Source organism: Muscardinus avellanarius (assembly GCF_963383645.1).
Source record: "Muscardinus avellanarius genome assembly, chromosome: 9".
In the NCBI taxonomy this organism is placed as follows: Eukaryota; Metazoa; Chordata; class Mammalia; order Rodentia; family Gliridae; genus Muscardinus; species Muscardinus avellanarius.
The window spans coordinates 7,472,533-7,541,470 of record NC_137795.1 but is presented as its reverse complement, the minus strand read 5'-3'; the positions used below and the strand labels follow the sequence as shown (position 1 = coordinate 7,541,470).

At 55.7% G+C, this 68,938-nt stretch overlaps 5 protein-coding genes across 8 annotated transcripts; all 5 read left to right on the top strand.

Annotated features, from left to right (window-relative positions):
• Nucleotides 1–21,446: 21,446 nt before the first annotated feature.
• Nucleotides 21,447–23,253, top strand: HOXA13 (homeobox A13; the record flags this gene model as incomplete). Its single annotated transcript, XM_080701666.1, has 2 exons — nt 21,447–22,296; nt 23,009–23,253. 2 exons carry the CDS (start codon nt 21,447–21,449, stop codon nt 23,251–23,253), a joined length of 1,095 nt encoding a protein of 364 aa, XP_080557792.1.
• Nucleotides 23,254–35,728: 12,475 nt separating this feature from the next.
• On the top strand, nt 35,729–38,073 carry HOXA11 (homeobox A11; the record flags this gene model as incomplete). The annotated part of the gene is made up of 2 exons (XM_080701667.1): nt 35,729–36,422; nt 37,841–38,073. 2 exons carry the CDS (start codon nt 35,729–35,731, stop codon nt 38,071–38,073), a joined length of 927 nt encoding a protein of 308 aa, XP_080557793.1.
• Nucleotides 38,074–46,391: 8,318 nt separating this feature from the next.
• Nucleotides 46,392–48,629, top strand: HOXA10 (homeobox A10; the record flags this gene model as incomplete). The annotated part of the gene is made up of 2 exons (XM_080701528.1): nt 46,392–47,289; nt 48,355–48,629. 2 exons carry the CDS (start codon nt 46,392–46,394, stop codon nt 48,627–48,629), a joined length of 1,173 nt encoding a protein of 390 aa, XP_080557654.1.
• A 5,946-nt stretch (nt 48,630–54,575) lies between these two features.
• Nucleotides 54,576–56,379, top strand: HOXA9 (homeobox A9; the record flags this gene model as incomplete). Of its 4 annotated transcripts, none has more annotated exons than XM_080701468.1 (3): nt 54,576–54,657; nt 55,030–55,119; nt 56,141–56,379. In XM_080701468.1, the coding sequence occupies 3 exons, from the start codon at nt 54,576–54,578 to the stop codon at nt 56,377–56,379; spliced, it is 411 nt and encodes a 136-aa protein (XP_080557594.1). The 4 variants fall into 4 exon arrangements, with proteins under 4 accessions (XP_080557594.1, XP_080557593.1, XP_080557592.1 ...); XM_080701467.1 differs by having other exon boundaries at nt 54,576–54,856; nt 55,037–55,119; XM_080701466.1 differs by having other exon boundaries at nt 54,576–54,888.
• Nucleotides 56,380–63,090: 6,711 nt separating this feature from the next.
• On the top strand, nt 63,091–64,867 carry HOXA7 (homeobox A7; the record flags this gene model as incomplete). Its single annotated transcript, XM_080701303.1, has 2 exons — nt 63,091–63,469; nt 64,288–64,867. The coding sequence occupies 2 exons, from the start codon at nt 63,091–63,093 to the stop codon at nt 64,593–64,595; spliced, it is 687 nt and encodes a 228-aa protein (XP_080557429.1). The 3' UTR covers nt 64,596–64,867.
• Nucleotides 64,868–68,938: the final 4,071 nt, after the last annotated feature.

Genomic DNA, 68,938 nt, shown 5'->3' with positions numbered 1-68,938 from the left:
GCTGGAAGGTGTTAGGTAAAATGCTTCTGGGTTCAATTCCTAGCAACACACACACACACACACACACACACACACACACACACACACCTTGGATATTCCAGGCTCAAACTCACACAACATAACTTGAGAATTTTGCCCAGAGCCCTAACCTTCCTCTTCTTATTTTCCTGCTCTCTATGAATTAATATCATCAGGGTAAAATGCAGGTGCTCTGGGTTCAGATCCTGAATCTGCTATACATTAACTCATGACAGTAGTCAAGGTATTTAACTGCTCTGTGCTTCAAGTCAATCTCTAAAATGGAGCTTATAATACCACACATCTAGCAATATGTTACACAAGGCTCTTATTCCTGGTTTTTTTTTTTGTTAATGTCCTAGGGAGTGAACACAGGTGCATTCTGCCTCAGAGTTACGCTCCCAGCTCTAATTTATTCTTTTTATTTTTATTTATTTATTTATTTGGTGGTACTGGGGATGGAACCCAGGGGCTTTCTACCTCTGGGCTATACTCCCAGACCTATTTATATTTTATTTGGAAACAGGGTCTCACTAAGTTGCTGAGAGCCTCACTAAGTAGCTGAGGCTGGCTTCGAACCTGCGCGATCCTCCTGTCTCAGCCTCCCAAGTGCGGGGATTACAAGCGTGCGGCACCACACCTGGCTTAATTTATTCTTTTTATTTTTAAGCAGGGTCTCACAAAGTTGCTGGGGGTCTTCCTAAGGTGGTCCTCAGTAATTTAGCAAGACCTTCAGCAGGTTAGTGAGAATCTGTTTCAAAATAAAAATAAAATAGGGCTGAGGGTAGCATGCCCTGCGTTCAGTCCCTGGCAACACACACACACGCATGCACGCACACGCATGCGCACATACACACACGCATGCGCATCCCGTTACCCGCAGTCGGACTTGTCTGTTTTTTTCTGGTCCTGTCAAGGGCCTGCAGCCTGGGCTTCTCATCGCCACCTATCAGTCCCCTAGGCCGCCTCCTGTGAGCCTCCAGCTCTCCACAGTTGAGCCAGAGCTGGCCTTCGCTCTGGGGAGCTTTCCTCCTCTGACTGATGAGCGTGGACTGATTGTATCTTAGGACAGCCTTAGCGGGGCTTACTGCTGTGTTTATGGTCGCTAATACAAACATTAGTACGTTTATAATACATGTTTGGAGGTGAGAAATAAATGTGGGGCCTGAATCTCAGCATGAAATCCCAGAGAGGTTACTACTACTTATTTTTATTTTTGTGGTACTGGGGATTGAAGCCAGGGGAGTTCTAGCCCTTTTTTCTTTTTTCTTTTTTTTTTTTTTTTTTTTTTTTTTTTTTGCGGGTCTAGGGAGGGAACCCGGGAGCATTTGACCTCCGAGTGTTACACCCCTTGCCCTATTTTTTATTCTTTATTTTGCAACAGGCCCTCACTAAGTAGCTGAGGCTGTCCTCGAACCGCGATCCTCCAGTCTCACCCTCCCGAATGCTAGGATTACAAGTGTGTGCCACCGCAACCTGCTATGGCTTTGTTACGATAGGAACGTAATGCAGAGGCCTTTGTTAATCCTAAAGTGTAAGGTATTGTGGCTCTGGTTCTGGAGTTAGAGACAGATTTGCGTTCCTACCAGGTTTGCAACCTGGACAAATCAGTTCCCATGTGTAAGCTTTAGTATTCTCAACTTGAAAACGTGTGTATTGGTCCACACTGCTGTTGTGAAGTTTAAGTTCTATGATAGCAGGGTGTGGTGGGGTACAACTGTAATCCCAGTACTTGGGGGGGGGGAGTGAGACAGGAGGATTGCAGGTTCAAGGACAGCCTCGGCAGCTTAGGACGACCCCCGGCAACTTTGTGAGACCCTGCTTCAAAATAAAAAGAGTAAACTAGAGCTGGGAGCATAGCTCAGAGGCAGAATGCCCCTGTGCTCACTCCCTAGCACACTAACAAAAAACAAAACCAGGAATAAGAAACCTCTGGCCCCAGCAACAGCACCCTCGGATCTGCCTCCCTGGGGGTGGGGGTGAAACTCAATTTCCCAAGTTTTCATCACTATTGAATATCTTCCTACAATGGGACCGAGGGTGGTGGAGGGGGGAATATAAAGAAGTGAGTACAGCACAGCTCCATCTTCTGAAAACCTCCTTAAAAGTAAACAAATCTGCAAACAGAGGCTGCCCAGGGGGTTCCGGGATCCAGGCGGTGGGCTTCCCCATCCACGCAGCTCAGAGGGCTGAGCCGGGAGACCTGGCGCCAGTCACTAACCCATCTGTAAAATGGAGAGAGCACCAACCGGTCCCTACAAAGTACAGCACCGGGTACAGGGCGCTGGATGACGCGTCCTTTACCCTCCATCTCTACCCAGTATCCCTCCTCAGACCACAGGCACCCCTACACCCAGCACAAGCACCCAGTCTGCTCACGGCAGACCCCTAACCGGACCCCACAGCCCACACCTCTTTGCACACTTCTCACAGTGCCACGCCCGGGCTCTGATCTCAGCCTCCAGCGATGTCTCTGCCCCACCCGCTCTCACTCCCAGAGCCACCCGCGCACAGGCTGCCCAGGCTACTTGAGGACAAGGTCCACCTCGCTCACTTAAATGCCAAGTGGTGCCTAGCACCACCCTGGCTAACCCCATAAATGTCTGTCTGGATGGAGCTGTGGGCCGCAGAGAGCGAGGGCTGGCCCCACCCCCAGCGCTGCAGCTGGTAGTGCTAACCAGTAAAGCCTCGCTCCCCACCCACCGCCCACTCAGAGGCCATATTCACCCCAGCCGTGGTGACAGGTTGACGACCCCTCTAACAGGCCCCTTTCCTCTTCTGGGGGGGTTCCTGCCTGCACAGAGTCTGGTGCAGGGGCCACCGGCAGGGCCGGAAGCCTGGGGACAGTGTCTCTGGCTGACGCCGATTGCTGTTACTCAAATGGATGTTTTTCTACAATTACAACCTTCCCTCCTTCATTACGTCTCCGTGTTACGGAGGTAGTAAAGCCCAGGGATATGCATCACGTGGCCCATAACTTACTCTCAATTATCAGAAAAGCTTCTATTAATAAACCTGCTGTTGACAAGGAATCTGGCCCAGAAGCTCAGAGCGAGGTTTCCAGGGCAAATGGCTACGTGTTTATTAGCATCGAGATGCCCACCTCCCCAGCAGCTGTCCTCGGGACCACTGTCCCTACCTGGCAAGTTAACAAGAGAGAGCAGAGATTCGTGGCTGAAAATAGGGCTGGGGTGCAGCTCAGGGTACGGCCTGCCTAGCATGTGCAATCCCCAAAGCCAGAAAAGGTAAAGAATAAAAAATAGGGCTAGCCGTGTAGCTTGGAGGTACAATGCCCCTGGGTTCCATCCTCAGTGCCGCAAAAAAAAGAAAAAAAGGATTTCCCATCAGCATTATAAGAGTAGTTCAGTAAATAGCCATGACAAGAGTTCAAGAAATTATGTCAGATTTACTCTCCTGGACTTTAACTGATTCCAGAAAGTCTAGGGGAGAGGAGGCTACTTAGAGTCAAGGTGACTGAGGCTTGTAGCTGGAGGGACTAGATGGGTGCAGAGCTATACAGCCACTGATTAAGTAAGACCTGCCATCATGCTGGAGAGCCTCTCACCTCGACAGGTGCACCGGGCTCTCCAGCATTGATGTCCCTCCCCAGGCAGTTTGCAGAAGAGCCTGGCTCTTTCTCACTTCAAGGCCAAGCACGCAATCACGCAAGGAGAGGAGCCTTTTTTTTATCTAAAGATGTCAGAATCCGGGCTTGGTAGCACCTGCCTGTGATCCCGGTACTTGGGAGGTTGAGACAGGAGGATCACAGGTTTGAGGACAGCCCCAGCAACCTAGTGAGACCCCAAAATAAAAAGGGCTGGAGCGTGGAGGTAGAATGCTTGGATTCAATCTTCGGTGCCAAAATAAATTAAATAAATGACATGAGGCCTGGATCTCCCTCACCCAGCACTGATTCTAAAGAGACACGGACACAGACACGTATTCACATCTATCCTAGAGTCAGTGTGACTAAAGTTTGGATTATGTGCTCAGGAAATTATATCTTCTTCAAAGGCTTGGTGAAAAGCCAGGCGTGGTGGCGCACGCTTATAATCCCCGCACTTGGGAGGCTGAGACAGGAGGATCGCACAGGTTCGAAGCCAGCCTCAGCTACTCAGTGAGGCTTTCAGCAACTTAGTGAGACCCTGTTTCCAAATAAAGTATAAAATAGGTCTGGGAGTGTAGGAAAGCCCCTGGGTTCCACCCCCAGTACCACACACACACAAAAAAAGCTTGATGAGGATATTACAATAAAGGTATGAGGCAGATGAGACAGTCCTGAGAAAGTATTCAAGATAAAGGCCCAAAGAAAAGGAGGGAGTGCCCCACCTGCTTCCCCTCGTGCTCTGAAACTCTACAAAGATCATTTCAAATAAAGTACTCAATTTATCCCCAGAAATGCTTGCCTCAAAGAGGCCGGAGCTGGCCGTTCTCAACTGCAATGATCTTTGCCTCCCTCCCCAAGGGATTCTTGACAATACCTGGGTGTCACAACTGCGGTCTGTACGACAGCATCTATCTAGCAAGAGAGGACAGAGGTGCTGGTAAACATCCTCCAGTACAGGGCAGTCTCCACAGCAGAGGAGGAGTGAGGCCAAAAGAGTCAGATTGAGAACCCTGTCCTAGAGCAGACCCCAGCACCTGGAAGGAAGCATCCCTCAGCATGCTCCCAGCCCCTGAGAAAGAGAGCAGGCTGGCGCCTCAGGAGGGGAGCCAAGAGAATCCTTGCCCAGGCCCCAGCTAAGAATGGGAGGCACCGACAGACCCCTTCCTCCTGCTTTGCCTCCAGAGCACAAAAACCCTGGCATCTGAAAAGATTAAATAAAATCCATGATTCCCAGCCCTTTGGGCTGCATAACCCTGCCCCTCGTATCCTATTTCTCTGCAACCCCCCTTCTCTCTCTCTCTCTCTCTCTCTCTCTCTCTCTCTCTCTCTCTCTCTCTGCACAGTTGGAAATTCAAATTGCAATCTTTACTGTCCAGCCCTCAAAGGCTTGGCCCGCCTCACTTCCTCCTTCAGAGACAAAGCCTTCTAGACCTGCTGTCTCCCTCTGGGATGTACCCCCAGCCCTGCTTCTAGCACCAACTGTAAGTTTTTCTTCCCCATTTCCCTCTACCCCTCCTTCTCTTTCTAATTAAGCCAGGTCCAGGGTGTTGGGAGGGAGGGGAAGGATTCTGAGGACTTCCGTTCTGCAGGTTCTCCAGCCTGTTTTGTGAGGTGCCAACCACGCTGTGATCGTTAAACCCCACAGTGGTGGTGGGGGGCTTTTCTTGTTGCTGTTAACCTGGGAGCCGGCTACATCTTGTTTATCAGACTTGTTTTAATTCAGCTTGGTCAGGTTCCAAGTGTTGAGGTGGAGATTAAAGGCAACTGAAGAATCCAATTAGCTGCCCAGTCTTCTTTAAGCCAAAAACTCAGGTCACAAACTAGATCAAAGTGAAATTATTTCTCGACAGCTCTGTTCATTAATGGCAGGGTGGGAGCTCACACTAAGCTGGGCTCATTACTGGGACTGGCATTTTAAATACAGTATCTCCCCCAAATTACATGTTTCAGAGGTCAGAGGGAGAAACCCAGATTATCTTACATGAAGTCCCCGGCTAATAAAAAACAGAAATCCAGAGAATGAGCATGTAGCTTCTAGGAAAAGATGTAAACAAGGCTCCAATTTTCCTGGACAGGAAAACCCAATCTGGAAACTGGAATCAGCAATAAGTACTCCCAGCCAGAGATTCCCTTCTCCAGGGGATCTAGAAGGCCGAGAAATCCGGGTCGTCCAGGTGGCCCCATTCACTGGTTTTCCTGGAGTCCTCCTGAACTCTTTCCACCCTGGCTGAGCATGGTAACCCAGCCCTAGAACCCAGCAGCAGGCTTTGGAGGCAAACCACTTACCATTTCTGGGTCCCCGGCAGAGTCATTCCCAGCAGCAAGACATTCCTCCAGGCCTTTCTGTGTCTCTTTAGAGGAGTCAGGAGAACAGAGGCAGAGGACAGCAAGGAAGGCCACGATCCCGTTCATTTCCCCTGGGGAGAGTCAAATATTGGATTGCAGTGAGGGCATTTAGAACTCCACCATTCTAGGTGAGAGAAAGGAGAGCCAGAAAAATTACATTCAGGATCAAACACACAGGATACATGTCCTCCCTCCTTCCTCTATGAGCAGTGGGATTTTGAACTGAGCCAGAAAAATCTCCAGAAGTGATAGATGTTCCCCGACACCCCTCTTCTGCCTAGTAAAGTCTCTCAGGGAACCGGGAGCCTCTGTGTTAGAAGATGTTATGTTTGGGGCCTTTTGAGCCACAGGCTTTTGGGATAGTGAATATGGTTAAAGTTTAATCTTTCAGGCTTTAAAATGTAGCCACCTCTAGGGGCTCTGAAATAGGAACCACCAGGGAGAACTTTTTTTGAACATCCCAGACTCCATCCCATCTGATAGGACCTGGGCACAAAGCTGATTGCACCTGGAGGCCTGACTTCTTTGGGTTAGAAAGAAGATGGGAGACTGAGCCTGAGACCAGAGAGTAAGAAAAGAAAGATCAAGGGGTTGGAGTCTGAAAGCTTTAGTCTGCACCTCCTTTTAGCTCCAGCAGTCCCTAAATGTCTAGCTGCTGTGTAACTAATGTCCCCTCATGATGAGGTCACTAAGCTCCCACCAGCTCTTTCCTTCTGCAGCTAGAGCCTGCACCCTCAAGAAAGAGCTCAAGCCAGGCGTGGTGATGCACGCTTGTAATCCCAGCATTCAGGGGGCTGAGACAGGAGGATCGCGGTTCATGGCCAGCCTCAGCTACTTAGTGAGGCCCTCTGCAACTCAGTGAGACCCTGTTTAAAATTAAAGAATAAATATAGGGCTGGGGGTGTGGTTCGGAGGTAGAATGCTCCTGGGTTCCATCCCCTGTACTGCAAAAGAAAAAGAAGAAGGAAGGAAGGAAGAGAAAGAAAGAGAGAGAAAGAAAGAAAGAGCAAGCTGGAGCAGAGTGTGGTGCTGCACACCAAGTGATCTCAGTACCTGAGAGGCTGAGACAGGAGGATCACAGGTTTGAGGCAAACCTCAGCTACTTAGAAAGACGATTTCCAAATTAAATATGAACATATCATAAAGGGCTGGGAGAATGCTCAGAGAGAGAATGCTCCTGGATTCAATTCCCAGTCCAAAAAAATAGAATAAAATAAAAGAGGGTGCCTAGAGGTGTACATCTCAGGGGCCTCCGGATGGTTGGTGGGTGGGTCTGGAGGCCGGGGACACCCAGCCCCAGGTAACTAGGCCCAGGGGTTCTCTTGGGATGGTGCATTTGGAACAGACACAAATCATGCCTGCTAGGCTTTGTTTTTCTTCTGTGTATGAGTATTTCCCTCCCTAGGATTTCATCATCCTCCCAGACTCATGCCCTAGGGCTGCAACAGCTCTGCCAGCCTCGGAAAGGGGCTGGATCCCACCCAGAATTGCTTACACGCCCCACAACCCACAAGAACCGCCCAATGTTTTTGTTTTGTTTTGTATTAAATCCGCGGCCTGAAACGAGTTTCAAAACCCGATCTGTTTTTAAGGATAAAGGAAACGACGTTGCTTTTAGTCGCCTTAAGGGGAGCCTGGGCCCAGGGGTTCCCTTAGAGAATTGCAAAAAGCCCGCGGACGGGCACCCGAAAAAATCCATCAAGAGCCCTGAGGCGGGCGCCCACAGCTGCTCGCCTCGCGAGGGCCAAGCTCTGGGATTTTGCGCCCGGACATGAGCGGACCAGGACCCGAGGCGCCCCTGCCTGGCACCCGGGCTGAGCGCCACCCCAGCCCGCACCTCGGCCCTATAGCTTCTACCCCCAAAGCCGGTGCGGAAATGGAAATTTGGGGCGAGGGATGGGGGGGGCTACTATTGACTTGTAATGAAGACCTTTGTTGCTCGGAGAACCCCGGGCCACCAGCAGGGCCTGCAGTCCCAGCCCAGCCGCTTTCACTAGGCGGGTGGGGCCACAGTCCGCATCCTGGGCCCCGAAAGTGTGTGGAGATGGGCGGGGTGTCAGCACAAGACCTTACAAGGTCTTCGGATAGTCCTGGCTCAGGCCTTGGCCCCTGGAGGGCGGGAGGGAGGGTACTGGTGGCTGAACTGCCCAGCAGACGTGACCGCCCCGGGATGAAGGCGGGGGTCCCCCATCCCAGCTGTCTTCCTGGCCCCGCAAAACCCTGGAGCCGAAATAGCAAGTTCACCTCGGGTAATCCTTGCCAGAGCTGGCCCCGGCACCCCACCCCAGCAAGGCCGAGCCCGCGCCTTTGAGAACTGCCCCCAGTCCTGGCCTAGGGTCTCCTGTTAACAGCAGAGCAGCTTCGGGTCCTGGGCAGACTCCCCGAGGCCGGCCTTGGTTGGGCGCGGAAGAGCCCAGAGCAGCGGGAGTAACCGACCCTGCCCCGGGGGGGGGGGAGGGGGGGCGTCCCAGCCCCCAGGGCCCCCAGGCCAGTGGCTCCAGCCCGCGCAGGCGCCAGGGACCCGCGTCCCGGGACTCTTCTCCCGGCGCCCTCTCTTTGCGCGCCCCTGAGCTTGGCAAAGCCGCGGGATAGACACTTCGAACAATCCGGGACAGGAAAATAATTCATCAACAACAACAGAGTCGCGTTTGCCCCAGTGAACTGGACGCTAGGACTTGGTTTTTTCTGCTCTCTAGTAAAGGTGGCGGAGGTTCCTTTACAGTAAGAGCGGAATGATGTTTGCGACTGTACGACATAATTACCTCCAGACTCGCCTCTCCCCCTGCCCCCAGCAAGGGTTTTCACCAGCGAAAGGGGCTAATGCGCGCATTAAACATCTTGAACGCATAATTACAGGCTGCACACAGGCTGGACAATAAAATATCTCGGCTCGATATTTTTGGAAGCCTTTTGCGACTGTGCCTGGAATAAATAACAACCACTTTCTATATTCTCGGTCCTCTAAATACAGCCACCATTATTTCAGAACACCCTCCACCCCACGTCTTTAGAGAAACTCCAGTAGAGAAAGGTGGGAATTACACAGAGTGCGGCCTCAGTAGAGAGCTCCTCTCCTGCGTCCCAGTGCATGCGATGGGCAAGACAGACTGGAAAAGCCAGAAGAAAGTGAGTCCCGAGCCCTGGGGCTGGCTTCCTGGTTAGAGCTACACAAGGCAGGCAGGCCCTCGAGGCCTTGAAGCCTTTGGGCACTGAACCCTCTCCATCTTCTCCCCAGAAGATGAAAGCATTTGAGGAGCTGATTGTCACAGTGGTGCCTCAAGACCACTTTGAGAAACACTTCTAGATGAAGCTGGCCTCCTGCTAACTAAGAAATCTGCTGGCATAGAGACAGGAGGGCCACAGGTTCTAGTCCAGTCTTAGCAACTTGGCGAGATCTGTTTTCAGACTTTAAAATCAAAAGGGCTGAGGGCACAGACAGGGTAGAATGCCCCTAGGTTCAATCCCCAGTATCCCCTCCCAAAAAAGCTGGCTTTTGAAGCAGCAAGACTGAGGGTACCCTGGTGAGAGGGGGATCTCAAATGATTATTTTCATCCACCAGGCCTGGGACTCTCCAGCCCCTCTGGAGTCTTAGTTGCCTGGTCTGTAAAATGGAGAAAATTATAATAACCTTGGGACCTACTTCACAGGTCGTTATGAGGAAGCACTTAAAATTTTTTTTTATTGCCATATAACTTACATATAGCCAAGCATACAAATCTTAAGCGCCCAGCTCACTGAGTTTTTTATATATGTATACACTTGTGAAACTATTACGGAGATCAAGACAGAGACTGTTACCAGCTCCCAGGAGGCTCCGTGGAGAAGTTTTAAAACTGATTTTAATCAGTGATAATATCGCCTCTAACTCAAGAGGACAGGCAACAACTGATAAACCGTGGAATGGCTGTGGAGTTCAGTGGTAGAGCGCTTGCCTAGCGTGCCCAAGGTCCTGGGTTCTGTCCCCAGCATTGTCAACAGCCAAGAGCCTATGAACCAAATAGCCACGGAAAGGATTTTTACTATTATCGCCATAGACGGCAGCTGTGGGAATCTCTTGTTTGGAGGAACATGTGCAAGTCTTGCTTGTGAACCTTCAGGCACTCACTGCTTGGGACACAAAGAAAGATCAGGCCTGGCTGGGCATGGTGGAGTGCGTGTGTAATAATCCCAGTACTTGGGAGGCCGAGACAGGAGGATCGCAGCTTCCAGGCCAGCCTCAGAAACTTTGTGAGGCCTTCTGCGATTTAGCAAGAAATCATAATAAAATAGGGCTGGGGGTGTAGCTCAGAAGTAGAATGCCTCTGGGTTCAATCTTCAGTAACACATACACACACAATCAGGCTTTTATTCAAAAAGTTCTGTTGCTGTGAATCGCTGGGCTGGGGCTTCTTTTACATCTTTGGCAGACATGTTCCTTTCTAGGCTAGAGGGTGAGCCCAGAGAGAAGCCCAAGAACCTCTCCCAGGGATTGGGAGTCTATGTTAATGTGTGTGTGTGTGTGTGTGTGTGTGTGTGTGTGTGTGTGTGTGTGTGTTCATGCTTTAGGGTACCTTCTTTTCAGTTTTCTCCCTTGAATCTGAATCTGGTTTCAGATGTAGAGAAAATTTCCCAGAAATGTTTACATGTTTCTGAAGAGTGTAACACCAATAGCTAAAACATGCAATTGGAATATTTCACAAATAATAGCAAATAATTTTCAGAGCCGGGCACAGTGGGGCACATCTGTAATTCCAGTACCAAGATAGGAAGACCTCAGGTTTGAAGCCAGCCTCAGCAACTTAGCAAGGTTCTGTTTCAAAGTAAAACATAGAGTGGTGCGTGGTGGTGCACACTTGTAATCCCAGCTTTTGGGAGGCTGAGACAGGAGGATCAGGGTTTGAAGACAGCCTCAGCTACTTAGTGAGGCCCTTTGCAACTCCATGAGATCCTGTTTCAAAATAAAGAATAAAAAAAAAAATAGGGCTAGAGTTGTTGCTTGGAGGTAAAATGCCCCTATGTTCCATCCCCAGTACTGAAAGGAAAAATAAAAAAAGACTGAGGGTATAGCTCAGAGATAGAATGCCCCTGGATTCAATTCAGTGTAAAAAAAAATTAGAATTTACACCAAAAAAGGGGGTTTATCCTCTCTAATCCTCTGACCACCCTCCTAGAGGAAGCCACTGTTGGTTTGTCTGTCCAGCCAGACAATTCTGTTTGAAAGCACAGGAGGAAGTTTCACTATACATGCTGCCCTGGACTTGCACATTCTCCTAAATATTGCCCAAGACAATTCTGCATAACAAGTGTATTGGCCCAGAAAATTATGTTCAGACTCAGTGACTCAGAGGGCTGAAACTGAAGCTAACCTTGTGTGGTCTGGCACGCAGAAAAGCCACTATGGCCTGGGTTCTAGATCCTGCCATGCCAACGAGCTTGGCAACCTCCAAAGCAGTCAGCGGCCTTGGCTTCTTGGTGGTTACCAGAACCTCCTCCCTCTCTGGGGGAGCAGAGTCATGCTGGTGGAAATAATCAGGCACCGACCATGGCTTTGGGACTTCAACCATTCCCTTGGATTCAGGGGAAATTAGAAGTGCCTCTTGGAATTTTTAACTATCCCGTCTTAGTAGCTATAAAAACCGCGCTCAGGTCGTTAGCCCACCCTGGGTTTCCACCTCCGATCCCATTTCCTCGGTTCGCTCTGGAGCTCGATGGGGTGGCCCGGGGTTTGGCCCCACCCGGCCGGGCTTCTGCAGGCGCCCTCGCTCGCAGGGGCCTCGGGCTGTGCCCCCAGCCTTGAACCCTGCAGTCCGCCCGGAGACGCGGAGGAAACGCGTTTACCACCTGGGCGACCTTGACTACAGCCGATTAAAGTTTAATCCGAGGTGTGTGCTCAGCCTTGCCATGTTATTTAAACACATCAAAGGTCATAAAAAGATTCCAATGGCGTGAGCCTGTCCGGCGCGGGCCGCAGGGAGCCGGCATCTGACTCCGGTGGGTTTGCAGAGTCAGGATGTAGAGCCGGGCGGGCGGGCGGGCCGGGAGGGGGCGTGAGAAATGCAGGCCAGGGGGCTGCTTTCGCCGGGAAACGCCGGGGAAACCGAGTCTCCGGCCGCAGACGGAGACAACCTCCTGCAATTCCGACTAACTAGGAAGACATCTAGCGGGAAGGGCTCGCAACTGCATCTTCCCGGCGCATCCTCCGCCCCGCGCCGCGGCCGGACGGCGCGGGCAGAAGCCCTTCTCTTTTCCGCCTCATTCCTCTGCCATAAAGATGCCGGGGCACCAGCGTGCTCCCACTCCGAGCAGAGAGTCCATGCCCCCCATAAGGGCAAGGGTCCGGCTTTCCTCCCGCCTTCCTGTCTCCGCGTTGGGGTCCCGGCAGCCGCCGGACCGCGCGGGACCCCGGATCCCCGGAGTCCTGCGCCTCCTGATCCCGGGATGTGCAGGTTCTAGCCCAGCGTCCAGAGTAGCTCTGGGAGCGAACAGATGGCCGCCGCAGCCAGGTGAGACCCGAAGCTCCACCGGGCACCCCAGCAGAGCGCGGCCCGGCTGCCCGAGAGGTGGCGATTTTACCTGCATCTCCTTCGTGGAGCCGTCGGGCCAGATCTTATCCTGGATGCTACCTCCCACCCAGCCTCTCATTTCTGGAGAGGACTGCTCCCTGCGGACGGTCCTGCGGATACAAGCGCGGTCTTAGGTCCCCCACCCCAGAGGCGGCTCCTAACCTCAGGCCTCCTGCGGCCTCCGAGTGAGCCGCCAATCCACCTTCTCCCGGGCTGGCTTCACCTGCGAGGCCCCTGGCTGACTTCCTTCCCGTTCCCGTCGAGATGGCATTATACCGTCCTAGAGCCGTCAGGGGGAAGAGTGGCATCGTTCGCCTCTTTTCTGGGTGATACGGAAGGACAAAGGCTTCACGTTCCCATCCCACGTGTGAATACCAACGCCTGTGGAGCCCCATTTGGGCAGTGAACCGGGGGGCCCTTAGCGAACTCGGCGAGACTGGCCACAAACCTAGGATTCAACTTCCCAGGCCCTCCGGGATAGGGCTGCAAGGAATTGTGATGTCTGCGGGGACACCCCATGCACCTAGTCCTGCTCTGTCCCAGGGGCCAGGGCTGGCCAGGGCTGAGCCAAGTGGCCTCTTCGAGTAACCATGTTCTATGTTTTGTGTTACCCCCATCTGTAGATCCCTCCCTCAAAAAAAAAAAAAACTTAAAGTTATTTAAAAAAGGGTGGCTGAGTCCATTCTAGGCAAAATGCCTGGAAGCTCTTCATAGACATTAACCACCTCTGGTCACACACAGAAGGGCCCCGGGGAAAGGGTACATGGTCTATGGCTCCTTCTGCTCCAGTCCCCACCCCGACACACATCATCACTTACTAGCTGGATGAATCTTACCTCTCGGGTAGGGAGATCCCCTTAGGTATTATTAAATCTGCTACAGACTGTTGAAACATCCCCGGGTGGGGAATGGGAGGAAGGACTGCTGCTGGGCTAACCAGATTTTAACCTCGGGTGCTAAAAACCTGAGTCCTGGATAGCAAATGAGCCCAGGATCCAAGAGGTCTGGAGCAGTGTAGGTCGGTCCCTAGCCGAGCTCGGATGGACTAATGTGCTTGCTTGGAGCTAAGCCAATCCCTCGCCCCTCCCAATTCAACACACCACCTGGGAAGCCCCTCCCAGCCAACCTGGCGAGCCCACCTGGCTGCAAACCCCACCCCCACCCGCAGCCAGCCCCACCTTGCCGGCTCCAGCGTTGGCTGTGGGGCCCTCGGTTCAGAGGCTGACAAACATAGGCTTGCTCTCAGTGACATCAAATTACTTTGCACCAGCCAAGGGTCCCATGACCCGACATAACCTCACATTAGATCCTAAAAATGTAAAGAAATATGGCCTTCCTAAAAGTGGCTGAGAGCGCATAATTGCTAGCAGGTGGCGTGAGGAGTTGTCCGTAGCTCAGCTCCAACCTATGCCTTCAACGTCTATACCAGCCGGAATTCACATGCTTGGCCTCTCTGTGGGCAGGGGTTCGGTCTTTCATTGAACTCTGGACCCTAATGCGGTTCTCCAAGCCCAGATTATTTTTGTGTAGTTACAGAAATCACCGAGAAGTTTGCAGTCAGAGCGCTCCTGGGACCTGCTAACAAGGGGCGGGGGTCCGGCACAGAGCTTTAAAAACACAGGCCGGAAATCCTTGGGGTACTACGGCTTAAATTTTCGTTGGGAATCGCGGTTTCCTTATTCTTACCCTAGCCTTACCCTATTCCTTCCCATCGCTCCCTTTCTCACTTTGCCAGCTTGTCTGTGCTATCTCTTTCGCATTCTCCCTCTTCCTTCGAATATTCTCTCTCGCTATGGCAGTCTCCACCCTGACCCTGACCTAAGCCTCACCCTCATGGTGAACTCCAGCCCAGGACCCGGGAGCCTGGGCCGTCTCCCACTCTGGAGCCGCTGTGCCTAAGGTTGGGTAGAGGTCAATCTCCTAGTCTTTTGGGGGGTATTCTAAAGTTGCCAAAGCTTTTAGTTAAATTGCCTTTGGAGTTTGCTGGAGAAGACTGTGTTCATTACCAATGAGACTGCAGAACTAAAACAAAAGAAACCACAGTGTCTTTATTAATTCTTTTTAAAATCGCGTATTTAAAATTATATTTAAAAGAGGAATATTTTAAAATATATGAAACTGCATTTCTTCTTTAAAACTTTGGTCCTTGTGTTATCAGTTGAATGGAAACTTTTTCCTTCTAGTTTAATCATGAAAAATCTCTTCGGAATCTCTACTGGAGAAGGAGATGTGTTGAAATGGAAAATAAACTAATCCTTCACCTACTAATACATGGACATATGTCAACTTAGGACACAAAAAGGACTGTGGGCATCGTTTTTATCTCCTCCCCAAATCCTAATGCTGTCCATTAAGGGATGATTTACTCATAAAAAAGAATAACATAAATCTCCCTCGTGTGTGTGTGTGTGTGTGTGTGTGTGTGTGTGTGTGTGTGTATTTAAAGAGACATGAAATATTTTAGGTAAGATGTGCCCACCACCCAAACCTCCTTTTTTGTTCAGATATTTCCTAAGTGGAACCTCAAGTTCTTTCTAGATTGCAATTGGAACAATTACAGTTCTGGTCCTTTTTCTTAGTCTTGAAATGTAATATATCCTCAAAATCCTAGGGTGAGTATGGAACAATTTGCTGTCTTAGGTTTAGTTTTAAATATTACAAGAGAATGGAGGTGGATGGTGAAATATAAAGAACAAAATGATAATAGGAATTGAAGCTAGACTTTGGGCATATGGGCTGTTGCTACACTTTTGTTATGCATTCAGAAATTTCCATATCATAACTTTTTAAAATTGTGTTGGACAAAATTGGAAAGTTTATCCCTGCCAGGGGGCTAAAAAATTTTTTTTTCAGCATCTTTGGTAGCATATGAAGTTGTCCATTTAATCTTAGGAAACCTAAAAAAAAAAAAAAAAAAAAAAAAAAAAAAAAAAAAAAAAAAAAAAAACAACCTTGTTCGGTTTTTCATTTCTCCCGGAATCAGCCAGCCATCCCCACCCCGAAGCTTTCTTTCCGGCAAACTCCTTTTCCCAACCCATAAACTGACTATCCAAACTCAAGGCTGGGGGCTGATTAATGGAGCTTCCGTACTCAGCAACCCTCACCAGAGTGTAAAGACCCATAAAAACTAATATCAAAAGTTTTTATTGAGCTGCTTTGTTTCCCTCAGCATAGGGCCAAGCCGGGCTCCAGCCCCGCAACAAAGGGAGGGTGACCTGTTCGGGCGCGCTCCAGACCGGCTCAGCGACGGTCCCCAGAGCCATCCCGAATTTTGGGGGCAAACATCTGAACCAGGTAAATGCTAGTGGGCACGCGCCTTCTACAGAGGACAGGTGAAATTACAAAGTCACGGGAGAGGGAATGGTAACTGGGGGAAAAACAATGGGTGGAGAGGCACCAGCCTCCTCACCAGGCAGGTCTGACAGGGTACAGTTTTTTCTTAGGGCTTGCTATGACGCCTCTATCTCACCCACATGACATTGGTTGTGCACACTGGCTGTGTGTTTATCTGCCCTGTGAATCCGTGCATGCAGAGCAGGGCACGCACACCATGATGATCGCAAGGCAAAATGCGCCGGCTAAAGTCTGGTTGTACCTTGGCGTGTACTGGAAGAGCTTCCGAGTTCCCCTTCCTGGGGCTGTGCTGGTGAGTTTCTTGCCCTTGGTGGCTTTTTGCATTAGGAATCTGGAGGTCGAGGGCTTGGGAGCCCTTATGGATGGGAGAGAGACGGATCCCCCACGGGCCCAGGCTGCCTGGCCGCCGCACTGGCTTCTCCTGGAGCCGGATGGAGCCAGGCTTACGTGCAAACCCCTTGCTTCTTTCCACCGCTCTACTGTCTTCAGTGTATGTGTTGACATAAAGAATCCACAGCCCAGCACTGGTTTCCTGTTTTGTTGCGGACTTAAGCATCAGGCTTGGGTGGGGGTGGGGAACTGGTGTTGGGAGTCCTCTGGGAAGTGGAGACACTGGCAGAGATCCCCTGTGGTCCTCCAGTCGCAGCCGCACAGGATTCCCAGGCAATCCCAAGCGCGCAGTGTCCTGGCCGGGTGACGGTGAGCTCACTCCATGGGTGACTGGTGCTCTCACCCTCTGGCCAGCCACACACTTAGGGAATGGGTTTCCTCCTCCTGGCGGAGCTTCTGACACCCAGCCCCCTGCTTTTAAGGCATGTCCGGGTCCTCTAGATGAAGGCTGAGTTTCCAGGTCCCCCACCTCCCCATCTCCCTGCTGGTTCAGTCACTCCTGCTCCCCAAAGAGGGTCTCAGAAGCCAGAGCCCCGCGTCTGCATCTTTCACTCCCAAGTTTTCACAAGCCGGGGAGTCCTGGTGCCGCTGGCCGCCGCTATGCAGCTATGCAGGGGGTACCCCTTATGGAAGCCTGGGACCCCGGGTTGGTTGTTCTGAAATGAAGGGGTGCCACCCCTCTCCCTTCTCAGGGATTCCCTAGAAGAAACAGGACAGGGCACTGCTGATGCATGCGTGTGGAGGGTCTCCCTGGTTTTCCGTTCCTGAAACATACTGCCCTAGTGGCTTTGCGGTACCTGACAGAGCCCCACAGGCAGTGGGAATAGCTGATCCTCCAACAACTGGCGGTCTTCAAAGTCCACCCAATGAGGGAATCTTAAAGGCAAGGTGGGGTCGGTGTGGGTCTTCCTCGACCACAGTGCAAAGCAACTTCAGATGGTCCACGACAGTCCCCACAGCCTTGAGGCTTTGGCTGCCTCACTATTACAGAAAAAATCGGGAACCAAAGCTTAAGAGAGGCACCGCTTCCGTGCCCACCGGCAAGGCTCCAGACCTACCCTTTCTTTAAGAAAAGAAGGTACAGTTTCTGCCTCCATGGGGATAAGAGATAGGGCCCTCACAAAGCCCGTGGACTGAGCAGTCCCCCGCTTCCCCGTTCCCAAATGCTGTATTCCAATGAGGATTCAGAGGCGCTAGCCTGTTTGAAAAATTTCCCTTGTCTCTATTTCCTGGCCAGCCTCAGCCCCTTAGCACCCCTCCCACCCTGTCTTCTTCCTCTACCAGTATCTCCCAGCCCCTTGTCCTCCTAGGGTGGAAGGGAGAGGGTTAAGATGTTCTGCAAATGCCGCTCGTAAAGCTGCTTGGATACATTAGAAACACATGAATATCCTGAAATACAAAGTGTCTTTAGAACCAACCAAGGAATGTTTATCCTAATGCTGGAGAGATGCAAAGAAGTAGTGCTTGGAAGCGGTGCTGACAGCCTCCTCCGAGTTAAAGTGAGAGCAGGTAAATTTCATTTGCAAATGAAAATCAAACTCGATTAAAACCTGGTTTCCCTTTGTCTTTTTCTCCCCCAACACTGGGAGCCCGGGGATCCCATGGCCCAGGCTGGCATAGAGTTCCCCACCCAGAAAGAGACCCAGTGAGTTCTCTTTCTTCCGTAGAGGTGGGAGGGAGGGGGTAACCACAGCCCTATGGGGCACCTTGGCTGCCCCAGGAGGTAAGAAGCCAAGGCCTTTTTTGGAGCTGGAGAAGAAAGGTTCTGGAAACTCCTGGAACAAAGGCCGTGCTATAGCTGCCGGTGCCCAGGGGATTCTGCACGACCTGCCTCCTCCAGGACTCCTCCAGAGAAATTTGGGAGTACCAGGCCTGAAAAATGGCCACAGCCTCTCCCACCCTTATCCCTGCAGCCTTTTGCTTGTCTCCCTTGATCAGGGGCCGACCACTACTGCTTCCCAGTGGGTCCCCTGGCTTCCCCAGATCAACCCTTGGGGAGTCTGAGGCTAAGACAGTTAATTTGAGGGTGTGCCTCTAAAATCCTGTGGGACTCTCTGAGCTGGGGATGGGGGCAGATCAGAAGGCCAGGCCCCACTAGTGGGGCAGATAAACAGATCCCAACACTGCCTTTGGGTAAGAAAGACAAATGCTGAGAATGTCTACCAGGGCTTGATTCCAAGAACACAGTTCAGTTTCCATTGCCCCAGACCCTTCTTTTTCTCACAGCAAGCCAGTTTGGTGCTGCTTGGTGGAGTCAGAAACCATTAATGAATCTCTTATTTTTCTCAGTGAAAGACGGAGATGGGGGATTATTCTCCCTTCAAAGTGAGTAGAAATTCTAGAAATCCAGGCCCCAAATAATTCACGGAGCTCATCCTAATTATATAAACCATTCCCGTTGATAGCGGGCTACACCTCAATACCTAGCAGGACAGACAGACATTTAAAAATACTGAAGTCATACCAAGACGCCACAGGCATGGCTGAGAGAAAAATCACATCATTTATATTGAGACCAGAGACGACTCGGGAACAAGCAGGCTACCTCCATCTAAGTAACTACATCTTGAGGGTTTTAGAAAAGTGATAAGGAGACATAAATCTCAGTAATTCAGGCCCCAGGCCCTTCTGTGGTGGGGACGCCACGTGTGGGAAGAAAAGCCCAAGGAACTCGGGATGCGACCCCAAAGCCTTCCTCCCCTCCCCGCCCGGCGCCATCCCTCCCAGACAAACCTGCTTTGTGGCTCCTCAGCGGACAAGATGCAATCTTGTCTCACCATTTTTGGTGTAGAGGAACCCAGTCGGCTTTGGCAGTTTGCAGATCGAGCTAGCAGAGGCTCCCTGGACTCCCGGCTCTGGTGAAGCGTGTGTGTGTGTGTGTGTGTGTGTGTGTGTGTGTGTGTGTGTGTGTGTGTGTGGAGGGCGGAGACCTTGGCCTCCGAGATCGCACCAGCCTCCACACGGCCACCAGAGGTGGGCTGGCACGGGCGCCGGCTGGTGGGCACTTCCCAAGCTGTGTTTTCGTTTTTCCGGGTCTGGCTGGAAAACAGAGAGGCACAAAGCCCCAGCCAAGAGCAGGGCGGAGGCAGAGAATAGTCGGTAAACACCGCCCCGAAAACTCTACGAAGGCAGGAAAAAAAAATGTGTTGGGTAGCCAAACAAAGCCAGAAACTAGAATTCTGGAGGAAAAGGGAATTAGGAGCGAGGGGAGGTGCACGGTGAGCCCGGCTCAGTCGTCTTGGTCTCCCGAGTTTGCAAAGCAGGGTTCTCGCGCTGAAGAGACTGAAACTTTCAACTTGACCTTGGCCTCCAGCCGCGTCTGACCCCTATGTAAAACCGCCCTCAAGTCCCCAGGAACTGGGGCCTCGAACCCTACTCTGTCTCTTTGTCACTGGGAATTTTACAACGCCACTTGGGGAGAGATGGGGGTGGGGGTGAGCGGGCCGGAAAGTAACACAAAAATCAAGTCTTTGCAGAGTCTGGTTCCTTAGTTTGCAAATGGCCAGTCAGGGAGAAGGTAGACTGGGGTCAAATCAATATTTACCCAGAACTGCTTAAAAAGCCAAGAGGGAAAGGGCGCACAGGGTGTGCGGGGAAGGAGCGGGTCAGAGAGGGTTTTATGGGGCGACACTTACATTGGTCAGGGTAAACCCAGAATCTGGGCAGATAAAAGCCTGAGCCCAGCCTCATGGGTCTGGGCCCTGCAGGAAGCCCAGGGGACACCGCAGACCAGTGGGGGTGGTGTGTGCAGTACCCTGAGCTTAGGGCTGAGTCTGCAAGCTGGGGTCAGAGCCTGGCTCCAAGCCTGACGGCTCACCAGCATGCCCGCCCGGGATGGACCCGAGGCCAGGGCTCTCTTCTCTCCCCAGCTGGCAGATTCCTAAATGTGCCCGCTTTCACTTTGAATGCTGGTTCCCCTTCTGGGCATCTGACCAGCACGCAGTCCCACAATCAGAAGTGGAAGAACGCGTTCATACAAGAAGTGGCGGGACCCCCAGAATCTGTCACCAAAACATGGCGGCTACAAGAGGAGCTGAGGCTTGGTTCTACCTGGACCAAGAAAGTGCTATGCTCCGGGGAGAGGGTCACATTTCCTAGGCTCAGGGGAAAGGCTTCTCGGGCTGCTTCCTGGGCACCGGCACCTTCCGCAGGCTGGAACTCAGACTTGGAGGCAGGGCGTGAAGCGCCCCCCAAAGAAAGAACTCCTTCCTCTTTTCCCAAAACAGAACGAAATAGCGTGTTCTCGGTTGCCTTCGGAGTCGGGTCCAGCCCAGGCTGTATGGAGCAGCCTGCGTGAGGCCCCAGAACTGGGGCTGGAGTCCCAGCCAGCAGCCCAGCTGGGGCCTGTTCCACTTAAGCCCCTTCCAGGAGAAGCCGGCAAAACTGGGGAGCCGGGAGCAAGGGTGAATGGCGCTTTCTCCGTCTCCAAGTCTCTGGAGAAAGAATTGCAACTGTGTCAAAGCACGAAACAAACTGTAGTCCTAAATGAGCGGACGTGCACCCAGGTGTGCATGTGTGTGCATACGTGTCACCGCGGAGGGTGCTGAGTTGTTCTGCGCCTATGGGCCTCAATGCAAGTGTGTAAAATTGCCCGCCACCAGGGGAACGAGGGACGGGAAAGGAGCTCCGAAACGCAGTCCGAGCTTTCCAGTGGAACATCCTAGGACCCGGCGCCGGGCGAGCCAGGAACCGGCGAGCAGCACCCGCCCGGCCCCGTCGTCCCCCTGCGAAGACAGCGACCGCGGTGTCCGTGCGAGCCTGGCGCGCGGACCCCTCCTCCGGCCTCCAGGAAGCAAGACGCGGACACCTGGGGAGAAAGCGGCCGCGCGGGTCCCGAGAGCCGCCCGGCCGGACCCGGGCCGCTCGTCCCCGCCGCCGCAGGTCTACCTGCCCGGCCCCGCGGCCCGCGTCGCCGCCCCGGCGCGCTCCGCGCCCTCCCGCCTCGCGGCGCCGCCCCGGGCCCCGCCGGCGTCGCGGAGGGGCGGGGCCGGGCGCGCGGAGCCGCGGCGCCGCTTTGCATACGCGGGGGCGGGGCGCGGCGCCGGGCCAATGGGCGGCCGCCTGGCGCGACCCCGCGCGCCGCGCCCCGCCCCCCGCGCCCGGGCGCCGGCCCCGCGCCGCGCGCGCTTCACTTCTCGGGGGCTTTTTAAAACAGCGCCACTGGGGTCTTCTCCATGCGGCCCGGGCTATGACAGCCTCCGTGCTCCTCCACCCCCGCTGGATCGAGCCCACCGTCATGTTCCTCTACGACAACGGCGGCGGCCTGGTGGCCGACGAGCTCAACAAGAACATGGAGGGGGCGGCGGCGGCGGCGGCCGCGGCGGCGGCGGCGGCGGCGGCGGGGGCCGGGGGCGGGGGCTTCGCCCACCCGGCGGCGGCGGCGGCGGCGGCCGCGGGGGGCAACTTCTCGGTGGCGGCGGCCGCGGCGGCGGCGGCGGCGGCGGCGGCGGCCAACCAGTGCCGCAGCCTGATGGCGCACCCCGCGCCCGCCTACAGCAGCGCGCCCGGGGAGGCGCCCCCCCCGGCGGCCGCCGCGTCGTCGTCGGGAGGCCCGGGCGCGGCGGGCGCCGAGGCGGCCAAGCAGTGCAGCCCCTGCTCGGCCGCGGCGCAGAGCTCGTCGGGGCCCGCCGCGCTGCCCTACGGCTACTTCGGCAGCGGCTACTACCCGTGCGCCCGCATGGGCCCGCACCCCAACGCCATCAAGTCGTGCGCGCAGCCCGCCTCGGCCGCCTTCGCCGACAAGTACATGGAGACCGCGGGCCCCGCGGCCGACGAGTTCAGCTCCCGCGCGAAGGAGTTCGCCTTCTACCACCAGGGCTACGCGGCCGGGCCTTACCACCACCACCAGCCCGTGCCCGGCTACCTGGATATGCCGGTGGTGACGGGGCTCGGGGGCCCCGGCGAGTCGCGCCACGAGCCCCTGGGGCTCTCCGTGGAGAGCTACCAGCCCTGGGCGCTGCCCAACGGCTGGAACGGCCAGATGTACTGCCCCAAAGAGCAGGCGCAGCCTCCCCACCTCTGGAAGTCCACTCTGCCCGGTAAATGGCGCCCCCTCTCCAGCCCCGTCTTCCGGCTCCGCTGCAGCTTCTCCGCCGCTCCCGCCCGGGGTCACCCGGGTGCCGCTCTGCGCCCTTCCTGGCCCGCCCCGGCGGCGCTGCACCCCTGGGAGCCCGACCCCGCCGGCTGGCGCTGTCCGCTCGGCCCTAAGTTGAGCTGGCCCCTGGCCCTCCTTGGGTAAGGGGCGCTGGGAGGGAGCTCCGGGGACCCCGGCTGGCTTCCCTCTGCCCCTGCGCCCCGCCCTCTCCGGCCCTTGACACGGACGCAGAGCTGAGAAGTTGGCCTGATATTTGGCTCATCAGATGGCCACTGTGCCATATCTGGGAAAAAAAAAAATGGCTTCACTGTAGACGCATCTAGTGCTGGGGCTTGGGGCAAACCGAGAGGCGCCAGGCAGAGGAGACTCGGTGCCCCAGTCGGGCGCCAGGGCGTGGGCCGCTGGGCTAGGCGATCGAGGGACGCAGGAGAACCCGGTGGAGGTGGTCACTGGCGCTCCGGGTGATTTCATTTCAATGCACAACTAACCACCCTACTCACTAACCCTCCAGGCTTTGGCAGAAGGCCGGGTTGTCCAGCGCGTGGCCGAGCAGCCGGGCACTGCGAGGCGGGTGGCTCCCCGAGCTGTCTTCGCTGCCGTCGGTGCCCCCGCCCGGTCCGATCCCCGTGTAACTTGCCTTCTCCCCTGTCTTCCAGACGTGGTCTCCCATCCCTCGGATGCCAGCTCCTATCGGAGGGGGAGGAAGAAGCGCGTGCCTTACACCAAGGTGCAATTAAAAGAACTCGAACGGGAATACGCCACGAACAAATTCATTACCAAGGACAAACGGAGGCGGATATCAGCCACAACGAACCTCTCCGAGCGGCAAGTCACGATCTGGTTCCAGAACAGGAGGGTCAAAGAGAAAAAAGTCATCAACAAACTGAAGACCACTAGTTAATGGATTTTTAAAACCGGAGCCAAGGGCAGCTTGAAGAAGTGCTTCCGAACTCGTTTTGCCCAGAGAATGATTCTTCGTAATAAGTGAAGAATTGGAAAGAGAGAGCCTGGCGTTTTGTTCTCCTAAGGGGGGGAATCGCTTTCTCTTTAATGGAACCTACAACTTAAAAAAAAAAAAAAAACTGGTAAAGACTGCCAGTTCTCCTGCCAGCCCCATCAGACCGTTAAATGACAAACTCTAGAGTCAAATGCGAACCCTAAACACGAAATTTCAGATAAGTTACCTGTTTACTGAAATCTTGTAAGTATTTATGTGGCCGTCATATTTTAGGACACCGCGTTAGATGGCAACAGTCTGAGAGCTGATTACAAAAGTCAGAGGCTGTTTGTAAACATCTGCCTGTCCTTCATAGGTTACCACCCCTTTGCATGGTCAGTGCCCGCTCAGGTGAATCTTAGTGAAGTTCCACACGGTTGTGTGTCTGAAAGATGTTTTATGATAAGGTTGAGAGGGTGAAAGAGAAGGCACTGAAATAATAATCGTGAACTATTTGCTATGAAGGGGAAAGAATTGAAAACCCTTGCGAAGATCATTTGTCTTGAAAGTAAGTACAACCAGCTGAACGGTTGACGCTGGAAGAAACCCCCAGGTTGGTAACGTCCTTCTGTTACTGCTTATAACAAGCATATTTTTGGCATGCACACTACCCCAATATCAGAGATATTCCAAAGGCACGAGTGTCTTTTTTAAAATCTTTAAACCACCAGATGAACTGCAGGATTCACTTTATGTCATCTCTGGAAGGTCCCACCCAAACACGAAGGGCTGTGGCTTGAACACAATTCTTTTTTTTTTTCTTTTAAATTGGCATTTCCCAATATTTACTAAACATTTTTTTCCTTTTTGCTGGAAAAATCATGTTCCTTTTTATTTTTTTTTTAGAAAACTCAGAATGGAAATTAATTCTCCCCAAATATTTACATGCCTACACCCTCTGTTCTGATCTAACGAGGGATTCCTATTTTTTCTTGTTTCTTGTGATACGAGGCCGCATTAGAGTGTAGGGGATTCATCATCTTCACAGCGCATCTTTAATCAAGCAGTCCTTTCAACCAGCACGTGCGTTTTGTTCACATTTACTCTACGATGCTATCTTGTAAATAAAGACATTCAGCACACTGTGAAAATGTATCTGTGCACCTGCTTTTAAAATATTTCTATTAAAAATAAAATAGACCGATAGATAGTAATATAGTGGTATTAATTCTGTTAATAAAGCAGTCACTGACATTAAAATATGAAGGAAATATTCATTACTTTCCTATGCTAAACATGCACTCCACAGCAAGAAAAGGAGCAGGTTTGTCTTGTACAAGCCAAGGACCATTCTTTTCTATTATTATTCAGCTTTTGTAATTTTTTTTCTACAAGTTTTTTAAGAAAACAGAGAAATCCCTGATAACTAAAATCCTAAAGATGAGAACTATTTCAGGGATATGAGAGCATCAGGCATTTTGAAAGGGAGAGAAAAAGAAAGGAGAAAGAGACAGTATAAATCCCCATGCTCTCTGTGGAAAATGAAAAGCAGTTGTTTAGTATCAGCAATGCCCGGACTGTTATTATAAAAATCTGCTGTTGGGTCTGTGTGTGTCTGAAAGGGTAGGTTTTGATATTTGTTGAAATGACAGGACTAGGTAAGGCCTTAAACCTTGACCTTGAGCAAAAAAGACAATTTGTGACCTTGACTTTTGACAGCTCATGAAGCGGCCAGGGCTGGATTAGTTGATCAAGGGCGCCACCTGGTGTCGACAAGCTTCCTTGTACTTCTTTCAGCTTCAAGGGAATCAAGGGCTCTTACCTCCTTGACTTGTTATTTCAGAGATTCAATGCTCATTTATTTGGCTCCGGGTGGAGCAGATTTGAATATATGTAAATTATACATGTGCCTGTATATATGTGAATATATCATATGTGTATACATGTATACATTTGCATATCGGTGCTTGTGTGTGCTTGTATATAAACTTGTAGAATCTGTACAGATATCGTAACATTAATTGCTGATGACCCAAGACATTGTAATTTAAGGTGATTTCTAGAGCTGAGGTGCCAAATGTACTTCACACAATGAAGTTTTGCTCTTTTTCTTTAACGGCCAAGTTTGATTCGTCTTCACAGCGGCTCACTCGGATTTCTGCAGATCTGCTTTAGCTGTACATTTTTGTTACAGTTCAAGAGGTGTTCTTAAATAACCATTCTTCCTTGGCCCTCACCCTCCAAGGTGGTCTACCACCCTGATTAGAATTATCGGGGAGTCTTTACGGCAAATAAAAAGTTTCAGATGCCTCGCTAACCCTGGAGTTCTAGAGTTACATGTCAGAAATTCAAAGAAATCCACCTCTTAGGAGGTCAGTAAGTAGAACTTATAAATATCTCATAGCTACAAAATGACCATAATATGGATGCCGAAGGAGAGTTATGCCAGACAGCTCAGAGCTGAGTGCTGCTCCTGGGTGCTGTGCAATCTTAGGTTGATGTTTATGAATCTGATGTTGGATTTGTGGGAGAAATATGTTTAATGTTAACGACCGCCACTGCTGGGTGTGGCAGTGCATGCCTGTAATTCCAATACTTGGGAGGCTGAGACAGGAGGATAACAGTTTTGAGGCCAACCTCTGCAACTTAGCAAGACCCTGTTTCAAAATAACAAATAAAAAGAGCTGGGAGTATAGCTCAGAGGTAGAAGGTCCCTGGGCTCAGTCCCCTGTACCACAAAAAATATGCCTATTAACAACCACCATCAAAACGGCAAATAAAAAGTTTCAGATGCCTTGCTAACTCTGGAGTAATGATAATAACAGTATTATGTCTCCTGTTTATTGACACCTAACAACACATTAGGTGCTGTGTTCAGAGTCAAAAATGATAACATATGTATGTTTATATATTTAATATGCACGTAGGGTAATGTGTCTTTTGTCAAATCCATACCATGCACAAATGAATTAAAATGTTGATGGAACCAGTAGCCTTGGAATTTGGAATTTTCAGTCGCAAATTAATTTAATCTTTATGTTAGAGGAAAGTAATAGTGAATGGAAGAACCAGATTCATCGCGGTGGAAATTCATACTGGTTGATTACAAACGTGGATGACGGAAACCTCCCCAAACTTGCGTGAAGACCAAATGATTTATAGATGAATTATTATCATTATTATTGCTATGGTTATTATTATTGAAAGAATCTAAAGCTTTTTTAAGGAAAAAAAGGATGGTCCTGAAACACGTGTACTGGATGGTCTTATGAAGTACAATCATATATTGACGCTCTGAAGATTTTCACTGTCCTTGTGGGGACAAAAGAAAGCTGCAGACCCACCTCCCTCCGGCCCCGCTTCTGCATGACCCACCATCGCACCAAAGGAACCAGCGCCTCCAAAATGGGCATCCGACTCAAAGCTGCATCCGACTGTACCGTGAACAGCTCCGACGGGACCCCTCTGTTGACAGAGGCTGTTTTTCTTTAGATGTGAGGAATATTGAGCCTCAGGCCTAGGGAAGAACTGCAGCCGGAACACAGCCCCTTGCGAAGCCCTCCGCGCTGCAGGAACCCTGGGTAAAGTAGTGGCCTTCCTTTTCTTTTCTTCAGTTTTTGAAATTGTAATGACAAAAGATAATGTCAGCATGCCCCCCCCCCAGGTCTAAAAGGGGTGTTTACCGTGTCAACCTGAACCTAACTCCCCACTCATTTGAAATATCTATGGAACTACTAGATAAGCTGACTTGGGCAGGGAGTAAATAGGCATCGCCCTAAAACCTTTAGAACAAAGAGTGCCTGAGGACACCCGCCTCCTTTTGAAAAACAGGAATACCATCAGACACGGATTCCTGGACAAATAGAATTGCTGAAAACCTGATTCAAGTTTTTTTTTTTCTAAAAAAAGAAACCCTTCTTGAGCAAAAAAAAAAAAAAAATTATAAGTATGGGACTTTTTTAAAAACCCTATTTTCCCCATCTACTCTTAATATGTCAGATTTACCACGATATTTTAAGTGGATGGTTATAAAATGTCACTGTGTATTTCTCTTCTATGTATGCCCAGAGTAGAACTCAAGCCATCCATTTGAATTGTTTTTAACAGAAAACAGAAGAAACAATTTAAGAAAAAAAATTATTTATTAAAAAAAATGCAACCTAATTGAAATGTCTTCTTAGAAATTGACCAGGAGACAGCGAAATTCAGCTGAGATCGATTCATTTGTGTGCGGGCAGTGAAGGGCTGGATTTTACTGCATAATACATCTGCGCAGGTTACTGTGTGCGGCGCGTGTTTGGAGCGGAGCCTGCGAATCCCCAGTTCAGGAGAGGCCGCGGTTGCCGGGTTGCCAGCGACTGCTAATCCCTAGACCGGTGGGTTCAGAGGCGGCCTTCTGGACTCGCGGACCTCTCCCGAGGAGAGCTGGGGGCTCGCTGATTTATGTGCATTCCTTTAAACTTGATCGAATGCGTGTCAGCAGCCCAAGACCTGGGGAATCAGAGAAATGTGCAGAGCGTTGCTCGCGTCCCATTTTTCATAAGCAAAGATGTAGCGTTATCCAAAAGGCCTGAGGAGATTTATGCCTAGGTTTTAGGACAGGCACGCTAATTAAGTTTTCATCTGCTCAGCCTCCCGGTTAAAAAAAAAAAAAAAAAAAAGCCAGTTTCATTCTTGAGGAAAATACCCACCCAATCCTCACGCATGTACCTAACGCCCACGAATGCCTGAGAGGTGTTTGCTACTTAAATTTTTATTTTTGAAGAGAAGAAGAAAAAGTCTCTGGCGCAGGAAAAAATTCCACCGTGAAAGCCGTCAAGGCCCCGCCACTGATTTCATCCCTCCCGGGCTCCTCTGTCTTGGGGCGGCGGCGGAGCTGGATCCACCTGGCCTGCAGGAGTCCTGACCGCGGGTGTCAGACTTTCAGGTCAGGCCTTGGCGACAGGTCGTGGGGTGCAGGGGTGCGGCCCACTCGTGGCAGAGGCGCGAGGCCTCCGGAGGTCGCAGCCCTGGGCGCCGCCCCAAAGGCTCCATGAACCCCCAGGCCACTTGGAGGCCTGGCCCAAGGGTACCAGCCCAGCCCGCTGGACACGAGCAGGAGGCCTGGCCACCTCGGTGAGTCCCCAGCTGCCAGCTGACCCCGCCGCCTCGAGGCCCTGCTGGAGGACAGGCCGGCCGCGCCCGGGTTCTGTGCGGGTGCCCCGGGCCGCCCGCCCCAGAGGAGCGGGCACTGAGTCTCCCCTGGTCTCGATTCCCGGCAGCTTGGACCGTGGTCTGCAACGCGGATAAAACTTAAGGGGAGCGTTTTTCTCTAAAAGGGGTTTTGAGATGGGAAGGAAAAAGCGGTGTTTTCCTCTATCAAACGCGTCCGCCTCCCGAGCCCCCCTTCCCCAACCTGGCGGCGGGCGCGCCCTTGCCCCTGCGCCCCGCACCCCTGCGCCCTGCGCTCCTATGCCCCCGGTCCTCGCCCCTGTGCCCCCGGTCCTCGCCCCTGCGCCCCCTCGGTCCTCGCCCCTGCGCCCCCTCGGTCCTCGCCCCTGCGCCCCCTCGGTCCTCGCCCCTGCGGCCCCTGCCCCTGCGCCCTCGCCACCAGCGCCAGCGGGCCGGCGTGGCACCGAGCAGCCCCCGCGCAGCCGGGAAAGCGCCCCGGATAGGAGCCGAGGCGGCTCGACTGTACCTCGGAGCCTTGGGGCCTGGGGGTTAAAGACCGCTCTCGGGGAAGGGGGCGAGAGCGGCCCCTCGGGGGGCTTTGTTCGGAGGCCTCCGCGGGCCTGCTAGCGCTGCACAAGATGGAGGGGAGTGGGGTGGGCCGCGCAGCGCCTCTGCTGGGTGCCCGGGCTGAGACAGCGGCGTCCCCAGGCGGCGGCGCGGGGAGCACTCCCTCCAGCGCCCTGTAAAGGTCAAGTCTTCGGCGCCACCGTCCCCGGGTCCCCAGCAAGAGGCGGTCAGGAGCGGCCGCCGCGGTGAGGGCAGGAAGGCACGGTGGGGCCCTCTCTCCTGCCGCCACCCGGTCTGCCAGCCGGGGTTCCGGTGCTCCCTTTCCAAGGCTCTTACCCCCAGCCGGGTTTGGAAAGGAGTCCCCCGCCCGAAGCCAGGGGTGCCGGAGTCTTGTTCTCATAGCAGAAGAGCGGATTCTGCCCCAGCCGGGAGACTGGAGTCGCAGAGGCCTAGCCGGGGGGCAGGAGGGAGCGCTGGCGGGTGTGGCTATGTCCAGGTCGAGTTCTGGGTCCGGTGCATAGCCACCGTCCACGAAGAGTGCAAGAGATAAAGACCCTGTGTCCAGACCCCTGAGTCCAGGCCTTCGCCAGGGCAGGCCTTCGGGGAGCTCCCGGATGCCCTTCTACCTACAACCGGCACTGAATGAGGCAGAGCCGGCTACCATTGTAAAGACCATCTCCTGGGCCTCTCAAGATCCCCTCCCCCTGCAGAGGAGGGGTCCCTCGCACCCTGCCCATGGCCTACCTGCAGCAAGCAGCTCAGCCTATCACCCCAGGTAACCCAGACAGGGTCTGCAGATGATCTTTTATTCCGAATGACAGAATAGATGGGCTTTGCCCCCACCCCACCCCTGGCCCCAGAGCTTCATGGGCTAGGTTGGCAAAAGTGGGGGGGGGGGCTGCTGAGCAGGCACCGGCAGAGCTGCGGGCAGGGTCAGTGGGAGAGGCTCCCAGGGCAGGGCCTGGTGGGAGCAGAGGTTCTCTCCCTAAACCTGGAGTGTGAGGCACTGCCCCAGCATGGGGTCCTGTTGGCCTCAGCGCTGGGGACTGGGATGGAGGACCAGCGCCAGCCTTCGGGTTCACTGCCCTCTTTTGTCCTCTTTATTGCGGACGGATGCACTTGGCTGCGGAAACCCGTTTAGGCCGAAGCTGCAGGGGATAAACAAGGCAAGCGCTGAGAACCAGGGCTTCGCCCTGCACCCCCCACCACCACACTGTAGGGGAAAAGAGTAAAATATTCTCCAATGAGTGGGCAACCGTAAAATAAAAGTAGTTCTCCTCGAAGGAAAGGACCCTCCTTTCGCCCACTGGTTTGAGACCTACTAAACTAAATGATAACCAGATTGGTTTGGGTGACTGAGGCCCTCAGCTGAGCCGGGTACCCCACTCCCCAGGGGCCAGAGGAAGAATATGGACTTCTTCATAGGTTTAGGGGCATTTTGGGGGATAATCGAACCTGCTAGTCAGACCAGAAACCAATCAGGAGGTCAAGTTCAAGGCATTACCCTTTCCTGTGCCTTAGCAGAGAGTAGACTAGCTTAGAGAAGGGCTGGTGCCTGGACAAAGGTACAAATTGATCCCTGCCTCCACCTGGTGGTGACAGAGCTGATGCCCTGATATCCTATGGAAACAACATGTGTGGGATTGGCTAGGGTCGGCCAATAAGCAGACCTGGGAACAAACACTGGGAGACCTCCGGGGCCATCCCAGACGACCCACCTCTCTGGCTCACACGGAGGGCAGAGTGGCCCCCATGGACACGCCCTACTTGGAAGAAGAGACCCCTCCCTAACAGAGCCGGGGCCCCTGGAGGGCTCTGTGGCCATCATCCTAGCTAGCTCTTGCACCTGTGTGCAACAGTCTTCAGTTTAGCTTTCTAAATACAGCCAACATTTGGGGACAGAGGAAAGTAAGGGCTCACACCAGCCAGAAGAGGCGAAATGTCAATGGCACCCCAAGCAACCCACTGAGAAACGGCTGTAGACAATAGGGAATGAGGTCCGTTCTATTGAGGGGGTCTAACCTGTCCCAGGCCAGCTTCCACGGGAGACTGCCAGGCCGGCGAGGCAGGAGCTGGCTCCCTAGAAGAGAAGGAGCAAGTGTTGGTGGGAGAGGAAGAGAGAGAAGGTGGACGTGGTAGGGCCTTGGGGGAGAGCTTTCAAAGACTGAGGTGAGAGGCCCAGTCCGGGTCTCTGGTGGGGGAGAATGAGCCTGTTTCTCTAATGAGCCCATTTCTCTGTGGTCGAGTATTAGGCGCCCTGCAGTGGCGCCTCAGCTCTTGTTCAGCCTCGCAGAGACATTAGAAGAGACGGGAGGCCTGAGAAAGGAGACTGGCTGTTCAAAGAAGCAGAATGAGGCACCTAGCAGGCAAGAGCTGCAGGGGAGAAGGGGAGAGGGACCTTGGGGGAGCTAGGCTTGGCATTCACACCGAGACCACACGCTGTGCATTCCAGGGGCTTCCCGCACAGGCACTTGGAGACTTCACCTTCCCGGGTTTGGGGACGAGGAGCGGCTGCTGTCTCCCAAGCCAGCTCCAAGGACAGAGTGGGCAGCCTAGCGGACGTGCCAGCTGGGGTTGAGAGCTTGGAGTCTAGGGGTGCTCCCTCCCACCCCCTCTATTCTCCCTTGGGGTGAGAAGGTGCTAAGCTGCCTCTCGAGAGATGGTCCTTGCAGCTCTGGTGGCTTGAATGACAGTGCTGGAAATACCTCAGGCGCCACAAAACCAGGGTGACCAAGCTTCACTGGGCCCAACTGTCCAAGAACCCAGCGGGAGCCACCCGCCTGAGCCAGGCGTCTCCCACCCGCGCTCTCCCGCGTCACCCCAACCTCTCCGGCTTCAAGAAGGAGCAGATGCGGCAGAGGCGCCTGGACACGCTTTATTCTGATATCCCGCCTGGGAAGATGGGTGGAACACGCCGGGTGCACGGATCCCAGTCTCCGCCTGGGCGCACTCTGCCCTCCGAAGAGGGCCCGGGAGGCGACGCACCACCCTCTCCCCTCCCGATTTTAGAGCCGAATCAGACGGAGCCTCTGAAAGGCTTGGTCTGTTTTGCTGACCAAATCTCCTTGTTAGCCGTTTCCGCCTGACACGGCTGCCGCGGGCGCCGGCCTGATCCTCTCCGGGTGGCCACCTCCAGAGACTGCGCAGGGAGCGCGGCTGCCCCGCCGAGGGCCGCCCAGACCTTGAAGTTGGGAAAAACAAGAGGAGATTGCACGGACGCCCTCCCTTCTTTACAGACACACGCACCGTCAGGCCGCCGCCACTTCCTGCCTTTGTTTTTTTTCTTCCTCCAAACATTTTTGGCCTCTTGCATTAGCCGCGCTGGGGCTTCGGGTCGACGATGAAAGGAAATACACGCTCAAGAGTGCTTTCTGGAGATGGCCCCGGCGGCGCGGTGGAGCTCTTGAGAAAGAACAGCTCCTGGGAAACCAGTCGCCAGGGCCAATGTCACAGCCCTGCCCTCTGCGGCCTCTTCAAGAAATGGAGCTCTGGACTTGGCCTTCCGGGGTGGCCTCAGCCCGGGCGGGTCTTTCCCAGAGCCCAGCGGCAGGCCGGCTCGGCTCGGCTCAGCTCAGCTGTCGGGCCTCCTGCAAAGTGGGAGAGGCAATTAGGCTCAGAGCAAAGCCCCTTTCTTTCCTGAGATTTGGTCCCAAGCTCAGAGAGGCACCCCTCCACCCCGATGCCCGCCCGAAGAAACATTGACCGCGCAGGGCACATTCTCCCAAGTGGGGCCGAACCAGGAAGTTGGGGACACGGTGCGGCCCTGGGGACCCAAGCACCCGACTCTTGTCCCTGCTGCTGGGGAACTGAAAGCTGCCGACAGGCCTTTTCCCTCTTTCATCCTCACCGCAGCGCCCCCACATGCCCCCTTCCAGGTGGCAAGTCCCTCTGCACACCCCGCTTGCATAAAGCCTGCCCGAATGCCACGCTAACCACTCCCCGACACCTTCCTCTGCCCAGCTTTTCCTAGGGAATTTGCCTTGTCTCCTGCCAACACCCATGGGATCCGGACCTGCCGGCACCCACTTCACCTGGCCCTGGAGGAGGGCAGAGGAGGCAATAGCTTTTGCCGAACATACAAAGCCCGTACGAACCTTTCTGCAGGGACCCCTTCTCCCTGGCCTCGGGGAGGCCCGTCTAATTAAGAGAGGGGTTTCGTGCCGCGGGGAGAGGTGGCCTGGCATCCCCCGCTGGTGGACCACCACAGCCCCGCGGCTCAGACACAAGCTGAAGTTGACTGCCAAAACTGCTATAAAACCGCAGGTCTGTCTAGAACTGTTTTCGGTTCTCCTAGACGCCCCCGGGTTCAATTATGGTCTTAAAAGCCCTAATACAAGTGCAAGAATTTGTTTGCCTTCACCCAGGGGCGGGGCAAGCCCTGCAATGGTGGCGCCTTTGTTATGGCACAGTCACTGCAGCTCCTTACATTCCTTTTGTTCCAAGGTAGGGGTGTCTAGGAGGACCGGGTGGGCTGCTGGGGGAGAGTTGGGAGAAAGAATCAAACCCAAGCCAGGGGAACTGCTCAAATATTGCTGTTTGAAGCCTCCCCTTCTCTCTTTCATATTCTATCTCCAAGAAAGAGATACTGTGGAGAAACAAATATTTTGCCTTGTTGGTCGCCGCTGGAAATAGGAGTTTGTTCACTGCAGGACAATCCTGTGATGGTGATCCCCACCCAGCTCTAGGAGGTCTCAAACTACCCTTCCCTCCCACTGGACCGGCTCGTTCACACCTCTGCCGCCCTCTCTGCGGGCCACAGTGGACGCGTATGTCACGCTGAAGATGTGCAAGTATTTCAAGTTCGGCTCTCAGGGATTCAAGGGGCATGAACGTTCTTGCAGCAAATCCTGAATAAAGAGTTCATTAAACCAATGTGTCCGAGTAGCTTGATTTGTGATAAGCACCCCTTGTGAAGGGGGGGGGAGTAAACATTAACGCTAATAAATTAGTTTACTCCGCTACAGAGTAATTACTCGACATTACTGATATTTACAGTGGGTATTCACATGCAATGGTGGGTCGTTATTTGGGGAAAATACCTAATGAGGATATTTCTTTTCCATCGTAATACATGATTAAATTTATTGTTGAGCCGGTTACAGTCAGCTCAGCAATAAATAAATAAATCGATGTTGACACTTAAATACCAAAGATCTTAGAGTTTATGCCCTAAATCTCCCCAAGATATGAAAATACCCGCGGTCATTTCCTGGATGGGGAAAGGGAAAAGGTTTTCCCTTTTTGACTCTCCTTTTGTGATACTCCTGCTCCTTCTAAGAAGAGAGTTAGGAGGAGGCCTCTGGTTTCGTGCCCCACAAATATTGCTCCTTTGGTCCTGCGGAACGGAGCATTATTTTTGCTTTCTTGATTTCCCTACTTCTTCCTTCCAAGAAAGGTAGGTTCATATCAGCAGCGATGGCTTCTGGACAGCCTTAGCACGAACCTAGGCTTTTCGAAGCATCCTTATTGCCCAAGGTATAGGGAATCGGAGAAGCGCCTTTTTTTTTTTTTTTTTTTTGGCATTGTGCTGAAATGAGCAGAAGAGACAGCTTTTCTGAGCTTCTGCCTTGCACACCCTCTCTCTTTCACTCTAAAGATTTGCGAGGAAGAAGAGGCGAGTTACTGCCTCCCCTCTTAGCTACAGCTTCTTGGCCATCACTCTCTCCCGCCACCCCCTGTCCCCCAGGCCCCGAGTTCCACGAGCAGCCTGGTGGGCCCCAAGGGTGCAGCGTACCAGGAGAAGGCTCCTCGGATGTCAGCGCCTCTACAACAGCCCGAGGCTCGCCTCAACCGCACGCTTCCCCGACTCCTCAGCTCCAGAAGACCAGGCCGGCGGGCGGACGGCGCAGAGGGCAGCCCCCAGCCCCCGGCTCCCGAGAACCCCAGCCGGGCGGGGAGGGGGGCTCCTCCGAGGACAGAGGGCGGGGGCGGGAGGCCGGAGGGAGAGTGGATCCCGGATGAGACGAAGGGCCTGGGGGAAGCCGCCCGGGCGGTGGGCGGTTTAGTTTAGGGACGGAAGGCGCTAAAGCGCTTCGGAAGTGACCGTGAATGCCAGCGTGTAATCAAGCCACCGTGCAAATCGGACGAGCCACGAGGCCGGCACATCCACGACCGCGGCCCCCGGCCCCGAGCGGGGTCCGGCCGGAGCCAGCCCGTGGGAGGGGGGCTGCGAAGAAGGGGGTGCGAACTGAGCTTTAGGGCCACGGGCGCCGGGGGCTCGGCCAGCCGCCCGGGGCGCCCACCTGGCCACCCCCGGCCCCGAGCATCCCTCGCCGCCGGGTGGGGGCGGGGCGGGGCGGCCGGCCGCGGTCCTCGGCGCCCTGGAGGCCCGGCCGGGCTCGGGGGGCGCCGCAGCCCCGCCGCCGCGGGGAGGCCCCCAGCCAACATGAGTTACACCGGCGATTACGTGCTTTCGGTGAGAACACCCAGTGACGATCTGTTGCTTCCCTTGAGGTGGCTACAAAGAAAGGAAGCCGAGGAGGGAGGGGAGGGGAAGAAAAAGGAAAGGGGGAAGGAAAAAAAAAAAAAAAGGCCCGGACTAGCTCGCGGCTTGTCAATTTCAACATCGGGTCACATGACCAGCACCTCCCTGCTAAGGATGGGGTAGATTTCCACGTCAGCTTACGTCTCCCAATTTCTACTCCACGGATCCGCTTCAAAGAGGCAGCAGCAGTGGAGAATCATGTTGAGCTCGGCTACCGCGGGGAGCCCAAGGTAGCCCATGATGGATCTTGATGAGCGTGGCCCCTGCCCCTCTAACATGTATCTGCCAAGTTGTGCTTACTATGTCTCGGGTCCAGATTTCTCCAGCCTCCCTTCTTTTCTGCCCCAGACCCCGTCTTCGCGCCCCATGACATATTCCTACTCCTCCAACCTGACCCAGGTCCAACCCGTGCGCGAAGTGACCTTCAGAGAGTACGCCATTGAGCCCCCCGCCAAGTGGCACCCCCGCGGGAGCCTGGCCCACTGCTACCCCGCGGAGGAGTTCGTGCACAGAGACTGCCTGCAGGCGCCCGGCGCGGCCGGCGTGCCCGGCGACGTGCTGGCCAAGAGCGCGGCCGGCGTCTACCACCACCCCACCCCCGCCGTCTCCTCCAATTTCTATAGCGCGGTGGGCCGCAACGGCGTCCTGCCGCAGGCTTTCGACCAGTTCTTCGAGACGGCCTACGGCGCCCCGGAAAACCTCGCCGCCGCCGACTACCCCGGGGACAAGAGCGCCGAGAAGGGGCCGGCGGCGGCCACGGCCAGCGCGGCGGCGGCGGCGGCGGCTCCGGCCGCGACCTCCAGCTCGGACGCCGGCGGCGGCGGCGACGGGGCGGCGGCGGCGGAGGAGAAGGAGCGAAGGCGGCGCCCCGAGGGCGGCAGCAGCCCCGAGTCGTCCTCCGGCCACACTGAGGACAAGGCCGGCGGCCCCAGTACGTATGAAGGCAGGGCCCGTCCCGCTTTATGCAAGGGGAGTTGGAAACCTAGCGCAGCGGCGCTGTTAAATTTTTATATGCTGTTTTATAAGCATATAAGGTTTATGAAGGGCCTTTAGGTTTCCCCCAACAAAACTTTGTTATAAAAGGCGGGATCACGTGGCGAGTGCTGAAATTGGCCGTGAAATACCCACCGGCCAAAGCATGCCTGCAAAAAAAAAAAAAAAAAAAACTCCCCTTTTCCCCCCTTTTCTTTTTTTCTTTTTTCTTTTTTCTTTTTTTTTTTTTCTTTTCCCTTCTCCCTCCTCAGCTCCCAAACTCGCCAGCTCGAGCCCCGCTCGGGGCCAGATCCAGGCTGGGGAGCCGGAGGTGGGCGCCTGTAAATTCCCCCTGCGAGGGCTCCGGGAACCTTTGATAGCGAGGTAATCCGGAGGTTTTTATAAAAGCCATGTGTTGCGCCGGGACTCCGGTCCCGGCTGGGATTCAAAGGCAACCCTGTTTAATGATGGCGCTAGGAGCGAGTTTAACAGATAAAGTAGCCCGCTTAGCTAGAGCAGTATATTAAAAGAAACAAATTAACCCAAAGTTGGCCTTTTTGTCCAAAGAAAGCCATTTTCCAAAGGCACGGTGGCAATTACGAGCCGCGAGCCTTCTTTCCAACTGCATTTATTCGCAATTGTTATTAAATCTGTCAAAAGTGGGGTTTTTTAATGTCTCGCCTTGGGGCTGTTTTTCTTGCTATTTTTTAGGGGGGGGCAGTAGAGCTGCCTGAGGTTTCAGGAAGCCCCTGTCCTCAGCTCTACCTAAAGCAGCCCCCCCCCCCCGCCATTCCCCAGGCCCCCACCCCCGGTTGTGCGGCGGTGGTGCTCAGCAAAGGCCCGGGAGAGGGGCTTACACCCCTCCAGAGAGCCGGGAGGCTGGCCCCGGCTCAGGCCGACAAAGACCCGGCAGCCGCCCCAGACGTTAACGCCGCGGGATCGTGGCCGCAGCCGCCAAAGACTAGGGCCTGGTGGCCTCGCCACCTCGGAACAGGCGAACAGGCGGCCCAGGTGCGGGAGGTGCAACGTCCCCGGGCGGCTGTTTGTTTAGTCTGGCAGGGCGACCGGCAGCCCGCAACCCCCACTCAAAGCGGCTTGGGGGCTTGGGGGGCGCAGACTTGCCTGTTGCTTCGAGGGAGCCCTCCTTTGGCTCAGGGGCGGCGGGAGCACCTTCCCTGGGGGCCTATCTAGGAAGCTGGCTTTTATCTTTGCTGAGCCCTGGGCTGCAGCCTGTTCCTGGCCCGCAGTAGGAGCCTGAGGCCAGCAGGGTGGAGAGACCTCCAGGGAGCTAAGGATGGGCCTCCAGTCCCCGGCGCCAGCCCCTGCCCTCAACTTGGGGCTCCATGCCTGACTCTCCTCCTTCCTTCTCCCCCGTAGGTGGCCAACGCACCCGCAAAAAGCGGTGCCCCTACACCAAGTACCAGATCCGCGAGCTGGAGCGTGAGTTCTTCTTCAGCGTCTATATCAACAAAGAGAAGCGCCTGCAACTGTCCCGCATGCTGAACCTCACCGACCGGCAGGTCAAAATCTGGTTCCAGAACAGGAGAATGAAGGAAAAGAAAATTAACAGAGACCGTTTACAGTACTATTCAGCTAACCCACTCCTCTAAGGCGCCAGCCCGCTGGGGGCAGGTGGGGAGGGGCTGCGTTCAAGTCAGATAATATGCAGATTGTGTCCTTGACAAGGTCAAGCCGCCCCTTGACTTTTGGGGGGAAAGGAGGTTACATGACAGGGTCGCCTACGGCTGCAGCGAGGAGGCTCTCCTGGGACCGTCCTGGTTAAGAACTCAACGGTTAAGATTGCCGCTCATAATTGAATTCTGAGTTAAGCATCCACTAGAATGGATGGTTTGGGAGCCTGCAAGCTTTGGGCTGGGTGTGGTCTCTGCTGGGGACTAGGCCCCCTGCCAGAGCCCCTGGAGGCCAACCCCTCCCAGGACCTGGACCCTCCACGCAGAACCTGCCCACCCCCGGGACTCCTAAGTCAAGAAGCTGTGTGCTCACCAAGCCTAGTTCATCTTGGGGACTGGGCCGGAAGAAAGGGAAGGATTCCTAGAAGCCCGGGATGGGGCTACTTTCCAAAGCCAATGTGAAATTGCAGTTGTACTAAGAGGTGCCTGTGAGATGGGAGAAAGCTTTGAATCCTTGGGGGGAAAGAAGCCTATCCAGGTGGTACTGATGTCTTTCCACCCCTCCTGGCTACCCACCACACTGTCCTAGGACTGAGCTCCAAGTGGCCCCCTCCTGCAGCCCACCTGGGTTTTCTGCCTCCCAAACTGGAGGGGGAGGTCTTCATCCCAGCCTACCATCCAGGCCCAAAGCCTGGCCATGGAGGAGACTATTCCCTGAGGTGGAAAGCTTGGAAAAGCCCAGAGGCTGGGCCCAGGCCCTGGCCCCTGGATCTCCGCAGGAAATGCCTATGGAACACAGAAGTTTGGCAAAGTCTCCATCGCATTTAATGAAGCTTGGATTTGCTCAGTGTGGGGTAGCTGAGCAGTGGGCCTCGCCTCGCCAGCAGGTCCTGGGCTATGGCTCCAAGAAGCTGGAACCCCCACACACACATCCCCTGAAGTCCTTGGTTCCAGCGCCAGGCTCTGCCCTCAGCGACTCAGAACTGAGCTTGGAAGCTTCTGGAGCCCTTCCAAGGAAGTGATTGGGAATTATTTTAAAAGATAAATATTATATTATATATATATATTTCCCTGAAAGAACCAAAGCAAATTTTAAAAGATGCAATGTAGGGTGGGGGGGGGGAGAGAGAGAAGATGAAAATATTTAAAGGCTCTATCTGTTTACAGTGTTCCATGGTTACACACGCTCACTGCTAAGAATATTTGAATGTATGCTTCATACAGGGATGGTGTTCAAAAGACTTGTAAATAAAGGAACCATAACCCAATTTGTTTGAATGTTTTTTTTTTTTTTTGCTATTAGTTGATTTCCTTTGGGGCACGGGGTGGGGGCAGTGGCAAGGGCATCGAGAATGGTCTTTCTAATTTCTTATGACATTTGGAAAGTGTTAGGGGGGTATTGGGGGCAGTTCAGCCCCTGGGACCTGGGGACTTGTCTGGGAAGCCAGGCATCTTTCCTTTGAACCTCTTCTGCCTGCCTGTGTTGAGAAGTGCCTGGTGGCTCTGTCTGTAATGGGATCATCGCTTGTCTTCAGTTCCTAGCCCCTGAAGGTGCCGCTGCATGTACACAGGCGACCGGGCCCAAGGAAAAGAAAGACTGGTGGAAACTTGAGTCCTGGGTCATGGTGTGATATCTCTCTCCCTGCCTTTGACTGCCAAATGCGTCTCCACCCCAACATCCTTTTTCTAGTAGAGGGGCAAGTGACCAGGCCCCTGAGGGGCGAGGAGGTGACAGAATCAGGATCCAGCTTGAAGAAAAGTCAAGCTAAAGAAGGCAAGTGGTTGGCCATGTCCTTGTGGAAAGTGGGGTGCTGGGGGCGGGACCCCATCCCCTCAGACTGCCCGCAGCCCTGGAGAAGGCCTTGGGCCTGAGGCAGTCCTGGCTTACCTCAAGACCTGAGGCCTGTGTGGGAGCCCTCTGGTTCCCTGCGGATGCCTTCAGCCAGGGCAAGCAGGTCTGGGTACCAAGGCGCAGAGCACAGTCTCTTGGGAGCCTTAGTGAGCCTCCTCCCCAGCGCCCTTTGGGGAAAGAAAGATGCCGCTTTCCTCTTTGTTTGCTGCCTTTGAACTTCTGCCTTAAATTTGGACATCACCCATAACCTTGAGGGGCCCCGGCGGAAGGGACAAAGCCTTCTGTCGCCCACCCCACCCTCTCCCCAGCCACCCAGGCAGGATCAGAGCAGCAGCGGAGAGGGTAGCATGTGGAGAGGGGCCCCAGGCCCCAGACTCCCGCTCTGTTTATTTGTTTGTTTGTCTAACTGGCGCGACAGGGGAAACCGAGCTGAAAGGGGAGCAGGACAGACCCCCGAGATAAATGTCTAGGTTGATAGACAGACACACGGAGAAGAACAAGGGCAATCCTGGGGGGCTGGGAGGGGGCGGGCAGGGAAGCCGGGTTTAAGGAAAGACTTCCTTTGGGATGGTTAAAGATTAACCGAAGTCTCTCAAGTTGCTAGAGAGAGTCTAGCCAGGAGAACTGTTCACGGGCGGGCGCGGGTTTGATTTCTGAGCCCCATAAAAGCCCATCCTCCGATGGCTGTGACAACGCGGTCGTAAACCCGTCCGGGGCCCGCCAATTTGCATATTTGGAATGCGCCGCTATAAACCCGGCTGGGGTTTTGCAGCAATTTCTTAGATGTAAAAATGAGATCTCAATAGCAGCGGGCCGGGCACATTCCCTCGCTCGCTCTCGGCCCGGGGCCGGCTTTCCTCCTTCGGCCGCTGAGGTTGGAGCTCGGCTCGGCCTAGGCGCGCAGCCGCCACGAGGTGGCGCACTTCCGATCAATGTCAAAGCCGCCGGGGAGCGGGGAACCCCAGCGTGATTCTTGGCCTTTGTTCGCTTCTGATACTAAGAGCAGCACGGTCCATTATTTCACTTGTCCCGCTCCCCTTCGTATCAAAAAAGGGGGGCCCACGCTCAAGAAGTGGTCGGTGTTGTCACTTAAAGCAACGCGGCTCCGCTAGGCCTCGCGGGCAGCCAGCTGCGGCTGCTGGGCAGTGATTCCTCTGGGCAGTGATTCCGCTGGGCAGTGATTCCGCTGGGCAGTGATTTCGGAGATGTGTCAGGTAAGAGCACCCAAGCTTAGCGCTCTCCTAGCGGTCTGGTGAGCGCGGGGAGGCGGCGACTCTACGAAGGGCTCGGGAACTGGCTGGGTTGGGGGGCTCGCGCCCACCTCCCCTTCTCCCACCGCTCTCTGAGGTTGGAAAGGAGAGAGGCCTGCGCCGGGAAAGTTGTCGATTTTAGCTCCAGGCGCCAGCATTCAACCCGAGGCATTCCACCCCAGGCGCTCTTTCGATTTTGTGGGAGTATTCAGAGCTGGCGATGGGAGTGCGGAAGAGTTTGGTCTCGCTGGGACGGAAGGCCATGGGAGGGGGTGGGGGCTAGCTGGACTGAGGGAAACGGAAAGTTTCTACTCAAAACAATGGGGTGGCCCGCATCCCGGGAGCCTGGAGTGGGCTTATTCCCTGGGGCAGACGACCTGAGGTCGGCTTGCAACCTAGGGGAAACCTTTTCTTCCCCCAAAAAGGAAAAAGCAGACGCCGCATTTGACTTTTGAGACTATATTCCACATCTGGAATATGCCCTTATAAACCTGGCTGGGATTTTGCAGCAATTTCTTTGATGTGAAAGTGAGACCTTGTGCATATTTTTGCAAATGTGCAAAAACGCACTGGTAAATACTTATCCGTTTTCACATGTGGGCACAGAAGACAAAGTCTGATCGAGTGAGCATGAAGAGAAAGTCCGGTCACTCCAGGGCTGTCATAAAATATGTTTTAAATGATCAAAACACTTATATTTTGGAGGCCATATTAAAGCCCCCTTTTCCTCCTAAATTTAAATTTTTATTTCAATATTTTGTTTTTTTTCAAATAGCTCTTTTTTCCCCCAAATATACACCGCATGGGTAAGAGAGAGAATTCTAGAAAAGGTAGACGCTATAGAGGCCAGTGGGTGTATGTGTATAAATTTTGCTTATCAGAGACAGTAGCCTTTGTTGAGTGTGGGCTCCCAAACTCTGCCAGGAAAAGATGAGGAGGAGTAGGTGCACTCACATGGAGAGCCGCAGCCAGTATCAGGGCCAGGGGTAGTATATTATGGGCAAAAATATGCAATTCCAGTGTTGTGTGAAGAAAAGGCCCCTATTCCCCCTCGAGGTGGGGGAGGGGAGCCAGCTCTAGGGTTGGAATTTTTAATTTTTTAAAGCTTGTTTAAGGATCCACTGCACAACTGGGAGTGGGGGTGCATGCCTGTAATCCCAGTACTCGGGAGGCTGAGACAGGAGGATCACAGGTCAACCTCAGCAACTCAATGAGGCTCCAGCAACTTAGCGAGACCTTGTTTCCAAATGAAAAATAAAATAGGGCTGGGATGTGCCCCTGGGTTCAATCCTCAGCACCACAAAAATAAAATAAAGTTGTGCCTGATCACTTCAAATGTCCCTAGAAACTCTGACATTCTTGAAGACGCACAGGGGCGAAAGCCATTGCTTAAGGAAAATACTTAGAGTTATGCGTAAATTTGTAATTTAGAGGAATCCTGCCTGAAATTTTGTTAATGTGGAATATGAGAAAGCAGCATTAGTTTTTCCTTTGTGGGGCCATAGCCCCACTCCACAGCCTGCTTTCAGAGCCCAGAGTACACTGACAATTACCCCAGATACAAATTGTTTACTGGCAACCGCAATCTGAGGAGCTATTTTTTCTTAAACACACACACACACACACACACACACACACACACACACACAACTTCTTTTATAAAAAATATTTTTTTTCTCCTGGCTTGCAAGGGCCTACTCAGGGAGAGTAATTTGCTTCTAGTGAATTGCAAAGAAATCTGGCCGAAGGGCTTGCATGGTCCCAGGGCCCTGTGTTTACTTGGGCTCCACGGAGTGCCTGGATGCTATCTTATCGCCAGGTAGAAATGGCCAATATTTGTTCCTGAATAAAATTTAGGGTTTGACTGCAGCAGCGTTAAGCTACAAAAATCTGCTTAAGGGAAGCGGGGACCCAGCATTTTAGGTCAAAGGCATCCTATGAGAGGAAAGAAGGGTGAACGGGAAGAAAGGCGAACGGGCTAACGGGGAGAGCCCTGCTCGCCGCGGCCGCAGCCGCTGCAGTAGACTCGCCTGGCTCAATCTCCCAGGGTGAACCTCAGGAAAGCCGAGGCGATCGATAAGTGGAATATTTTATTGAGGAGGCTAACACCTCGTTGTTAGAGTCCAGGGAGGTACCCATTTGGGGCCCACTCGGGGATGCCGGGGGCGCCAGACTAACCAAGTGGGCTGCGGAGGCGCTCCGTGGCTTTTAACTTGAGCTTCTGCTGCCTCTGAACCTTCTGGCTTGAAGCAGCTGTAGCAGGCGGATGCCGGATGCCGATGGTGGACCTTGTCCCTCGTCCCTTGGAGTGGTTCGGCTAAAACAGCAGTCCTGGCCCAGAGAGGGGCTCCGCTTTTTGTTTTATTTTGTTTTGTTTTGAGCAAGAAAAGAGTTCAAACTCAACATCCCTGTTTGGTTTATTGCAAGGGGGGTTAAGTCAGGCTGAGGAAGCACATTCCTCCCTCCCCAAAGGCTGGTGCGGAATGCCAGCGCCGGGGCTCCTGCCCAGCCTTCCAGCTCTCCCGCTCTCTAGCTGGGGTGGCCTTTTGTAGCAGATGCAGCACCAAGCTGACTTTTGAAACCTTGGTTGGCATACGCAGGCTCCTGGATCCCATCCAGCCTCGAAGCCCATTTGGCCTCTTACAAGCCAACACCGGCCTGGAACTGCCTGCAGCAGGCACCAGAGTGTCTTACCAGCCAAATTGGCAGGGTCCCCTGAGTCCCAGGAGAGTTCAGGATGCTCCGGAGAGCTCAGAGGAGGCTCTGAGGGGTCTGCAAACTGTGAAGATGATGGGGAATACAATGATAGGCATGGGTTTGTTTTTTTTTAATAGGTCAGAGCTCACTTATATTTTTCAGAGGGTTTCCTGACATCCTAAAAGATTTTTTAGAAAGGTTCTCATTGCCTTTCGCTTTATTTCCATAGTCTCCAACAACTTAAATAGTCTCCAAAGGCCACCAGACCTCCCCTTTACTGCTTTCCTTCTGCCCTGAATCTGGACAGGCGTGGCTTTAGGCCCTCCCTAATCCCGGCTCACTGGCCTGCTGGGGCCCCTTACCCTGGAGAAAACCTCCTGTCTCTTGAGACCTGCTTGTCAGAGCTCTCCCCTGAGAGTCCTGGACAGTGCCAGGGAGTCCCCAGCTCTGTGACATTTCTGGGTGGCACCGCAAAACGCAGTACACAATCCTCCTTCCGGACGCCCTCGGAGGACAGAGCAGGCTCCAGGCAGATAGATCCCAAAGCCTGAGGAGGCTGCGGGCTCCCAAGCTTTTCAGGACTCAGCTCAGTCGGCCTCTTAGGCCTGGCCCAGGGAAATTTTTGCCTTGGCCTTGGGAGCGGGAGCAGAAGCAACTGGACGTGGGGAGCAGGGTTAATGATGTCTGCACAAGCGGGGTCAGGATGCCCAAGCGACCACCACTGCAGTTCAGGACTGGCAGGCTAGAAAGGGCTGGCTGTCTCAAGGACTCCCCTTCTCTCTCTCTCTCTCTTTTTTCTCTCTCTTTCTCTCCACCCCCCTTTCTTTCTTAAACAATCTAATACTGAGTCCACCCAGAGACAGCACCGCAGGGACAGAGGAAGAAGGGTTCCAGTAGTGAGCGAGCTAGCGGTGACAGGGCCTCCTGGGCTCGGCCCAGCGCACAGAGCAGCAGCGACGGTGGCTGCCAGGATCTCAGAAGCCAAAGCTTGGGCTCTACCTAGCCAGGTCTCCTGCTCGCTCTTGGAGGAACCACAATGAGGTTTCCCGGATGCAAGAATCTTTCCCTGCCACAGGCAGAAGTCTGAGCAGAGGTCTATTTCCTGGGGGTCAGCAACGCCAGGTCCAACTGAAGCCGACTTAGCAGCCCAGCCCGGGGCATCCAGGAGGCCCGGAGCCTGCAGGTCAGGGGCAAGGTGGTGACCTCCCAGGCTCCGCGGGTTCTGGCAGAAAAGGTCGCATTTCCTTGTTTGAGGCCCACACTTGGAAGCTAGTGCCCCAGCCTGTCCATTTTCCATTGGTTAAGGAAGCTCCTCTGAGCAGAGGGCCTGGCCTTGGAACGCTCTTATAACAGGGCCACAAGCCTCCTTGCAGGGAACCAATTTCCTCACCCCTGGGGCCTTGTTAAAATGCACCACAACCCGTGGCAGGAACTGCCCCAGGTTTGGGGGGTGGAGGGAGGGGACAGAGGCAGAAACAACGTAGTGGCATTGGGTTTTTTCATAACCTGGGGAGCATAGGAATGCCAAGGCTGGAAGGGGAGAGGAGGGAGTGGTAGAGACGCCTGCCAGACACATTCCTTCACATTTCTCTTCCCGGGTCTCCCCACCCTGGAAGGCCAAAGACCCCCAGGGCCAACGTTTCAGTTCACTAAGGGGCACGTGCTTGGGTGTCCCCAGGGTACTGGAGAGGGTGCCCGAAGCTGGCTGTGCCCTCTTGTCTGAGGAGGTCTCTTAGCCAAGGTCGCCTGTCCCTTCCCACCTCACGGGTGGGGTGCTCTCCAAATTATGTCCAGAAGGCCAGTCCGGTGAGCATTCCACAGGAGAAAACCCTGGACCTGTGGGGGCCAAACGCCCAGGGACCAGACATCCCGTTTGGGGGAATATTTTGTGTGAGATGTCGATATTATGGCGATAACTAGTTTACGGTGCCTTCCGGGTTCCAGAAACTCGGAGCATCACAGGACCGCCAGGTTTGGGAGATGGAGACCTGCCCTAGGTCCAGAGCGTTATAAGAAGAATGCCACTACCTGACAGGGGACCCTTTAGTGGGCGGGAGAGGGGGCCTAGGGACTGGTGGCTACTGCCCAAGGGGCATGGGGGGCACCCAAGGCGGGCTGGGATGCGCACCCGTAAACACCCCACTTGTTAACTGCACGGGGGGCCCAAGGGCGCTTCCAACTGACCCTCTGGTGGGACTCACGTCTGAGAGGGGCGGAGCGAGCCCTGGGGCCAGGCCCCTTCCCCAGGCTCTGTGGGGCAGCCCCCAAAGCCGGCCGGCCTCGGGGCCAGGGTGTCAGGCGTGCGTCTCCCGGCCCATCAATACAGATTACATATTTATATCAATCGCGGGCTCGGAGGGCGCCCTCGGAGAGCGGCCCCGAGCCTACGAAACCAAACTGGGAGTGGTCGCGCGGAAATTCTGGCTCGGGATTGGCTGCGGACGCCCGCCGCGGTGCGGGGGGATTGCTAATCGTATTCAGCATGCTCTGCACAAGAAATGTCAGCCAGAAAGGGCTATCTGCTGCCTTCGCCAAATTATCCCACAACAATGTCATGCTCGGAGAGCCCCGCCGCGAACTCTTTTCTGGTCGACTCGCTCATCAGCTCGGGCAGAGGCGAGGCGGGCGGCGGCGGCGGCGGCGGCGGCGCGGGGGGCGGCGGCGGCTACTACGCCCCCGGCGGGGTCTACCTGCCGCCCGCCGCCGCCGACCTGCCCTACGGGCTGCAGGGCTGCGGGCTGTTCCCCGCGCTGGGCGGCAAGCGCTCCGAGGCCGCGTCGCCGGGCGGCGGGGGCGGCGGCGGGGGCCTGGGCGCCGGGGCGCACGGCTACGCGCCCGCGCCCCTGGACCTGTGGCTGGATGCGCCCCGCTCCTGCCGGATGGAGCCGCCCGAGGGGCCGCCGCCGCCCCCGCCGCCCGCCACCGCGTGCTCCTTCGCGCAGAGCATCAAAGAGGAGAGCTCCTACTGCCTCTACGACTCGGCCGACAAGGGCCCCAAGGGCGCGGCCGCCGCGGCCGACCCGGCCCCCTTCCCGCGCGGCGCGCCGCCCGACGGCTGCGCCCTGGGCGGCCCCGGCGGGGTGCCCGTGCCCGGCTACTTCCGCCTGTCCCAGGCCTACGGCGCGGCCAAGGGCTACGGCGGGGGCGCGCAGCCGCTGGGCGCCGGCCCCTTCCCCGCGCAGCCCCCGGGCCGCGGCTTCGACCCGCCGCCCGCGCTGGCCCCCGGCGCGGCCGGGAAGGAGCGCGCCCTGGACTCCCCGCCGCCCCCCGCGCTGGTCTGCGGCGGCCCGGGCTCGCAGGGCGACGAGGAGGCGCAGGCGTCCTCCTCCGCCGCGGAGGAGCTGTCCCCGGCCCCCTCCGAGAGCAGCAAAGCCTCGCCGGAGAAGGACTCCCTGGGTAAGCGGGGCGCGCCGCGGTGCAGGCGCGGCCGGTCCCGCAGCCGGCGGCCCGGGCAGGCTGGCTGACCTTGTGAACTTGCTCTTTAATATTTGGGCGTGGGGACGCAGTGAAAACCCACGTCCGGCTTAGCGCCCCACTCCGAGACGTCCTGGGCGCCGGCCCCAGCTCACCCTGACCGAGGCGACGACGCCAGCGACAGCCCCCCGCCTGTGCAGGCTCCTCCGCGTGGCCCGAGCGCCCCGAAACCGGGCCCGGGCCTGGCCTGCGCGGTGGCGCGGCCCACGCGGGAGGGGGAGGAGGGAGAGTGGCTCGCCCGCAGATAGCGCGGATGTTTGTAAGGCGTCCAAAATAAGCAGCCGCCAGCGCCAATAAATAAGCCCATTAACCGGCGAAGTTCGAGTTTACGATCCCCCATGCCTTTTTCAGAGTTGCTGGAGGGGCGGGAATCCTTGTTTCGAGGAGAAGAAAAGGCAAATCCGGCCCGGACACCGGGGGCCCCAGAGCGGAAAGCCAGAGAAAGGGCTATATCTCGTTTAACACAGCTGCACACCCCTGGCTCTGCGAGGGAGGGCCCTTGACCCCACAATCCGTTTCCCGGGCCTTGCGGGTTAGCCCAACTGTGACCCCGTTCCTCCTCTCCACCAGGCCCTGGGCAGCCCGAGTGGCCGGGCCCCCCACTCAAGTAGGCACCTTCGCCCCCAACCCGGGTGCTGCAGGGAGTGCTTGCACCTATTTGGGGGGGGGGGAGATGCAAAGAAAGGCGTTAAAGGTCAAGATGTGCAGCCTGCCCTCTCAGGCCTGGTCCTACAAGAGCCCTGCAGCTTTATGCAAAAGCAGGTGTTTGGGTGGGTGGGGGACTGGAGGAGAACTTAAATTGGGTATAGACTGAAGGCCCACTCGATTGTGACATCCCTTTTGGAGAACTGCTTGCTCTCCGCCTCGCTCACAGGGGCATAACCCTTTCTGGGTGACTGGGGGCATCCCAATTTATGGGCGAGGAGTCTGGAATTCGCCCGCGTGGCCTCGCTTTAACCTTCCCCTCTGTATTCTCTCCAACGCCAGGCAACTCCAAAGGCGAAAACGCAGCCAACTGGCTGACGGCGAAGAGCGGCCGGAAGAAGCGCTGCCCCTACACCAAGCACCAGACGCTGGAGCTGGAGAAGGAGTTCCTGTTCAACATGTACCTGACTCGAGAGCGGCGCCTAGAGATCAGCCGCAGCGTCCACCTCACGGACAGACAAGTGAAAATCTGGTTCCAGAACCGCAGGATGAAACTGAAGAAAATGAACCGAGAGAACCGGATCCGGGAGCTCACAGCCAATTTTAATTTTTCCTGATGAAGCTCCAGGCAACGCCGCCGGTTGGGTTCGCGCTTCCAGGGCGCCCGTCCCCTCCCTCGGCCTTCAGCCTCTACCCCAGACAGAACTCGCACCTGTGCCCGCGGAGCCCCACTCCTCCCTCCCACAATCCACCACCCCAGGCCGGTTACACCTGTGCAGGGCTGGTTTGTTCTCGACTTTTTCTTTGTTTGCTTGGTGTTGGTTTACTTGTTTTGTGGGGGAAAAAGCCATATCGCGCTGAAATTCCGTAGAGATAGATACTGTCCGAGTGTCAAGCCCCGAGGGGCTGGTTCGCTGTCTTGGGAGGGTCTCACTGCTTGAAATGGCCCCTGTCCTCCGCTAAGCCGGCTTCCTGCCCAGCCTGGGCAAACCTAGCTGGAAGGCCCAGGTCCCATTGTTGACGCCAAGGTGTCTGCCCAGAGGTCAATGGTGCGGGAGCCAACGCCGGGCCTGCCTGCAGTGCTGGGCTCGGTTTAATCAGGGGATACAGGCCCCTGGCTTTCTTTTTTCCTTCTTCCTCTCTTCCTTCCTCAGCCAAGAGAAGGGCAAACAAGCAGAGACGTGCAGGTTGGTAACAGGGCTTGGCTTGGGCTGATTGAAAAATCGAGAAAGAGAAATATTAATTTTCCCTTCCTCTGTAAGATATCCCAGCTTCAAAAAAAAAAAAAAAAGAACGAGCAAGTTCTCTTCCAGTTTGTGTAAGGTCTTGCGTTGCCTAAGATATTTCATTTACCTCTGAGTTTCCATATCCTTCTGGCTGTGGATAAATAACATAGTTTCGTTTCTCCATGTGGAATTAGCAGATTTTTTTGTCATTAAAATGGTTGCCACTACTAACATGCAAAAAGAAAGAAAAGCACACCACAATTCTCCCTATCTTGTGAGTTGGGTTTTTGAAATCTTTAATTACTTTTTTTTTTCTTTTGGCTTTCTGAAATTCATGGAAGCCAAGAAGGGCTGGGGCTAGCCGAATGACATAGAGAAGGGAGAGATTGTGTGGGTTTCCTTTATACTGTGAAATTACATGCATAAAAGGGTCAAACCTGTAGGTGCAGAAAAAGAAAAACTATAAATACAAATCTGTATAAATGTCTATTATTATGAAAAATCGCCAATCTTGTTTTAAGCAAATGCATTCTATCGTTATTATAAATGTTAGTTCTAGCTCTATTTACTTCTAATCTTAAATCAGAATAAATTAATATTGTATTGCTGCTGTGCGTGGAAAAAAAGATGTTTATGTTCTTATAGAATAAAAGCTGTCGAATGAAGCTTTAAATTTTACCTCTTTTATTTTTGCTCCTTATCTTCACCTTCCACTTTATCCCGTCCACCACTTTTACAACAGGAGAGCTAGCCCGAGCCCCCTGCAATTACTTCAGGCATCTATTTAAATATTACCTAGACGGTCGTAATTTGTCTGGGCCCTACAGCCCTGGTGCCCTAAGGTTTGTCGGCTTTTGTTCAGTTTTATGACTTGCTAGTATATCTGGATTGTGGCTGTCTTGGACCAGTGGTTTCAGTCGAGAGGGAAGCTGCGTAGACAGAGGAAGCTGAGCGGGGTTTCTTTCGGGAGCCGCGGAGAGCCTGGCGCCGGCAGTGATTGTGCGGGTGCCCAGGTCCCAGAGCAGCCTCTGCCCAAGCGCGGGGACGGGCGGGGCCCGCGGCGCATCCCGAGCCCCGAGCCCGCGGCGGCGGCGGCTAGGTGGGCCGGCGGGCCGCCCCTCCCCCGCGGGCCTCCCCCACCTGGCGGGGCCGCGCGCTTCCTGCTCGCCGCGGTGGGGAGCGGCGCGGGGGAGGGGGCGCGGGAGCGCGCCTGGCGGGCGGCGGCGGAGCGGGGGAGCGGGCGCTGCGGGCCGGCCGGGCGCCGCTCCATCCCGGCCGCCTTCGGGCATCCTCGCCCCCTCCTTCCTCCGCCTCTCCTTTGCCTTCCGTCCCCCCGCTCCCCCAGCTCACGGTTTTGGGGGCCCCGGCTGCCCCGTCCGCGGCGGGGCGCAGGTTGCCGGGCTGCTGCGGGCATGGCGGCGCGGCCCTCTCCTTGGCGGCGGCGGCGGCGGGCGAGGCAGCCCCGCGCGGCAGCATCAGAACTGGTCGGTGATTTAGGTAGTCTCCTGTTGTTGGGATCCTCCTTTCTCTCGACAGCACGACACTGCCTTCATTACTTCAGTTGAAATCGTCTCCAGGTACCTGGTCGCGCGGGGGTCGTCGGGGCGGCCTCGCTGGCCCGGAGCTCGCGTCCCCCTCCGCGCTGCCCACCTGCCCGGAGCAGGTACGGTCAGGTCGGCCGGCTCTCCCCGACGCCGGGGGCGTGGTAAGAATTCCGGGCCCCCGGGCCATTCAAGGTCAGGGGCGCTCGCTGGCGCCCATCCTGAGCTCCCCCTGCTGCAAGCCGGCGCCCGGCCCGGGACCCTGCAGGGCCGGGACACACTCCCATTAGGTGGGAGCTCGGGAAAGACCCCTTTGTCGCGGGGACCCTGGCCTGGCCAGGGGGTCTCGGCGCCCCGGGCTGGGACGCCTCTGCTCTCACCCTCCTCCTCGGCAAGCCCGCCTCCGCGCTCCGGAGCTGGCTTCCTTTTCCTCCCTCTTCCCTTCCTTCTTGCTGTTACCCCTTTATTTCCTTTGCCCTGCCTTTCCCCCTTCCCTTTCCTTGATTTTTCTTTAGCTTCCATTTCTCGGATTCTCTTTCTGTATCGCCGCCTCCTTTCCAAAACTTCCTTCGGGAGGGGATAAAAGGGCCGGCTGGGGGGGCGCCTGGAGGTCTCATTTCCCTCTCTGCGCGCTTACTAAAGGCCTGCAGAGGTGGGCCTGCGAGGCCCCGGCTCGGCTCGGCTGCCTCTGCGCAGACAAGGCCTCGGTTACGATCACGACCGGCTGGCGGCGGCCTTGCTGGCTCTCCGCGGCTGCCTGGGAGACGCTTTTAGGGGGAACCTGCCGGGTCTTTGTGTGCGCCCCTCGAGGGCAGGGAGGCCTCGGCCAGCCTCACTGGGGTCCGAGGCCGAGGTTCAGCCAAGTTCGGTGGAGCCTGGCCACTCTGGAAACTCCTCAGGGAAGCCCCAGGCCGCTCCACCGGGCCTGCGGCCTCCACGCGGGCGTGGACCGCGATAAAGGAGCGTGGCAGGGCCACGCTTGACAGTTTGCCTGCCAGTGGCATGAGGCCCAGAATAAGTCCCATATAGAGCCACTGGGTGCTGGAGAAAGGTGCTCCAGCACCAGTATATTCAAATAGGTGAATATTGATCCCAAAGCCTTTGGGTACAAACTTGATTTTTGTCCTAAAAGCGATGGGAGCCAGCCTGACTATTCTCAATATGGAAAACAAGCCAGCCCAGCGCTCGGCCCTTCCTTTGCCCACGTCCCCCGCCATCAGATTCAAGCCCAACAGAACTGAGCTTGCCTTCCCAGCTCGGGCTGGGGCACCCGAATTGTTTTCTTTGCTCAGACCGCCAACCTGATATCTGAAAGGCCACCACACGCGGTTCCCTTCAACTCCTCTCTGCCATTTTCCAGACTAGAGTATTGGATTTATTTCGGAGGCTCATTTTAAGGTTTTTAGGAAAACCCTCACTCGGGAAGGGGCGGTTTACAATTACACCCATTTATTATTTCTTTATGCACACGCAATCCCTTTCACTTCCAAAATAAAAGCAGATACAAAAGCCTCCATATTGTTCCTAAGCCTCTGGGCTCAAGCGGGACAGTATTTGGTTTTGTGAATTTTCTCCCCTTCTAGGCACAAGTAACAGCTGCCTAACACTCAACGCCTGCTGATTATTTAATAATTCTCTTATGTGGGGGCGAGGGCTATTTAAATGGACAGTCTTATTAAACATTACTAATAATCCGTGTCTTCTCTGGGTACAAAAACAAAGGAGGAAAGGGTTGTCGGGGGCGCTGGGACGATTACAGACCATTAGGAGTGCGTTCTCTTCCAGAGTTAATTTTTAAAATGAAAGTCTGAGTCTCCGCAGATTGCCGGATGTCTAGGACACCTTGGGCTGCTGTGGGGGGGGGCGCCTAGGACAAATTCACAGGGGAATATTAGGAGGGGCTAGGCAGCAAGGCAGGCCATGTTGGATGGAGTTCATTGGGGCTTTCCTCTTCCCAAAGCCCAGGCAGAGGAAGGGGCCCTGTCGGTCTCCAGGAGGCTTCCGGGATAGAGCCTGGCTCGGGACATGGCGGACTGTTTGGGGGTGATCATTTGAACTCTTGGTGAGAATAAAGGCTAAGACAGAGGGATGGAGGTGCTGGAGGCGGCCGGCCTCGCTGCCAGCGAAGTGGGCTAATGAGAAACACTCGCACGGGCTTGTTCTCTTCACACGTGAATTTAATTACCCGTTTCTGGAAGTTGCTGCTTTCTGTTCGGAATTGGAGGGGGGGGGCTTTCCTTTTCCCTCCAATTAACAAAAGTGGCTGCTGCGGCCTTTTCATTCACTCTCGCTCCCGAAGACTGTAAGGGGTGAGAAATTACCTCCCCAGATCGGCCAGGCCCAAGGATTAAAGTCAATGCCCCTGCTCCTCCCGTTTTAATTTTCTAGCCCTGGCCTTGAGCTGCAGCCGCCTGGCTTTGGGCCTTGTAAGTCCGCAGAACTGCTCGGGTTCGGGGAGTAACTAGAGAGTCACCGGTGGGGGCCAGATAGGAAGGAAGGATCTTCGAAGGGCTCCTGGTCCCTGGACCGTCCACTCTGGGCCAGACTTCCCAGCCGCTGGAGCTGCCTCGGCTCCGCGGGCGGATAACCTTTTAGCAAGCCCGACTCTAGGCCCCATGCTGCTTGGCATGTCTCCCCCACCCCAACTAGGTTTCGGGAAGCTGGAGGAGGCTTACAGACCTCAGCGTTAGGGCCTTCGTGGATGAAGTGGGGCCGGTTGGCTAGCCGCCTCCGCCCCAGGAGGGCGAATCCCAGCTGAAGATCTGAAGATCTGCCGGGCGCGCTGGCCGGGCCTGGGCACCACCAGATCCTAAAACCCCTCGCCCCGGGGACAGCTCAGGGCTCAAGCTTCTAGGTGGGGCCCGCGACCGGAGAACGAGGGCGAACTTGGGGGCGGTATGGGTGCCCGGCTCTCCGCTGGGGCCGCCGGGTCTCCCTCGCCCACCAGTTCTGCCAGGCTGCTTCTATTTGGGACCCACACTGCGCAGCCTTTGACTTTCCGCGGCCGGCCAGGGGGGTGAAACTCGCATCCCCGAAGACCGCAGGGGTTATTTACAGGGAGCTCGCCAACCAAACACAACAGTCTAATTTAACCTTTCCAAGTCCTCGTAAATTTTTTACAGCTGGGAGCCACGGCGTGGCAAACGAATGTGTTGGTCGTTTCCCGACTTCCCAGCCAGTCTGTGTGGCTTCTGAAACAATAACTCCTTATGAAATATCGTAAATATAGATTTAAATACAGTGGAGCGAGAATGCGATTTGGGCTGCTTTTTTATGGCTTCAATTATTGTCTAATTTTATGTGAGGGGCTCCGCCGGCCGCACTCGCGCGCGGGACCCGCGCCTTCCTGATGGCGTGATTAATTGTGATATAAAATAGTCCGCTTAAGAAGTGTGTGTGGGGGGGTCGCTTTGGAGGGGGGGGTGCGCGTGTTGGGCCGGGGCGAATACAAAGGCAAGCATGGGACTGGATCTGATCTTTTAATCTTCGTTGGCCACAATTAAAACAAACCCGATCGTGGAAGCGGCGTGATCCCTTTGCATAAAAACATAAGGCTTTTGCTATAAAAATTATGACTGCAAAACACCGGGCCATTAATAGCGTGCGGAGTGATTTACGCGTTATTGTTCTGCCGGGCGGGCACGTGACGCGCGCGGCCAATGGGGGCGCGGGCGCCGCAACTTATTAGGTGCCTGTGCACCCCGCCCGCGCCGCCAAGTTGCTACATGAGAGCCGCAGTTTCCTAATTTCCGCGGGGCGGGCGGTCGGGCCGGCCGGCCGGGCGCGGGGCGCGGCGATGGCCACCACCGGGGCCCTGGGCGGCTTCTACGTGGACTCGTTCCTGCTGGGCGCGGACGCCGCCGACGACCCGAGCGCCGGCCGCTACGCGCCGGGGGGGGCCCTGGGCCAGCCCCCCAGGCCGGCGGCGCTGCCCGAGCACCCCGACTTCAGCCCCTGCAGCTTCCAGCCCAAGGCGGCGGTGTTCGGCGCCCCCTGGCCCGCGGCGGGCGCCGGCGCCGGGTACCACCCCCACCCCTACGCGCACCCCCAGGCGCCCGCGGCGGCGCCGGACGCCAGGTACCTGCGCTCCTGGCTGGAGCCCGCGCCCGGCGCGCTGTCCTTCGCGGGCGTGCCCTCCGGCCGGCCCTATGGCATTAAACCTGAACCGCTGCCGGCCAGAAGGGGTGACTGTCCCACGCTAGACACGCACACTTTATCCCTGACTGACTATGCTTGTGGTTCTCCTCCAGTTGATAGAGAAAAACCACCCAGCGAGGGCGCCTTCTCCGAAAGCAATGCCGAGAATGAGAACGGCGGAGACAAGCCCCCCATCGACCCCAGTAAGTGTCCGCGCCTCGCCGCCAGCCGCCGCCTCCACGCCGGCCCCCCGGATCTGCCGGCCGACGCGCCCTCTCTCCCTCTCGAGCCCGCCTCGGCCCCCGCCGGCCTGGGAGCCTCCAACTGGTGTCTGGGACGCGCTCAGACGGGGCCCGAGTCCAGAAAACTGCGCGGAGCCGGCCGGCGGGGCTGGGGAGGGAGGGGGCTGCCGCGGAGGGGCGGGGCGGCGCCGCTGACCCCGCCAGGACCCGCCGCCCTCCTCGGCCGCCCGGCCCGGACGACACCCTGCGGCCGTTCTTCGAAAGCAGCCAGAAATCTTTTGTGTGTCTGGATTGTTGAGCGGCGGCGTCGACGCGAGCCCGGGCATCCCGGCCCCGGACGCCGGGGGTCCAGCTCCCTCCACGCGGCGCGGTCAGCCGGTGGCGGCGGGAATGCCGGCCCGGGACGAGGCTGCGCGCCGCAAGGTCCCCTGGCCAGAACATCCCAATAAACTGCAGACTCGAGCAAAGGCCTCGGGGCGCCTGGCCGGCCCGCCCAGCTCCGGAGGCCTTCCAGGAAGGTCACAGAGAAGTGGGGGAAATTGAGAGAAAGCTGGGGAAGTGGACAGAGACAGACAGACAGACAGGCAGGCAGGCAGGCAGGCAGGCAGTGTTGATCTCGCTGCGCGAATACAGGGCAGCTGATTTCTCTCTGTGTGGCAAAAAATAAAAAAAAGGTCTGTTTCCAAATGTGACTCTTCTACAATGTGCTAAAAATGGGCAGGCAGAAAGGAGGGGCCAGCAGGACCCAGAGGAGGCCGGGGGCTGCAGCGGGAGCGGAGCCAAGGTTCTTGGGAGCCACTGTGAGTGACCTTCCTGCGTCTGTCTGCAGGGCCCGGCGTCCAGGCTGGACTCGCCTCCCGCCTCCCTACCAGTCCGGGGGCGCCCTGCGCCTCTCCACCTCTGCCAGAGACCCCCCCGAGGCTCCCTCCGGCCGGCCAGGCCAGGGTGCCTCCTTCTAACCCCGGTTCTCTCTCCCCCGCAGATAACCCAGCGGCCAACTGGCTGCACGCCCGCTCCACGCGGAAGAAGCGCTGCCCCTACACCAAGCACCAGACGCTGGAGCTGGAGAAGGAGTTTTTGTTCAACATGTACCTCACCAGGGACCGCAGGTACGAGGTGGCCCGGCTGCTCAACCTCACCGAGAGGCAGGTCAAGATCTGGTTCCAGAACCGCAGGATGAAAATGAAGAAAATCAACAAAGACAGAGCGAAAGACGAATGACGGAGAGAGAGCAAGCTAGGGGGGGGGGAGAAAATAAAAAGAAAAGGGTCCCGCGGCCCGTCCTCTCAGCCCTCTGCTCCCTCACCCCGTCCACCACCCCGCACAAAGCGGCTCTAAACCCGGCCCCAGCTCCCCCTGGCAAACCCTGCCCTGGCTGCTAAGGCCTGCCGCTCTGCCGAGGAGGTATTGTAAGCTTTCCATTTTCTATAAGAAAAAAGAAAACAAACAAACAAAAAACCCAGGAGGGCATTAGCGCTGACGGCTGTGTGTGCTAGCTAGCTTGTGTATATTTTCTAAAAGAAATCTACCTGTTCCTGACTTAAAGCAAAAGGAAGAAACTACCTTTTTATAATGCACAACTGCTGTTGACCGCGGGCTGTAGAGTTTTTAGTCTGTGTAGCTAATTTAATTCCCTCTTTGTGCGGCAAACCGCTCCGCCCGCCGAGATACTTGAACACTGTGTTTTATTGTGGTAATTATGTTTTGTGACTCAAACTTCTGTGCTGGGTGACGCACCCGTTGTGATTGTAGAAGCTAGAATTCGATTTGAACTCAGGTTGTGGGGGGGGGGGCTTTGCATAAAGTATAGCTCTGTAGTGGAGTCCTAGGCTGTCTTCTGTAGACCTAGGCTGTTAACCTATGATTGTAAACTCGCTGTAAGGATTTCCCAGTACAATAAAGAAATTTAAGTGAGGAGGGTGGTTCTCCAGGACGCTTAGATTCATGGTTTCTCTGCTTTGGGAACTTGTGGGCATTTTAGCCTCTACACACTGTAGTCTTTATCCTCGTTCATTGTATATGTAATCTATATATTAAAGGAAATGTTCATAATCAGATAAGCTTGAATACTGATTTTGCACCAGAGAAATGGTGAGAAAATTCGGAGCTATACATATGTGCAGAAGGCTACTACCTATGGTTTGTGCTTACTTTTAATTGGGGGGATTGCTTATTGTAACGGAGTTAATTTTATTGATAATAAATTATACACCACAAAACCGCCATCGGGCTACTGTAGATCTGTATCCTCGATGAATCCGGGGCTTCCTTGGGGCTGGGCGAACACTGTATTTTGCAATAGTTACCTCAAGGCCTATTTGACCAAATTGTTGTGCTGAAATATTTAATTTTTGCCAAATAAAATATATTGATTCTTTTCTATTTTTAATTTAATTTTCATTTTACGGATCTCCTTTTACACTTTCATCTACGGGGCAGGGGAGCCTGGATAGTCTCTGGGTAGGGACCTGGGCCGCGGTGTGTAGGGGGAAGTCTCGATTTTGCCTCCATTGGGCCTTTGGGAAGCGGGGACCCGCGGCTGCCGGTCTACACGGGCCGAAGCTCTCCCAAACCCGCCAGACGCCTGGCGTCCAGAGGAAGGCCGGGAAAACCCAGGAGGAAGGCCGGGAAAACCCGCGGCTCCCGGGTTTTCTGTGTATTCGCCAAAGGCCCGGAAGCTTCCGAAGAGCTGGGCTGGAGTCCTGGGTATCTCTTCGCCAATACCGGTGCAAAGGCTGTTCTTTTTCTTGGAGCGGCAAGAAATAATCACAGACCTGGGCCCCAGGAGCTGCCTGGGGCCTTTCCTAGCAAAGGGGGAGGTGGGGACAGGACCAGGAGCTGAAGGCCGTCCTCCAAAGGGGGCTCAGAGGGGGCAAAGAGACCCACGGGCCCAGCGTGGCGGCCCGCGCAGGCGGCCGGGGTCTTGCGGGGATCCGAGGCCTGTATCCCCAGTCTTGCGGGCCTGGGCCGGGGTAATCTGCACCCCATACCACAAGCCCCTCCCCAGCACAAGTCCTGGCAGAGGCAGGGCCGAGGCAACCGACAAGCCCCGAAGCGCCATAAAAGAAAATGAGGGCTGTTACCGTTTATGGGGTGTAAAAGGGCTGCGGAGGGAACGGACAACTTCGGGGGCCGAGCGCCTTCCAGATGTGGCCGGAGGGTTCGCGCTCGCTCCCCTTCTCTTCTCTCGCCCTGCCCCCACCCGGGTGGACTCTGGCAAAGCCGACTGCGTTGGGACGAGTGAAAGGGGAACCGGGTGCGGGTGGATGGGGCCTCCCATCCCCCACCCCGCCCCGCCGCCGAGTTGGGACGCCCTCTGTTGTTGCAGACAGAAGGAACTTCAAAGAATGGGCAGTAAGGGTGTGCTTTATGAGGCCGGGTCTGCAAACTGTCTGGAATTCGGCCCTTAATGAGTTTACAACTGTCCAGCCCCAATTAGGATTTTCCACCGAAGCCCTTTCATTTGTTTGCTCTGTCTGCCGCCGATAAAGCGGCTGCGGAAACAGCTCTCTTTTATGGGCATTGCTCCCTCCGCGGCGAGGATTCCGGTCCCCACGCGGCCCCAGGGGCCTGTGCCCCCGCCCTGCCTTCGGGAATGGGGCGCGGAGCGGGCTGCAGCCCCGGAGGCCGAAGTTCAGAGGGCCGTGGGCGCCGGGCTGCAGTGCCGAGATGCCGCCAGCAGATGGCAGTGTGGCTCCACCAAAGAGCCGCTCCTGCCGCCATCTCCCGCAGCCCCGACCCCGGCAGCTCCTAAGATGTCGACTTGACGCGAGCCTTCCTAGAATGGGAGCCCCAGATTTGAGGGAGCAGCAGTCGTATATTTTTGGTGCCGGTCGCCTCCCTGGGAACCGTGCATGCGGCGGGGTTGCGGGAGCCTCGGCGTCCGCGCCCGCCGGGCCCATCCCGATGGCGCAGCCCTGCGGAGCTGCAGCTGCAGGCGCGGGCACCGCTCCGGGGTCACCGCCTCGGCCAGCACAGGCCCGGGGCGGCGAGGCGCGCGGGGACCCCCCGCCGCCGGCGGACGACACCGGACGATCACCTCCAGCCCCCGGGACCTGGGGAGCCCGCGGAGGGCCAGTCGGGGGCGCGCCCCGTGGCCCTGAGGTCCCCCGAAACCTGCGCCCTGGTTCAGGACCAGGCGAGCCAGCACCGGAGAAAGAGCCAGGACCCCGGGACTCGGCCGGTTTGAATATGTGACAATAAAATTCGGCGGGCGAAAATTGGGGTGAAGCCATCTTTGATGGTTTTCGAGTGTAGGTTCTCCGGGATTTGCCTGGAATGGAGAATCCCGCGGAACAGACCGGGAACTGTTTGGTTATTCTGAAATAAACGCGGTGTTTAAAAGAGCAGGTATAATACTAATCGTAATATCTGAGCTCCGGAATTGGGCTCACGTCGTGCAAGCCACCCTTAACTTTCTCCGGGCGCCGAGGTCATTAGCTTGGAGGTGCCCAGGCTGCTCGGGCGCCCTCGGCTCAGGAGACTTGGGCCGGCCACCCCAGGGCACGCCCGGTCCTTCCCGACCTAGGTGCGGGTCACACTCCGGAGACTCCGGCCAGGCGGCCCACAGCCCGAGAGCCCGCGTCAGTCACGGGTGTAGACGGTTTCGAAGGGAAAGCACAGAAAGGAAACAGAACCCTCTGCGGCACCCGGGATCCCTGTGAACGCGCCGCGCGGCGCATTTATTTGGGGTCGTAATAGTCTCCGCCAAACCCACAAAATGTTTACAACCCGCATCTCCGCGCCGAACACGCTATAAAAATGGGGGCTGATTTTGGCTGACATCTCTCCTGGGGGCTGGCTCGCTCTCATCCTCTCCTCGGTCTACGCACACAGGTTGGTATTGCAGACACACGTCTCCATTACATTCCCGTCTATAATACGCACTCTTTCACGGCACCTGATTGTAAGAAGGGTTTTTATCGCTTTCCCGAGCGCCACCCGTGACTCTAAAGCCGCAGATAGAAGGCTTTATCTATGTAGCTGCAAATAAAGAGCGAAATCGCAGATGAGTGGGCGCAGACGGAAAACTCGGTTACTCTAAGTACAAATATCTGAAGTCACAGCTCGGTGGAGACCCTTCTCTCCACGCATCACCCAGGCCTCGGAGGTGCGGCCGCCCCGGGCTCGGAGGCCTGGAGACCTGCGCGGCGGTGCCCTTGGCCGGCCGGCGGCTGGGAGGCCGCTCCCACGACCTGAGAAGGGCTTCCCGCCGCGGGCCTAGCCCAGGCCAGACCCCGCGCTGGCCCGAGCTCTCTGCAGGCGTCGGCCGCCGGCCGGCCCAGGTCCCCGGCCCAGGCCAGAGACCTCTCGCTGGGCGGGGAAGGGACGCGCAGCCCCGGAGAGAGGAGCCGGCAGAATCCGTTAGAAAACGAAATCGCCAGCCGCCCCGACGCTGGGAGACTCTGGCAGGCGCTGTTCGTTGTCTGAGCTGGGTTTACATTCCTAGCTGGATTTAAATATTGGAAGTATTTGATAAGGAGAAATGAGAAACACATTCTGCCCGTAAGTAGGAAGGTAGGTTCACGGGAGTCCCCAGAAAATGGCTATCTAAAGACAGCTGATTAGCGACCCGTCTATCCAGGCCTCTTATCAGCCAGTATTCCTGCGAATATTATCACACACTCCTCAGTGCATTCATTGATCTTTATTTGGTCAAATAAGTAGGGGATGATGGTTCGAGAACAGACAATTAAATAGACCTTATTAAAAGTCTGCTTTTGTCAAGCCTTTTTCGTTTTAAAATCCAGCTACAAAAGGCAAGCGGGGAGAGAGAAGCCAAGAAGCCAAAGGAAGATGTCAGTTCCCCACCACACTGGCCCTGGAGGATTTGGGCTTTGAAGCACCCAGGGAAATATCTGGATCCTTCTTGGCCAAGCAAAGGAGCAGAGCATCCTGCCAGGACCCGCTGGGCCAAACCAGGGCAGAGAGGACGGTGTCACCAGCACCCAGTCTTCCTTTAGCAGGGAGCTGTGTTCCTTCCAGCACCCCTCGCTTAAGGCAGGTTGTACTTTAAACGCCACGCCAGGGCCCTGGCCACTCCAGCTGCCTAAGTCTAGACAGCCGGTGGCTGCGGCCCAGTCTTTCTCTTTGCTGGCTTGCTCTAGTATAATCCACGGAACAAGTTATTGGTCTAAAGCTGTGTGATTCCACTTCTTTGATCTCCTACTTCTCTTCTTGTTCTCGTCTTTTTCCTTTACCTTTCCTGGGTTTTTATTTCCCTGCTACAAGATGAAGGTATTTGGATTCCTTTTTTCCCCCGTGTTACCCCCTGCATGTCCCATATGAGACTCAGCCTCGCTCTGATCCACCATAAAAGGCATCCCCGGTAGTGTCCCCCTAAGGCCCCTGCCCTGGGGGAGGCCCCAGCGCCCACCTGCCCCTGCCTCCCCACCCAAGCCCTCCCTCGCCCTTTCCTAGGTAGGAAGGAGCTGGGACTCCCTTGCTGAATTCTGATTCCAACCATCCAGCTTCCTTTTGTGCTCCCAGGACCCCCTGAGAGGGCGCAGTGAACAGGCCGTCTGGACTCTCTGGAAGTGATGACAAGTGCTTTGTACACAAGGAACCAAACTCTATAATTTAGAGGAGAATTTCCGGGGCAATTCCATTGTAAGGTCGGGTTTATGGTGTGCAATCGAGCTGGGCAGTAAAAGGTGGCCAGGCTCCCAGGGCAGCCTGGGCAGTTTATGAGGCGTTTAGGAGGAGGTTAGCCCGTCACCCTCCTCTGAGCCTGGGCAGCCGGGTCTCAGCCTTCCCGCACTGCAGCAGGGTGGAAGGTAGGCGCTGGGAGCTGAGATTCTGAATGGGGGAGAGTAAGGCCGCTGGAATTCAGCTCCCTGAAACCCTGCCACCAAAAAGGTGAAGCCGCCAGAGCTGCGTGGCTCTTGGGGAAGGCTCCCCCCCCCTTTTTTTGTCTATTAAAAAATAAGGGACTCATCAGGGACTTCAATTCTGCGGCACCTGGATCCCCTCTCTCCTCTCCAAGTGAGCTCTAAACCATTGCCCCAGGCAGCCAGACCCACAAGGTGGAGAAGGCCAGGGGTGGCTGGGTGAAGGCTGTCCAGAAAGGTGCAGGGCCTGAGGTCTCCCCAAACTGCAGAAGAGAGGCCTGGTTCTGGGGAGCCAGGGGAAGCCAGGCGCTGTGGGGAGGACAAAGGAGGCCAGCCAAGTGCCCAGGAACGAAGAGGCCAGGCGCCGTGTCCCCGGAGGAAGGTAACCCCATGCTAATAAATCTGTGGGCAAATGAGGTTCATTAATAGATAGATATTCCACCGCTTCCTTCAGGGCGGAAAAACTGTGCACCTCCGATTAAGGAGAGGAAGCTGACTTATTCGAACCACAGGGTTCCAGTTTGGGGCGGCGTTCACGGAAGCTGGGAAGGCTGCCGCGCCCGGCCGGGTCTGGCCTGTCGCCCTTGGGAGAGCGCAGGCTTGGGCGGGGCCGATTGCGCAGAGCCGGGGCCCGTGTACCCAGCCAGAGCGCGGGCGGGTGCGCGGGGTACCGAGCGCGCCCCTCCTGGGGCTGGGTCTGCAGGCCCGAGAGGGGTCCTCGCGCGGGGTGTGGGGCTCGCGGGTGGGTTTGGGGAGCGGGCGGTGCCGACCCCGCCCGGCGTCCGCGCCGGGGGGCGGCCAGCGGGGCGCCCCCGCGGAGCCGGGGTTCTCGCCGGCCCGGCGCGGGCACGTCCGTGGGTCGCCTATTTGAGCCTCTTCCCCTTCCATTCTGGGCGGCTGCGGGTCCCGCGGAGCGAGACCACCTGTGAGGGCTGCGGAGATTGGCCGAGGCGGTCACGTGGGCGGTCACGTGCTGCGGCGAGCTCCGTCCAAAAGAAAATGGGGTTTGGTGTAAATCTGGGGGTGTAATGTTATCATATATCACGCTACCTCGTAAAACCGACACTGAAAGCTGCCGGACAACAAATCACAGGTCAAAATTATGAGTTCTTCGTATTATGTGAACGCGCTTTTTAGCAAATATACGGCGGGGGCTTCTCTGTTCCAAAATGCAGAGCCGACTTCTTGCTCCTTTGCGCCCAACTCGCAGAGAAGCGGCTACGGGGCGGGCGCCGGCGCCTTCGCCTCCGCCGTGCCGGGCTTGTACAATGTCAACAGCCCCCTCTACCAGAGCCCCTTCGCGTCCGGCTACGGCCTGGCCGCCGACGCCTACGGCAACCTGTCCTGCGCCTCCTACGACCAAAGCATCCCCGGGCTCTGCGGCGACCTCGCCAAAGGCGCCTGCGACGCGGCGGACGAGGGCGCGCTGCGCGGCCCGGCGGAGGCCGGCCTCCGCATCTACCCCTGGATGCGCTCGGCAGGTAGGGGGCCGGCGGCGGGGCGCGGGGCGCGGGGCCCGGGCGGGCGGCGGCCCCCACTCCCGGCGGCGCTGCCTTTCTGGCTTTAATTAGAGCCGAGGCGCCATTGCGTGGAGAGTCCTTAGCATTGTATGTAAATGAGCCTCATAAAACTTTTTATGGCCCAATTAATGGGTTCGATCCTCGTAAATTTATTTAACTCCATTTGTCTTGGAATTTTAACCTTAAGTTTGTTCGCCATCCTCTCTCTCTCGCCTCCCTCCCTCCCTTTCTTCCATCTCGCCCTCCTCCTTTTTCTTTATGCCTGGCTTTTCTTTCTCCAAAGCAGAGGACGCCGAGCTCTGGGGCCCCTCACCCACGCCTGCGCCAGGGGCCATCTCAAGATGGGGCTCGGAGGGAGCCGGGACCGGGGGTCGGAGAGCCCTGGGAGGGTCCCGGCGATGGGACGGGGGTCTGCTGGGGAGGGTCGGCCAGTTGTCTAGCCAGGCGGGGCGGCGTCGGGCTCGCCTTTGAATGGCAAAACTGCAAGGTCTCTCACGGGCACACTCTATATTTACAATTTCCCTTTGTCCGGGGGAAGCCGGACATTGTGGAAGCCTAGCCGGCTGGAAAGGTCGGTTGTAAAGTTGGGATTCCGTGCCCGGGCTCCTGCAGCTGCCCGGCCGCAGCGGGACCTTGGCGCACGCCCGCCCGGGCCAGGTGCGCGCCAGGCCGGCGTGCAGGAGGCAGGCCCTGCGGCCCGGCCTGGCTCGGGCGCTGTCCGTCCGCGTCCCCTGTCTGCCCGTCTGTCCAGGTCCATGTGTCCGCCTTTCTGCTCTCAGGTCCCGACAGGAAGCGAGGCCGCCAGACCTACACGCGCTACCAGACGCTGGAGCTGGAGAAGGAGTTCCACTTCAACCGCTACCTGACGCGGCGCCGCCGCATCGAGATCGCCCACGCGCTCTGCCTCACCGAGCGCCAGATCAAGATCTGGTTCCAGAACCGCCGCATGAAGTGGAAAAAGGAGCATAAGGACGAGGGTCCGGCCGCCGCCGCCCCCGAGGGCGCCGCGCCCCCGGCCAGCGCCGCTGCGGCCCACAAGGCGGACGAGGACGAGGAGGACGACGAGGACGACGAGGAGGAGGAATGAGGGGCCGGACCCCCGCCCTGGCCGCAGCGGACAGTCTGAGAATCGTCTTTAAGAGACTCGCTGGTTTTACTTACAAAAAATGGGGAAAAATAAAAAGAAAATGTAAAAAAAAAAAAAAAAACCCACCCCGGTCCCCAACCTACACCCCACCCACCCCATCACCCACTCCAGTTCCCACATTTTAAGGACTGAGCTGCTACCTACCGAGATTAGATTGCCTTGGGGACTCCCTGTGCCTCTGAGGATCCCAGTAGATACCCCCAAACCCAGGCCACTGCTCTGCTCTGGCATGGCCAAAATACTACCTAGCACAGGCCTCCTTGAGAGGCACCCCCAAACTACCTACAGCCCGGCCCCAGTGGGCCTCCACTCCCAGGAAGCCCCCACCCTGCCTGTCCTGACACTGGCAGACACCCAGCACCACCCCAATACCCCCCAAGAACACGATTCTCTCAGTACTACCTACTAGCCCCAAACTACCTATTTTGTGCTGGCTGGCTTGCCTGCTACTTGGTGCCCGCCCCTCCCAGGCCGGCCCCCCTCCCCCTGCTGCTTCCAGTGGACAGTCTTTGGGGTCCCGAGGCTTCCTTGAGAAGGCACTGGGGTCCAGGGACCAGGGCCATTGGCTTCTATTTAAATTGAAAAATAATATATTTATTCCAAAGCATACTGTGTGCAGCAACCTAGAATCCCTCTTCCTCTGGCTTGGGCACCCCCAAGTTCACCCCCGATTCTGGAGGGGAGCATCCCTGAGCTGGCTGAAGATCTCTTCAGGGTTAGCTTCTGCTTTGTAGGGCTGCAGAGATGCCCCCAGCTTTGCTGTCCTCTCCCCCGCTCCCTGCCCTACTGTTCAGCCATGTCAAATATGTATAGCCTGATTTTCCTACAATGACAGATACTGTATATTTGAATGAGGTTTCCCCCCCTGCCATTTCTATAGTCCTGGAGCTTATTTGTAAAGGAATGTCTTGATTTGGGAAGGATGTGTTAATGGGGTGACTTTGTAGCATGGTGTGTTGTCTTGAGCTAACTCTGTAGTGGGTGGGGAGCTCGACGCCGTTCCCAGTGTCCTTTATCTCTTGTGTTGTCCTGTGTCCCCCTTAGTTCCAGTCTGGGGTCCAGGGAAGACATGCTTTCCAGCCCCGCTAACCATGTTTTATGTAACAAAAATAAAGATGCTCGGTGACAGAAAAAGAATGTGAAATACTTTATCCAGAAGGCGGTGGGGAGCAAAGGCAGTCATAGCTGTGTGTGTGTGTGTGTGTGTGTGTGTGTGTGTGTGTGTGTGTCCAGGGTGGCTGTGTGGACAGACTGCTGCGTATGGCTTCAAATGCTGGGTGTATATCCGTGCCATCTCTTTTTATCTGTTGTGTGTTTGTGTGTATTTGTACCGGTATGTATGCTCCTGTTTAGTGTGTGTTTCTGTGTGTACTTGTGTATATTTCACATAATTGTATAACTACGTCTGCACCCATAATTGTGTATACAGCCATATCCTAATTGTGTGCACTCATTTCTACATCCATAATTGCACGTTTTCCTGTGTCCATACTTGTATGTGTGCCTTTCTCTTTCTAGGGATGTTTGTCTGGTTTCTGTGTGTGCACAAACATTCCCTGAGAAGGAATCTGTGGCAGATTCATTACATTCTATGAGCTTTCCTAAAAACAAAAAAACAAAAAAACAAAAAAAAACCCTCCCTAAATTCTAAGAGCAAATTCCAAATCCACTCTTTCCATGGCTGAGGAGTGGCCTCAGGAAAGAGGTAGGTAGATATTACCACCCTGCAGCTGACGCAGGATTCTGCTTGCGCCGGGACCCAGCCCCATTCTAGTAAATGGAACTTAGGGCCCAGCCGCAGCACCCTTACCGGCTTTTAGGCGAGGCCAGGGCGCCCTGGGGGGCCAGCGCTATTGCAGAGGGGTCTGGAGAGGGGCTGGAGCCCCAAACCTCGGTTGCGCAGTGTCCAGTGTGGGGGGGGCTTCTCGTGGGGAAAAGACGAGGGGCTGGGGAAGGGGCGAGGACTTGGGGCAGTGGAGGGAGCGCAGCGCATCCTGAGCTCGGCCAGCGAAGACCTCTGCTCCTATCTCCTGCCTGGGCTGGGCCAGCTTCTTAGGGCTCTTTTAATAAAACCTGGCCCAAAGGGGTCTGCAAAACCTGCGGCCCCAAGTCGGGCAGCCTCGGTGGTAAGATGGCGCCGGTGTAAGAGCTGCCTCCTCTTAGTGATGGGGAAAGGGTCATAAATCCGTTGTTGTTTATGAAAATTTACAACTTTGCAATACAACTTTATGAGTTGTTCGGCCCTTCCATTGGCCGCTGTCGGTCATGTGGATAGGAACCGTGAACATGAACTTTTTTATAATTTCCCTTGCGAGAATAGAGCCGCATTCTTTTGCGCCGCTCCATCCTGCCTGCGTCGGAGCTCTGCTTTCCAGTCCGGCTGGGCCGCGCTTTGTCCGGCGATGTCGAGCGAGGGGAAGCCCGGGCCCAGCCAGGCTGGCCGCTCCGGCTGGAGGTGGGGCGCGCCCCGTGCCCGGCGCCTCGGCGGCCGCTCTGCAACTCCCAACCTGGCTAATTTCCTGCGTCCTCTGGCTCCAGGAAGGAGAACAATTCGTCTCCCGGGCCGCCCCAGCGACAGCTGTCAGAGGGGCTGGAGCTTCTGGGAACCGCCATCTGAAGGTGAGACAGTGGGCAGAAGACAGGGGCAAAGGTGTGAGGTCTGTGGGGGCGGGGGAGGGCACCCAGGGCGGCTGCAGAGGGCACCCTCCCCGTCCACGCTCGCCCGTGCACACCACAGCCCACACACGTCACGCACACACATACTGCAACCACACCAGCTCTCCCCTGTCCCCTCCCTGGCTCGCCATGGCAGTAAGTGCCCGCCTTCGCTCTGTGGCACAGCGCCCTGACACCCCGGCTGCACTGGGCTTCTCTACCCTCCTCCACCAATAGCTCCGGGAAGTCCAAAAGGAAGTGCCCCCGGACTCCGTGTTCCCCGGGTTTGGAATATATATATATATATATATATATATATATATATATATATATATATATAATTTTTTTTAAACTGGCTTTTAAAATCTGTGGTCCAATTGATTCGAGTGAATTCTCCAACAGGAGAAGACAGTTACTTCTTGGGAAGGCGAGCTGAGGCGAGGGCCCGAATAACTTAACCTCAGGCCCGAGCACAGCACCTTTTATTCTATTCGGGAGGAACTGGTTTCTGAGAGAGAGAGAGAGAGAGAGAGAGAGAGAGAGAGAGAGAGAGAGAGAGAGAGAGAGAGAGAGAGAAAGGATAAACAATAACTTACTAACTGGGCCAGAGGTCAGCTGATTGCTGCTTCCTTCCCCGGTTTTCCGTGAGAGCGGTGTCTGCATCTCGGGAAGGGAACTAGGTGCAGGGTGCCATCTGTATTGGAGGGGAGGATGGGGTTAATCGGGTGTTACTTGGTGGGGTGCTTCGGTGCAGAGGGCGACCTCCTCTTAATGCGGGTGGCAGGGGCCCGCGGCCAAGGTTGAGGGAAGGATGCAAACTGAGTCTTGGGGATGGGAGACCCCCACCCACCCACCTCCGCGCGTGGGCCTGGAGCCCCGGGCCCCCACCTCCCGGGAGCAGGGAGAGTGCTGGGGGCGACCCAGCCGGAAGGAGCGCGGAGGGTCGGCCGCCGGGGCTTTGCAGAGCGCGGTGGCAGAGCCGCGGCTTGGCCTTGGCGCCCTCCGGACCCGAGGTGTCCCTGGAGCTCCGGGGACGCTCCAGGAATCCCTGGAGTCTGGGCTTGAGTGCGTCCGGCTTGGTTTTTTTGTTTGTTTGTTGTTCGTGTTGCTGTTGTTTCGCTATCCTGAGATAGTATTTTGGTATGCACTAGATAATTTAAAAAGACGGTGTAGGTGTTTGCGACGTTCGCTCGCGTCCAGGCTGCGTTTGGGGCAGATAAAGCGGCGCTCGGGCCCTGCAGGGCCGCGGGCGGCTGTCTGACTGCGGCCGCGGGCGGCAGATTATTTATGGCGAGCCAGCCGTGCGCTCGCTGCTGCCACGCTGTGGCCGTCGCCGGGACGGCGCCAGCCGCCGCCAGCCTCTATCAGCCCGGCGCGACTGCTGTACCCGACCGGGGGAGACTCCCAGAAGGCAGGGGAGGGGGGAAGGAAGGGGTGTGGGGCGGCCTCCCAGGGTCTATATGACCGGGAAATCTCCCACTCCTCGCCGCCCTGGACAGGAGCCGGGGGCCGGAATAGATTCGGATTCTTCCCTCACCCCCACCCAGCACCGCGGCGACTGGGCGCACAGGCCGCCTGGCCGGTCGTGCCTGCTTCTGTCCAAGCTGCGTGTCCCTTGGCGCTCTGGG